The 72089-nt window shown below is 39.7% G+C and overlaps 1 protein-coding gene and 1 pseudogene across 1 annotated transcript; both read right to left on the reverse strand.

The window, feature by feature from the left end:
* Window positions 1-48306: 48306 nt before the first annotated feature.
* Window positions 48307-50226, reverse strand: LOC110614848 (cysteine protease XCP2). The gene is made up of 4 exons (XM_021756526.2): window positions 49728-50226; window positions 49394-49629; window positions 48781-48921; window positions 48307-48678 (listed from the first exon to the last, which is right to left on the reverse strand). The coding sequence occupies exons 1-4, from the start codon at window positions 50191-50193 to the stop codon at window positions 48463-48465; spliced, it is 1059 nt and encodes a 352-aa protein (XP_021612218.1). The 5' UTR covers window positions 50194-50226; the 3' UTR covers window positions 48307-48462.
* Window positions 50227-52401: 2175 nt separating this feature from the next.
* Window positions 52402-55321, reverse strand: LOC110614849 (annotated as a pseudogene).
* Window positions 55322-72089: the final 16768 nt, after the last annotated feature.

Consider the following 72089-nt stretch of genomic DNA (forward strand, 5'->3'; position numbering starts at 1 on the left):
CACAAATAAACAAATATTAGCACACATATAGTTCATATGAAAGACACATGAACTTACAACACATACATGCATACATAGCATCATAGTCATGCACATGCATGAATTCATGGCATATCACATCATCCTCAAAACTGGACTTTGCCTCCTATCCTAGTGGACATGATTCTGCCTATTGTGCTTTGCCCTCCTATAACCTCTAAACCAACCTCTTTCCGATGTGGGATCTCTCTAATCCATGAACAAAAATCCTCACACACCGTACTCTTGAGGCCCTATGCTCTGATACCATCTGTAACAGCCCGGAAACTGATACCCCTCAGTAACGGCCCAAACTGCTCGGCACTAGGATCCAGATCGGCTTAAGGCCGCCGGGACCCGTAGCAAGCCTAGACTGAACTCTATGTACCTGATCAATCCCAGACATGATCCAACTAGAACACTAGCTTTTCAATCTTTTTCTGTAAAACTACCAGACTTAACCTTAAAAACACTCAGATATACCAATCTGAACTAGCCTCCTGAGCTCACACCAGTAACTCTGTCCGTAGAGTCACGGGACTCAAACCCGGTCTTCCCTCACGGTCTGGTCTCGGGTCAAGGGAATCAAACCCTGTCTTCCCTCACAGTTAAATTTTACTGGAGTTTTCGCAACACAATATCTGTTCAGCCTGGTTTGACTCATTTCTCATCAAGAAACTTAAAACAGGATACATGCATACACAAGGGATAAACATACACTAGGCAAAGCACATTCTAAACCATATCATACTGACTTACTAGCTATTACACGCCTTTACATATAACTCTTTAATTTACATCATGTCCACACTATACTATTACACAGGCAATCCTCTAGGCAACACTCCGCTGCTTCTGACTTCCCATGGCTACTCGGGACCTGCAAAACTGGGATTAAGGGAATGGGATGAGCTTCTAAAGCCCAGTGAGTAGAAACACTGAAAACAGTTCATTAATTACACACTTTCATGAAATGCATCACAACACAAACATTTCACATCTCAGATTAGACATGACCTCAAAACTCTCTCTGTCGGCACCCGATTCCCGAAGGAACTCACATAGGATTTTCACTACCATGACAGATCGTGGGCTATTGATGTCGCCTTGGTCCAATCCCCACTAACAGTAAATAATGCAATGCAACATATTCGTGATTCTAATGCAATCACCCTAGTACATAACAGGGCATCCATGATGCATGAACTATGCTAAAGCATTCCATTTTTCTCAGTATAAAAGATTAAGTTTAGTTCTACTCACCTCTGCACCTCTAGCAGAAAACTGAACTGACTCTGCAACACCTACCACTGATGACCTCCTCAATCTCTCGGGTCCAATCCTATACAAATGGACTCAAATGAGGTGTCAAACCTACTCGACAAAACTCTTACACAACTTCCCAAAAACCCTCAAAAAGCTCTAAGAACAATCACACAAAGCATGCAAAAGAAGGCTGGACAGCACACTTTTGGCGGCAGGTTCGGCGGCCGAATGTCCTCTCCAGAGCCGAAACTCAAGCACCTTTGGCGGCCGAATCTCTCCTCGAAGCCTTTCGGGGGCAAGGTTCGGGGACTAAAACACACTCGAGAGACGAAAGTCTCTAACCTTCGGCGGCACCTTCGGCGGCCGAATCCCCCTTCCAGAGCCGAACATCAAAACTCTCGGGGGTGAGCTGTGGCAATCAAAGCCACCTCTCAAGGGGTTCGGCGGCCGAATGCACCTTCGGCTGCCGAACCTAAGTTCATCCAGAACTCAGCTTCGGGCACCACCTAGCTCCTCAAACCATTCCCACACCCGAAACATGCATAACACAACTCCTTACCTCACATATACTCAAGTATATGTGCAAAGGGGTCCAAAACTAACTTACAACCCCAACAAAAACAACAAACATAACACAGAAACATACTGGCATCATCAAACACCAAAAACATACTTTAAACCCTAACATGAATTTCTACCCATAACTTCCATAAAACCTCTATAAATCCTTAAAAGAAGCTCAGAATATTCCCTTACCTCTTGATAACAGGAAGCTGAACGATCTGAACTGAAAGATATGAACTTCAACTTCTCCAAACCACCAAACCTCTCTTTTCCCCTCAAACCCTTCAAAACCACAAAACAACTCTTTAAAACTACACAAACTTTGATAAAACCAAACAAGTGACTCATGGAGACGTGGCCTCACCTCAGGAAGTGAAAAGAAGGCAATCCTTATCCATTTCACCGACTGGAGGCACTGATATGGAGGGCTGACCGACTCACCTTCGGCAGCCAAACAGCATGCAAAACCATGCAACGTTCGGGGGCCGAACTTGAGCTTTCGGTAGCCGAACCTAAAGCACTTTCGGCAGCCGAACTTTACCTTCGGCGGTCGAATATGGCAAACATCCCCATAGTCTGTTCTCTTCAAAACTCAATCCAAAACTCATTCAAACCCTTAAAAAACTTAAAAACATTTAGAAAACTATTCTCTTACCCTTCTAGACAACTCCGACATCCTCGAATTCCACCGGACGGTAAGAATTCCGATGCCTGATCTAGCCGGGTATTACAATCTTACCCCCTTTAAAAACATTCGTCCTCGAATGTTAAAACAAACAAACAAATAAGCAATCAAGACCTCAACCTATTCCTGAATTCCACAGCTTCCGCTGCACACTCTGATCTATCTTCTAATATCATACTCTCAACAGGTAATTACACAAATCTAGGATCTATCTAGGAAAACCACAATCAGCTCTTACTAGCTGTTCTCCTAGATCAATCTTAACTAGGGCTATCTGGTAACCACTTACAGTTACTCAAAAACTCAAGGATTTCTCCGTCATTTCTCACACAAACTCTGGAACATTCCAGGGTGAGGTACTAAGTCGGATAAAACCCTTATCCATCAAACCTCGTTCTACTCTTAACTCTCTCTCTCTATCTCTCTGCAGGTGCCATTCTGTAGGGGAAGGAAAGAAATGGTTCCGCGTCCAGATACCACTCCTATTCCAACTCTGACTCCCTGACAGATGGTAAACCTGACAGCTCGCCTGGGAAACATCTAGTCCTTACTAGCAACAGGCACTGAGGCTGATTCCCTGTCCTGACTACTAAACTCGCTCACAAGAGCTAGAACCCTCTGACAACCTATGAGCCTGCGGGGCTGACACTAACTTCTAGGCACCCCTATACTCTGTCCTCTCTAAGGACGAACTCTGATCCATCCTAGCCTCTGACCTCTAAACTCTCCTACCTTGTTTCTGCCGACACAGGTAGTACCATGAGTAGCTAGCCAATCCGCCCTAGATTGACATCACCGGTCAACTCTAGAACCATAAGGTCAGCTGGATTGCCTCCACTACGCTCACCAAACTCTGAACTGAACCGACAGACTGACTCTGCCAGAGATGGATCACACTCGGGTCTACCAACCCAAAGAAAACTCTCTACGCCCAGAAGTCATCACACCCACCCTATTAATGGCTCACAAACAACAAGGAAAGCGAAACACTAGGGTCCAAACCAAATAGCATACACCTCCAAATACGTCCAAGTGAACGTACCTGACGTCACCGTGTTTGATGTGTTCGCCTCTTATGGAATCAGGGTGAAGATCCAAGCTAAAGCTAACGGAACTTCCCTCGGGAATCTACTAAAGACAAGACTAACCCTTTTCTCTGCCTCAACTACTACCTATTCCTAGACTGGCTCTAATCTCTTTCTGAACTTAGTCTTTCTTCTTTTCTCTTTCTCTTCCTCCGAGCTATCTCACTTACTCTGATATTCTCTGCTACTCTCACATCAGCCAATACCCTACTAAAGTCCACAAAACAGACACATCAAAAGTGAACATACCTGGAACCACTGGGTCTGGTGTGGCTGCCTCCTGCTGAACAGCTCTACCTGAAAATATCCGCTGGGACTGAGCCATCCAAGGCGCAGTAGGACACTCACGTGCTATGTGCCCTTCCTGTCCGCACTTAAAACAAGCTGTTGTCCCGGCAAGACAAACTCCCTTATGCAGCCTTCCACATCTCACACATGCACCATCATCTTGATCTACTCGCAATCGCTTCCACAACCTGCCCTTCCTAGTCCTACCCCACTCCTTTTTCTTTGACCTTCTAAGGCCTCTAACCTTTTTCTTACTAGTGCTCCCCCATTTCACTCCTTTTGAGGTAGCTGTACTCCAAGTCGAGGGATCATTCTCTCCTATACCTGTAATCCTGGAATCCTTGGTCTGAGTATCCTCTAAAGACTCTTCATCCATATTCACCTGCAGACCTACCTCCCTTTTCTGCACATCTAATTCTACTTTCTTCCTATCTTCAGATACTCTCCCTAGAGCCATTCCTTCCCTGCTTTCATCAAAAGACCCTTCAGACGGATCTGAATCTACAGATTGACTCACACCACTCATCTTAGCTCTTCTGAAAACACAAATAAACAAATATTAGCACACATATAGTTCATATGAAAGACACATGAACTCACAACACATACATGCATACATAGCATCATAGTCATGCACATGCATGAATTCATGGCATATCACATCATCCTCAAAACTGGACTTTGCCTCCTATCCTAGTGGACATGATTCTGCCTATTGTGCTTTGCCCTCCTATAACCTCTACACCAACCTCTTTCCGATGTGGGATCTCTCTAATTCATGAACAAAAATGCTCACACACCGTACTCTTGAGGCCCTATGCTCTGATACCATCTGTAACAGCCCGGAAACTGATACCCCTCTGTAACGGCCCAAACTGCTCGGCGCTAGGATGCAGATCGGCTTAAGGCCGCCGGGACCCGTAGCAAGCCTAGACTGAACTCTGTGTACCTGATCAATCCCAGACATGATCCAACTAGAACACTAGCTTTTCAATCTTTTTCTGTAAAACTACCAGACTTAACCTTAAAAACACTAAGATATACCAATCTGAACTAGCCTCCTGAGCTCACACCAGTAACTCTGTCCGTAGAGTCACGGGACTCAAACCCGATCTTCCCTCACGATCTGGTCTCGGGTCAAAGGAATCAAACCCTGTCTTCCCTCACAGTTAAATTTTACTGGAGTTTTCGCAACACAACATCGGTTAAGCCTGGTTTGACTCATTTCTCATCAAGAAACTTAAAACAGGATACATGCATACACAAGGGATAAACATACACTAGGCAAAGCACATTCTAAACCATATCATACTGACTTACTAGCTATTACATGCCTTTACATATAACTCTTTAATTTACATCATGTCCACACTATACTATTACACAGGCAATCCTCTAGGCAACACTCCGCTGCTTCTGACTTCCCATGGCTACTCGGGACCTGCAAAACTGGGATTAAGGGAATGGGATGAGCTTCTAAAGCCCAGTGAGTAGAAACACTGAAAACAGTTCATTAATTACACACTTTCATGAAATGCGTCACAACACAAACATTTCACATCTCAGATTAGACATGACCTCAAAACTCCCTCTGTCGGCACCCGATTCTCGAAGGAACTCACACAGGATTTTCACTACCATGACAGATCGTGGGCTATTGATGTCGCCTTGGTCCAATCCCCACTAACAGTAAATAATGCAATGCAACATATTCGTGATTCTAATGCAATCACCCTAGTACATAACAGGGCATCCATGATGCATGAACTATGCTAAAGCATTCCATTTTTCTCAGTATTAAAGATTAAGTTTAGTTCTACTCACCTCTGCTCCTCTAGCAGAAAACTGAACTGACTCTGCAACACCTACCACTGATGACCTCCTCGATCTCTAGGGTCCAATCCTATACAAATGGACTCAAATGAGGTGTCAAACCTACTCGACAAAACTCTTACACAACTTCCCAAAAACCCTCAAAAAGCTCTGAGAACAATCACACAAAGCATACAAAAGAAGGCTGGACAGTACACTTTCGGCGGCAGGTTCGGCGGCCGAATGTCCTCTCCAGAGCCGAAACTCAAGCACCTTCGGCGGCCGAATCTCTCCTTTCGGCTGCCGAACCCTTTCGGGGGCAAGGTTCGGGGACTAAAACACACTCCAGAGACGAAAGTCTCTAACCTTCGGCGGCACCTTCGGCGGCCGAATCCCCCTTCCAGAGCCGAACATCAAAACTCTCGGGGGTGAGCTGTGGCAATCAAAGCCACCTCTCAAGGGGTTCGGCGGCCGAATGCACCTTCGGCTGCCGAACCTGAGTTCATCCAGAACTCAGCTTCGGGCACCACCTAGCTCCTCAAACCATTCCCACACCCGAAACATGCATAACACAACTCCTTACCTCACATATACTCAAGTATATGTGCAAAGGGATCCAAAACTAACTTACAACCCCAACACAAACAACAAACATAACACAGAAACATATTGGCATCATCAAACACCAAAAACATACTTTAAACCCTAAACATGCATTTCTACCCATAACTTCCATAAAACCTCTATAAATCCTCAAAAGAAGCTCAGAATCTTCCCTTACCTCTTGATAACAGGAAGCTGAACGATCTGAACTGAAAGATATGAACTTCAACTTCTCCAAACCACCAAACCTCTCTTTTCCCCTCAAACCCTTCAAAACCACAAAACAACTCTTTAAAACTACACAAACTTTGATAAAACCAAACAAGTGACTCTTGGAGACGTGGCCTCACCTCAGGAAGTGAAAAGAAGGCAATCCTTATCCATTTCACCGACTGGAGGCACTGATATAGAGGGCTGACCGACTCACCTTCGGCAGCCAAACCAGCATGCAAAACCATGCAACGTTCGGGGGCCGAACTTGAGCTTTCGGAAGCCGAACCTAAAGCACTTTCGGCGGCCGAACTTTACCTTCGGCGGCCGAACATGGCAAACATCCCCATAGTCTGTTCTCTTCAAAACTCAATCCAAAACTCATTCAAACCCTTAAAAAACTTAAAAACATTTAGAAAACTATTCTCTTACCCTTCTAGACAACTCCGACATCCTCGAATTCCACCGGACGGTAAGAATTCCGATGTCTGATCTAGTCGGGTATTACAATTTTACTTTATTTTTATTTTTTATTATTTTTTATTTTTATTTATTTTTTTATAGAAAATAAGATGAAATAGAACATAACTTACTTTTTTTATAGAGCAATAAAAATAATGACTTACCTCCAAAAAGGTTCTTTAAATTTTCAAATTGTACAGAAGGTTCAATCTGCTCCAAAAAATAGTAAATAAATTAAGGGAGATTTACAATTTAGTCCCTGGATATTGCCATTATTAATAAGTTAGTGCCTGTATTTTTAAAAACCTATTAAAACGTCCTTATGTTTTCTTTCTATGAACGAAATAGTCCTTCCATCTATTTTTGCCGTTAAAAATATAGTAAAAGACTAAATTACCCCCCATTATTTTCCTCCTCCTCCTCCTCCTTCCTTTTCTTCTTCATCAATTCTTCCTCCTTCCGCTTCTTCTTCTGCTTCTGCTTCTTCTTCTTCTGCTTCTGCTTCTTCTTCTTCTTCTTCTTCTTCTTCTTTTGCTTCTTTTTTCTTCTTTTTCTTCTTTTTCTTCTTTCTCTTCTTCTTCTTCTCCTTCTTCTTCTTCTTCTTCTTCTTCTTCTTCTTTTTCTTTTTTTTTCTTCTTTTTCTTCTTTCTCTTCTTCTTCTTCTCCTTATTCTCCTTCTTCTTCTTTTTCTTCTTTTTCTTCTTTTTTTCTTCTTTTTCTTCTTTCTCTTCTTCTTCTTCTTCTCCTTCTTCTTCTCCTTCTTCTTTTTCTTCTTTTTCTTCTTTTTCTCTTCTTTTTCTTCTCCTTCTTCTTCTTCTTCTCCTTCTTTTTCTTATTTTGAGGAGGAGGAGGAGGAGGAGGAGGAGGAAGAGGAGGAAAGAAAAGACAGGGACTATTTCGTTGACAAAAAAAAATAATAAGGACATTTTAATAGATCTGAAAAAAGATAGGGACTATTTCGTTGACAAAAAGAAACAATAAGGACGTTTAATATATTTCTAAAAATATAAGGATGGATGATTTCGTTGACAGAAAGAAACGATGAGAAGGGACTATTTTGTTGACGAAAAGAAATGATAAGAACGTTTTAATAGATATGAGAAAAGATAGGGACTATTTTAGTGATCGAAAAAAGTGATAAGGACGTTTTAATAGATATGAAAAAAGATAAAAACATTTTAATAGATTTTTGAAAATGTAAGGACTAACTTGTTAATAATAGCAATATTCAAGGACTAAATAAATGGTTTTATTTGAGGGTAAAATTGGATTTTAAAAATTTTCTCTCTCCTCCTTTATCTAATTTTAACGGAAAAGAGGACGGAAGGACTATTTCGTTGACGGAAAGAAAACATAAGGACATTTTAATAGATTTCTAAAAATACAGAGACTGACTTGTTAATAATGGCAATACTCAGGGACTAAATTGTAAATCTCCCATAAATTAATTAAAACTAAAAATTAAAAGGAAACTTACTCGTGACTCTACAGGCTTGGGCAAGCCTATAACCTTGGGTTGCGTCCCAAGCAGCGCCTTTATTTATTATCCTAGACTAGACTTTAGTGGCATGGTAAGCTTCATCCACTTCCATCTTCATATTCATTCAACACCCAAATTAACTTCATTGCTTTTAAGGTATTCAACTTGGAGGAGATTATGATTGGAAGTGTGTTATTACTTTCCAAAAATGCATATTTGAAATGAGCTGGAAGTATTTTTAACTCAAGTTCTGGTGCCTTATGGCTTGAAGCGCCCAATGACCAGAATATTTTTTCAGTTTCTTCATTAAGTTTAGATGTATTATTGTCAAGGCAGTCCAATATCAAGTTTTCAGTTGGAACTACCTCTAACTTGTCTTCCTTACTTAATTTAAATGCTTCTTGAGTGAGAGGATCAACTATATCTATGCTGCAAAGGGAAAAATTATCATCAGAATGCTTCATTGCATCATAAACATTAAACTTTACCTCTTCTCCATCAAACTCTATTGAAAGTGTGCCTTCGTGCACGTCGATCTTCATTCTAGCTGTGCTGAGGAATGGTCTTCCTAGCAATAAATCTGTAGAGTTGGATGAATTGTTATCTTCCATATCCAGGACAAAAAAGTCAGCTGAAAAAATTAATCTTCCCACTTGGACCAAAACATCTTCCAACACGCCCTTAGGATAAACTATTGATATATCGGCGAGTTGGAGTATAACTTCTGTTTGTTTCAAAGGACCTGCATCCAAAGACAAATAAACTAACAGAGGCATAACATTTATGGAAGCTCCTAAATCACACATTGCCTTCTTGATTTCAAGGTTTTCAACTTTACATGATATCGCAAACATGCCTTTGTCTTTACATTTTTGTGCAATTTTTCTTTGGAGTACGGTTGATACATTCTCCCCTACTATAATATTTTCGTACCTATACAATTTTCTTTTATTAGTGAAAAGGTCTTTTAAAAATTTCGCATACCTGGGTATTTGCTTTATGGTTTCAAGAAGGGGTATGTTTACCTGGACTTTGCGTAAAATCTTCAAGATCTCCCTCTCTTCATTTTCTCTTTTTGATTGAGCAAATCTTTCGGAAAAAGGTGGACGTATTACCTGCATTGGGGATTGTTCTTCCTTAGATTTTTGGGGTTGTTTCTCTTCTAGAATCTCTATTTCTGCTTCTCTCTTCTGGTCTGCCTTACTGCCTTGGGCAAGCTTCTTTGGGTTGGCAGAGTCTAACTCCTTCCCACTTTGCAGCGTAATTGCCAACAGGTTAATATATTTAACACTGATCGCCGACAGGTTAATATATTTAATACTGATCACCGACAGGTTAATTACCGACAGCGCAATTGCCGATAGGTTAATATATTCAAAACGTAGAGGAGTTAACACTGATCACCGACAGGTTAATATAGTTAAGCAGGTGGCCAAAACTGACGAGGAAATGGATGACGATGATGGATCTATTACTGGTTCTAAAAATAGAGAGGTCACCTATGTGGTGAAGAAAATCTTATGCTCAACAAAACAGGAGGATGAGACACAAAGGAGAAAGATTTTCCAGGCAAAGTGTCGAGTAGGAGAGGCAATTTGCAGGCTAATTATAGATAGCTGCAGTTGTGAGAATCTGATGGCTAAGCAATTGGTGGAGAAATTGTAGTTGCCTACATAGTCGCACTCTTCGCCATGTAAAGTCGGATGGATTAAGGAAGGTCCGACAATTAAGGTCAACAAAATATACAGCATGCCTATCTTGATCGGTAAATCTTATACTGAACCTGTTAATTGTGATGTTGTGGATATGGATTGCTGTGGAATTTTGCTAGGTCGCCCTTGGCAATTTGATGTTGATGCTTTATGACTCGCGGTTGTCGAGGCCGGTCAAAAATAACCTTTTTGGTTATCAACAATTTTACAACTGTAGATAGTGGCAAAAGGATCGTATCCACAGGGAATCGATACTTACTTATTTTTCTTGTCAAGACCAAGTAAATAAACAAACAATAAAATAAAAAAGGGGGTTTTGAGATTGTTGAGTTAAACTAAGATTGAAAGCAAGCAAGTAAAGCAAATAATAAAGTAAAGAGAAATCAATAATGAGAAAAACCTAGTTGAAGAATTGGATTCACTTTAGGTGTTGGAATTGATCATTGACACAAAGGTTCTTTTATTAGATTCAATAAATTAGTTATGGAGGTGGAAGACGCTTCTCACCAACCAAATCCCTTCTTAAGCTTAGATTAATTAGGAAACGTCCTCTAATTAATCACTAATTAACAAGTTGCCAAGGAACGTCCTTGGGCCATAGGCAACAAACAACTGTCAATTGCATTAAGAGATAGAGAGACCTAATTCTAGCTACCCAAAAGCTTGGCGATATTGCTAGATTATACAATTTTCCTAGTTTTTACACCAAGTATTCTTATGATTGAATAATTCCAGCAATTACGGACTGAAAATTATCCAAACTAACAATAATTACCTTGCAATCAAGAATCAAGTGGCCAATTTGATCTAAACAATAAAGCAATAATAACTTTAAGCATAAAATTGCATAAATATTGAAAAATAAAAGAAGAACATATAGGTTCAGATCTCCCAATCCATAAACAACCAAAGTTTCACCTTATTCTTCAACTAGAAAAAGGGTTTCAGCCACTCATGGCTGAAACTAACACAAAAATAAAGAAAGAAAGCAAGAAAAGAAAGAAAAAAGGGGCTGGCGCAAGGGCGCAGCTGCTGGAGTGCTTCTGCCACAGGTGTGGTGATCCAAAGATGATCCAAGGATGATTTCTTTGCTGGTTTGCATGCTATTTTATAGCTGAAGAGGCTGCCTTAGGGTTTTTTGATGAGATGGACTCTTTTTCCTATTTAGTCTTGAATTCTTGAAGGGCAATCTTGTCTTTTTATTTCTTGGCTTCCTAAATATGTAGGAGAGCTTGCTGAGGTGTAATTAGGTGTTGCTGAGCTGTCCCACGTGATTGGAGTGCAAGGAGATTCGTGTTTGACTTGGTCTTCAAATTCTGCAGATCTGCTGGTTTTCTGCCTGCTGGTGCTGTTTGCCCAACGTTGTTTGGGCAAACAGCTCGGGCAAACAGTCTGTTTTCCCTGTTGCCTGCGCACTGCTTCCGCCCTGCTGGCCTGTTTGCCCAGTCTGTTTGGGCAAACAGTCTGGTCAAACAACAGATTATTCCTCTTCCATTTCAGCTTCAACTTTGATTTGGGCAAACAATTTGGGTAATCCATGCTTGTACAGTTTTGCTATCTTTTGGGCAGATTTAAGGCCATTTTTGCCAAATTACCATTTTACTCCATTTCCTACAAAATGAGATCAAAACCACAAAATTAGGTAGAAAATATGTAAATTAACATAAATAACAATATAGAAAATGGGTCTAAAAATGGCTCTATCAAATACCCCCACACCTAACCCTTTGCTTGTCCTCAAGAAAATAGACTTAGTCAAACAAGCTTTCTTTACTACTTGATCCTTATTACCACTTTAGTTCTTACTCTAGACCCCTACTTTGAAGCATTGTAGTGAAGAGTGTATGCACCAAGGTTACTTTCCTCTTTTCCTTGTCTCTTTTTACCTACCATGGTTAGGATTTATTTTCCTCAAGAGAGATCATACATGCACATATTATTTGTTAAGACTTTTTCTAGCTTTCAGAGTGACTTGCCCTTACCTTGAAGTACTTTATTCAGGCTTTTGCACTTTAGATCTTGCTTGGCAAGGTCACCAACCTATTTTTGATGTGAAGGTATATATTTTTCAGTTGGTCACCTGTCCAAGTGGCTACTAGCTCTGTTCATAGTCTTTTGACCATTGGAACAGTTTTTAATTTGTGCTTTTGAGGACTTTGCCTTTGCTGAATTTTCTTTCTCTCAATGATTTGGGCAAATCAACACCAATTGCTAAATTAAGTCATGTTAAGTTTATTCACACAACTTTCAATTCATTCTCTCAAATGAGGGTCATCAATATATTTTTCACCATGGCAAGCTTAAAGATTCAATTCAAAAGGAAATTCCCAAAAATGAATACAACTCACTGCAAGTGATTCAACTTAGGTTTAAAGAGTTATCACGTCAATGGGGTCATGGAAAGGAAGCTTATTCAATATAGCCTATGTGTTTGAGTAAAGCATGTCAAAATAGAAAAACTGTGGCTATATGTGTGTGAAGACTGTGGCTATGTGAATGTGTGTGTGTGTGTGTGAATTTAAAGCAAAAATTGAAAAAAAAAAATTCACCTAATGTGTGCTAATTAAAATTAAAGCATAAAAGAAATAAAAAGAAATTAAAAAGAATGCATGAAGCATCAAAATTCAGAGATATGCACCCCCACACCTAGCACATGCATTGTCCTCAATGTATAGAAAAATTAAAGTTCAAAAAGAAAAACTGGTACTTCCCTGGTGTGGTTGTTTGCCCAGGCTGTTTGGGCAAACTGCTGGCCAAATTAGGTGTCTCTGCGTGCAGGTGGCCGAATGTGCTGCACTGGTGGTTGGCCTGCTGGTTGGTAGGCCTGCTGGTCTATCTGCTCTGCTGTTTGCCCAGCTTGTGTGGGCAAACAGGTTGGCCAAGCAGTCTACAACCTGTAAAAGAACTGAAATTTGGAGATGGGTTAAGGCACTGGTTCCTGCACTTCTGGGTTTGTTTACCCTGGCTGTTTGGGCAAACAGTCACATATCTCTGTATTTTTTTTTCTAGCAACAAGCTCAGCTTCTATGGGGGATGACTTAGTGGAATTTCTTCCACCACTTGTACTGCAAACTCCTCATAGAACGGTTTCAGATGATGCCCATTCACTTTGAAGACTTTCCCAGTTTCTATGCTGCGAATATCTACAGCTCCATGGGGATAGGTATTTTCCACAATGAATGGCCCAATCCACCTAGATCGTAGTTTCCCTAGAAATAATTTCAGACGAGAATCGAAGAGTAAGACTTTATCACCAACCTTGAATTGTTTTCTTGAAATCCGCTTGTCATGGAAGGCTTTGGTTTTAGCTTTGTAGTCCCAAGAAGTTTCATAGGCGTCTCGTCTGATTTCTTCTAGTTCTTGAAGTTGTAACTTCCGTTGGGCTCCAGCCTCCTTAAGATCCATGTTGCAATTCTTGACAGCCCAGTAAGCCTTATGTTCAAGTTCAACTGGAAGGTGGCACGATTTTCTATAGACCAGTCTATAGGGGAACATCCCTATGGGTGTCTTATAGGCTGTCCTATATGCCCACAAAGCATCTTCTAATCGTACACTCCAATCCTTTCTATTGGGGCATACTGTCTTCTCTAAGATGGCCTTGATTTCTCTATTACATGCTTCAGCTTGCCCATTCGTTTGAGTGTGGTAGGCCGTGGATGTTCTATGTATGACATGGTACTTTTTGAGAAGGTTTCCTACTACCTTGTTACAAAAGTGAGTCCCTCTATCGCAGATGATTGCTTTGGGGACCCCGTGCCTAGCAAAAATGTTGGTCTTCACAAAATCCACTACCGCCTTTACATCATCAGTTCTTGTTGCTCTAGCTTCTATCCATTTGGATACATAATCTACTGCAAGGATTATATAGGTGTATCCAAAGGATGGCTGAAATGGCCCCATGAAGTCTATGCCCCATACATCAAATATCTCGCAAACCATGATAGGATTTTGAGGCATTTGTTTTTTGTTGCTTAGATTCCCAATTTGTTGGCATCAAGCACATGATCTGCAAAACAAATAGGCATCTCGAAAAATGTTAGGCCAAAATAATCCACTTTCGAGGATTTTGTGGGCTGTCTTTCGTGGACCAAAGTGGCCACCACAACTGTATGAATGGCAGAATGTAAGGACTGAGGTTATCTCATGCTCTGGTATGCATCTCTTTATCACTTGGTCGGAACAATGTTTCCAAAGGTATGGCTCATCCCAAACGTAGTACTTTGCTTCCTTCTTTATTTTGTCTTTTGTGTGTTTGGACGTATCAGATGGTAAGTTATCTGTGGCTAAGTAATTCACAATGTCTGCGTACCACGGCTCGTCAGTTTGGGCATAGAATGACTGTTCATGGAAGTGATTCTCATGTTCTGGAGGTTGCTGTATGGACAAATAGGATTCTGCCTTGTCTTGCTGTTTGGGCAAACTGCCCTTCTGGTACAATCTGCATAGCTTGTTTGGGCAAACCGCAACCTTCTGGTACAATCTGCATAGCTTATTTGGGCAAACAAGCTTCTGCCTTCTTTTCCTCTGTTGGTGGTTTGGTGAAACAGCAGCTCACCTGTGCCAGCAATCTGGTTGTGCTGGACTTTGCCCTCTCCTACTATTTGGGAAAACAACAATCTGCTTGATGCTTTTCTGCTGGTTTTTCAGGTGAACAGTGTTCTGTCGAAGCTGTTTGGGCAACTGGTGCGGGCAAACTGAGTTCTTCTTGCTGGATTGACTTGTGCAGTCTGCATTCTGTCTTAGTTGGCTGTTGAACCTGTTTGGGCAAATAGGGGCTTGCCTGTACTGCCCTTGCTGGCTATTTGGGCAAACAGCAGTCTGTTTGTTCTGCCTTCTGTCTGCTTGTTTGCCCAGTCTGTTTGGGCAAACAACAGTCTGTCTTTTGTGTGCAGCAGTCCATTATTGTGTGTTGCAGCTCCACTTAGCTCTTTTCATCTTCTTGGCTGTCCTCCCTACAAAAATCATTGGTTAGCATATCATTTTGATTCATATCAAAAATTTCTTGACTCAAGCAATCAATGATGTCTAAACCATAAACGGGGAACATGTCATGGGGATATTTCATAGCATCATAAACATTGAATTTTATTACTTCCCCTTCAAATTCCATGGTTAATGTGCCATCATGCACATCGATTTTAGTTCTGGCCGTGCTCAAGAAGGGTCGTCCAAGCAATATGTCAGAGGTGGTGTTGCTATTGTCTTCCTCCATGTCAATCACATAGAAATCTGCTGGGAAGACGAGTTGATCTACTTGGATAAGAACATCTTCAAGAAAGCCTTTGGGATATACCACAGATCTATCAGCCAATTGAATAACCACTCTAGTTTCCTTTAGTGCACCTGCATTCAAAGAGTTATAGATGGAAAGAGGTGATAGGCGGTTGTCGAAGCCGTCAAAAATAAACCTATTAAACAATCAACAATAAACTTGTAGATAGTGGCAATAGGGTCGAACCACAGGGAATTGACACTAAAGATCTTCCTAATAATAACCAAGATGAGTAAATAACAAATAATTAAAATAGGGGGGTTTGAGTTGATGAACTAAATAGCAAAAGAAAGCAATAATTTAAAGATGAGTTAATCAATAAGAGAAAAGCTTCTAGTTGAAGTATGGATCTTATTTCAGATTGTTTAGAATTGATCATTGATTCTTTAACACTCCTATTTATTCCAATAAATTAGTTTTGGATGTAGAAGACGCTTCTCACAATCCAAATTCCTCCTTAGTTCTAGTTTGATTAGGAAACGTTCGCTAATCAAACACTAGTTAACAAGTTGCCAAGGAACGTCCTTGGGGCATTATAGCATCGAACAACTGTTAACTGCATTAAGACTTAGAGAAACCTAATTCTAACCTTGCCAACCGCGTGGTCAAGTTTAGATCATGCAACTTGATTAAATGTGAGTTTAAACAATTCAAGCAATTACGGACCTAAATCATTCAAACAATTTATCACTTTAGCAATTTAAAAGCAATGGGCCCTTATTGATTCTAAAAGCAAAGTAATAATTATGGAAAAGATCAGATTGCATAAATATTGAAATAAACAAGAGTTCAACAATGGAGTATTAAATCTCCCAATTCATCACAAAATCTGAAATTCACCAACTTCAACTAGAAAAGAAAAGAGTTTAGCCACTCATGGTGGACTAAATACACAAAAAGATGAAAGGAAAAGAAAAAGGAAGATGCTGGAGAGTTTCTGGCGAGTTCAATTCCTCCACAGAAGATGTTATTGCTGGTTTGGAGGCTCTCCTTTTATAGCTGCAGAATTTCTCTCCATCTAGGGTTTTGAAATCCCTCTTTGATTTGGTGTTTGACTCCTATTTTGATGTTGATTTTAATTGCAATTGGAATTCCTTGGATGAGAGACTCTTTCGTGGCTCTTGGTTTTGTGTTGGAAGTGATTGGATTGGATTTGGACTTCTGAAAATTCGGATTTCTGTTTTCTGTCCATTTTCCCGCTCTGCTGTAAGTTTCTGCTGTCAAAGTGATTTGCCCGGTGATTTGAGCGAGCAGTGGGCAAATCACTGGGCAAATCACTGCCTCTGTGAGTCAGTCCTCTATGTCTCTGCGAGTGATTTGGCCAGTGATCTTCGAGTGTCTGGGGCAAATCACTTGGCAAATCACTGCTGCCTGTTGCCTCCGGGTTTCTCCTTTAGCTTGATCTGGGCAGTGATTGGAGCAGATATCTGGTGATCTTGGGCAAATCACTGGGCAAATCATCCTTTTGTGAATTTTCTGCACTTTTTCTTCCATTTTTCAATTTCTTCTTTTTCTGAAAAAACAAGATAAAAACTATAAATTAAACTGAAAAATGTGTAAATAAGCAATAATAATTATGATAAAAATGTGGCTAAATTATGCTTGATCAAATACCCCCACACCTAGCTTTTTGCTTGTACTCAAGCAACAAATAACTTAGCCAATCAAGCCCCCTTTTTCCTTAGAGCCTAAGTACCACTTAATCAGCCCCCCCTAGACTCCTAATCTGAATTATCACAGTATAGAGTACATGCACTAAGGTCATCCTCTCCTTTCCTTGTTTCCTTTCACCTACCATGGTCAAGAGAAAGGTTTTTGAAACAATCATGCTTATTACTTTATGTTAGTTTTAATGCAACCCCTAGGAGTGACTTGCCCCTTTTCTTCTCTATTTCTTTTTTTGTTTTTATTTTCAGCAGCACTTATTCTTATCCTTGCCTGAAAAAGTCACTAACCTTTTTACGCGATTGTGTACATGGGTGATACACCCCCGGTTACTCAGTTAGTCACTTGTTCAAGTGGCTACTAGCTCTGTTCATAGTCTAGACCATCGAAACTTATTTGCTTGAAAAAGTTTACTGACCTTTTTACGCGATTGTGTACATGGGTAATACACCCCCGGTTACTCAGTCACTCACTTCTCCAAGTGGCTTTTAGGCACAGTTCATAGTTTTAGACCATTGGAACAGGTTTATGATTTGTGTTTTGTGCTGGTTTTTCCTGATTATTTGGGCAAATCAGCTCATAGGGAGTTACACTAGCTTTGTGATTGCATGTATTTGTATTTTTATTTTCCTTGACCTTAGCACATTTAAGGATTCAATTCAAGAGAAAAAACTCCCTAAGTGAAGGTAACATACTGTGAATGATTCAATTTAGGCTTAAAGGGGTGGCAAATCAATGGGGTCATAAGAAAAGGGTACTCTTTCAACCTTGTTATCTATGCTGAGTAAAGCAATTAGCTACAAAATTCTGTGTGTGTGTGCTAGGAGTGTGAAAATATTCTGGTGTGTGCAAAAAGGGGCAAAAAAATAATGCAAAAAGAAACAAAAAGAAACAAAAGAAATCAAAAAGATGGTGTGATCAGTGAATAAATACTCTCCAGTACCCCCACACCTATCCCACATATTGTCCTCAATGTGTGAATAAACATATAGAAAAATGAAGGAGAAAAGGGAAAGGTACTCCCTGGCCAGTGAGTGATTTGACCAGTGACTTGAGCAAGTACTGGGCAAATCACTGGGCAAATTGCTATCTGTCACGGTGCTGGGGTAGAAAATGGTCCACCAGCAGGTCCAACAAGTGCTCCATCCTTTGCATTCGATCTTCAATCCTTCTGAGACGAGCCTCTACTGTCTGGTTGGGGGCTTCGTCTTCAGGTGGCTGAGGAGCATCCTGCTGGGGGGCTACTGGAGGTGTCTCATTTGCTGGTTCCTGCCCTATTGCTTGTGTTGTCTCATCTGCAGGGGCTGCTATAGTGGCTGGCTGCTGGGTGGTGGTGCTTATGGTGGCTTTCTTCCTTCTGAAAACACGCTCATGGTGTGGCGTTACTGGACCTGCAGGTGCAATGGAAAAGACATCCCCCACCTTACAAAGCAACCCCATATCATCCAATGTTCGTAGGTCCAAGGGGGTTGTTTTGGGGGTGGGGGAAAGGTCAGTATATGCTGGGTGCAATAATTTGAGATTTACTGCAATGGCAGTGATCAAGGGGCCAAAAATCAATGGCCTGTTATACTGAATGATGCTAGATAGTTGGGTGGCAACCCAGTATCCAAGATGAATTTTCCTTCCCCTGTGCATGCACCAAAGAATATACAACTCAGTTCTGGTCAGGATGTTGGAAGCATCCTTCCTCCCAGAGAATGTGTAGGCCAGGAATCTGTGTAGGTATTTGAGGCTGGGGTTCTTGAGGTAAAGGTCCTTGGACCTTGTTGGTGAGTAGGAGTCTGGTGGATTGTCACTTAATTCCAAGTACACAGAGCTTGGATCAAACTCAGCAGGGAAGTCCCAGGTGGACTGAGGGCATTCACAGCCCATGGCTATGCTGAATTCCTGCAGGGATAAGCGAAATCGCTTCCCCAATAATCTAAACCCAATAGTGCCAGGTGTGTGTATGTTGTGCATGGCAGGTTTATCAAAATAGAATGTGGTGAAGAACTCCTGTGTGAGTTCCAGGAAGGAGGGCATGCGTAGGAAGAAAAAGGTATCCCAGCCAATAGAAGAGATGAGAGAACGTACCTGGGAATGGAGTCTCATTGCTCCAAGGGTGGCATGGTGGATATACTTACCAGGGTGATATGGTAGAGATGAAATTTTAAGCAGCCTGGTGCGCTCAGAAATTTTGTTGAATGTCAGTGCTTTGACGATGTGATCTGGGTATGCTGGCCTGGGCAAATCGCTGGGCAAATTGCTGGGCATATCACTGGGTGTGTCGCTGGGCACATCGCTGAGCGTATCACTTGGTAAATTCATGGGCGCATCACTGGGCACAGCGCTGGTGGAATCAGTGGGCGTATCAGTGCTTGGCATAGCGCTTGGTATAGCGCTGGGCGCATCAGTGGGCATAGCACTGGTGGAATCGGTGGGCACATCAGTGGTGCAATCGGTGGGCACATCACTTGGCAGATCCGTGTGCGCATCAGTTTCTTTGGCGATGGTAGGTTCTGGCTCTGGCTCTGACCTTGGTGGCGACTGAGTTCTTGGCCGTTTCTGGCTGTGGCCGGAGGAAGTGGTGGCTTCAGGTAGCATTTCGCCCGCAGGGTTTGCCGACGGGGCTATTGTGGATGGGGGTGGCGGTGTCCTTTGCCGTTTCTTTTGCCGGCGATATGTCTGGGCGGCCGGTGAGTCGGTGCGTCCTGTTGCTGTACTTGTGGCCGGTGGTGTCTCGGTGTTGATGGTGGCTGGTGGAGGTGTGTCCCGTGCCTCGTCATCACTGTCGGAGGGGATGGGTTTCGGTAGCCCTAATTTCTTCCACATGAATGGTCCACCGGTGGCCCTCATCTTGATTCTTACCATGGTGGTCTTGAGTTTGCCGGTGGGTGCGTGGTGGTCGGAGAGGAGAAAGCCTGATCATTTATTGCTGGCCCTTTGGATTCTTGACAGGGTGATTTGACCAGTGATTTGGGTAAGCAGTGGGCAAATCACTTGGCCAGATCGCTTCTCCTTTGTAGTTGCTGGGCTGGTACTGTTCACGCCCTTTTCTGCTGATGCTTGATTTTGCGATTGGACCGGTGATCTTGGTCAAATTATCTGGGCAATTGGGCAAATCACTGCCCCGATCGCTTGTGACTATGGTACATTCAGTCGATTTGCCCGGCGATTTGGGCAAGCAGTGGGCAAATCACTGGGCATATCACTGCCTCTGGGCTGCCTCCCAGTAGCGCCCTGTTTTATGTCTTGGGCTGGACTTCAGTGTCTTGCTCAGCAGTCTTGGGAAGGGGGATCCAAGGGAACCTCCTCCACAACATGGACAGTAAAACCTTCATAGAATCTCTTCAAACGATGCCCATTAACTTTGAAAACTTTGCTTGTTTGTGGGCTCCTAATGTCAACAGCTCCGTGTGGATAAACATGCTCAACCAAAAATGGCCCAATCCACCTAGACCGAAGCTTTCCAGGGAATAATTTGAACCTGGAATCAAAGAGCAAAACCTTATCACCAACCTGGAAGTATTTTCTGGAGATATTCTTGTCATGGAATGCTTTGGTCCTTGCTTTATAATCCCATGAAGCTTCATATGCATCACGCCTAATCTCCTCAAGCTCTTGAATCTGTAATTTTCTGTGAACTCCAGCCTCTTTTTCATCAAGATTACATCTCTTCACAGCCCAATAGGCTTTATGTTCAAGTTCCACCGGTAGATGGCAGGCTTTCCCATAAATCAGCCTATATGGAGACATCCCAATTGGGGTTTTATATGCTGTCCTATATGCCCATAAGGCATCATTGAGGCGTGTACTCCAGTCCTTGCGACTTGGGCAGACCGTTTTCTCTAAGATGGACTTTATCTCCCTATTTGATACTTCAGCCAGCCCATTTGTTTGAGGATGATAGGCAGTAGATGTTCTATGGATGACATGGTGCTTCTTGAGGAGAGTTTCTACTACCTTGTTGCAAAAGTGGGTGCCTCGGTCACTGATTATGGCTTTGGGCAGTCCAAATCTTGAGAAAATGTGGGATTTTACAAAATCACCCACTGTTTTTGCATCATCAGCTCTTGTTGCTTTGGCCTCAATCCACTTGGACACATAATCCATAGCAAGTAGTATATAGGTGTTGCCAAAGGAAGGTGGGAATGGTCCCATGAAGTCAATGCCCCATATGTCAAAGATTTCACACACCATAATGGGTGCTTGTGGCATTTCACTTCTTTTGCCAAGGTTTCCTGTTTGTTGGCACCTTGCACATGACCTACAAAATAAATAAGCATCTCTAAATATGTTAGGCCAAAATAATCCACTTTCAAGGACTTTCAAGGCTGTCTTGCGTGGCCCAAAGTGACCTCCACAGCTGTAAGAGTGGCAGAAAGTTAAAACAGAAGTGATTTCATGATTTGGGATGCATCTCCTTATGACTTGGTCTGCACAATACTTCCACAGGTAAGGCTCATCCCACACATAATACTTTGCCTCTTTCTTGATCTTGTCTCTTATGTGTTTGGGCAAATCAGTAGGCAAATCACCTATGGCAAGGAAATTAACAATATCAGCATACCATGGTTCCTCTTCTTGGACAGCAAAGAGGTGCTCATCAGGGAAGGTCTCATTGATGGGGCATGTCTCCATCTCGGTCAGAATTCTGCTTAGGTGATCTGCCACGAGGTTCTCCTTGCCTTTCTTGTCACGGATCTCTAAGTCAAACTCTTGTAACAACAATATCCATCTCACCAGCCTTGGTTTGGACTCCTTTTTCTTGATTAAATACCTTAGTGCAGCGTGATCTGAGTATACAATCACCTTTGTACCAAGTAGGTAGGGTCTAAACTTCTCCAATGCAAACACAACAGCTAGCAACTCTTTTTCCGTGGTGGAATAATTGCATTGTGCAGCATCTAGGGTGCGTGAGGCATAGTGAATGACATGAGGAGAGTTACCTATGCGCTGTCCCAATACTGCACCTATAGCAAAGTTGCTGGTGTAACGACCCAAAAATCGGACCGCTACCGGCGCTAGGATCCGGGTCGACTTAAGGCCACCGGGACCCGTAGCAAGCCAAACATACATCCTGGAAACCTGTTTAATCCCATACATGATCAAGAAAATACATAAAAATTTAAAACCATTCTTTCAAACATCCAACTCAACCTGAACATTTACTGAACCAAGTCATAATCGTAATCATGATCCCTATGTGGGATCTCAACAATGCCCCAATGGGCAAATACATCATGAGATGAGTTGGCTTTCATAAACATTATAAAACATAACTATAGATCATGTATCAAAAAGGGTAACAATACTCATAGGGTCAAGCACATCTATAACCTCAATAATTCTCATTACATAATATACTGAAATCTCTTACATTACATCATAATACAACTGTCATGTCCACAAACTAACTATTACATACACTCTTCATATCTCTGGCTAACCTCCTGGTCTACCCTGTACCTGCACATCTGGGGTTAGGGGAGAGGGGTGAGCTACAAAGCCCAGTGAGCAGAATAGAGAAAACATATATTAAAATTTCATGCCATTATGTAATGCAACACATCACAACAAATCACATCTCGGATGGTATTGTCACCAATAGTCCTCTACATAGTCCAACTGTGTCGGGACGTAGAATGGGTACAACCGGTCTTTCCCTTAACATAACATATCATACAGTCCAACTGTGTCAGGGACGTAGAATGGGTACAACCTGGACTTCCTCTTACATCGTGCCAGGGACGTAGAATGGGTACAACCTGGACTTCCATACCATATCATGCCATAACATCATCATATCATATGAGGACTAAAGGATCATCCAATAACCAATCCACATCAACATCATAAATGCAGTGCAACATATTCGTGAATACTAATGCAAACAACCTATTATATCTCATGGCATTCATGATGCATGGGTCATGCTCAAATTCATATGTCATTTATTTAAAAACTTAAGGTTTATTCCACTCACCTCTGGCTAGCTCTGATAAACTCTGTAGCAGCTGGCTCACTGCTGGGGTCCTCGGTTCCTCGGGTCCGAACCTACACAGGTGGACTCCAATGAGGGACCAAACATACATAAACATAACTCTAATATACTCCCCAAAAACCCCCTAAAACATCATGAAAACATCATATAAAAACATGCAAGAAATGGCTGAACAGAGCACTTTCGGCGGCACCTTCGGCGGCCGAAAGTCCTGGACAGATCCGAAAGTCAGGCACTTTCGGCGGCACCTTCGGCGGCCGAAAGTCCCAGACAGAGACGAAAGTCTCCTTTTCGGGGGCAACTTCGGCAGCCGAATGCTGCCTCCACAAAGGGGGTTCGGCGGCCGAAACTCCCTTCGGCGGCCGAACCTGGTTTCTGCCAGAAGGGCAGAAACTTGGTTCACATGAACCCCTTGCCTCCCAAAACTTCAATCAAGCATATATCTCAACCAAATCATGCATACAAGTTCCTAGGGGCCTCAAAACATCAAATACCCCAACTACAACACTTCAAACATACTCAAGCAAGCCACATTGTTCAAAAATCACATAAAACCTAACATTTGCTTAAAAACTCATACAACCCTATACATGCCATTCTACTCCATAAAACAACTTAAAACTTATTTAAAACACATAAGGAGCTTAAGATCGGCTCTTACCTCTTGAAGATAGAGAGAGACGACCTAAACTTGGAGATCCAAGAAAATGAGCTCCTGAGTTCCCAAAGCTCCAAAACTCGTTTCAAAAGTTCAAAACCTTCAATGCAAGCTTAAAACTCAAGAAAAATGGTGGGGATTTGAAGGAAGAACACTAGATTTGGAAGAGGGAGGTCGGAAGCTAGCTGTGGCCGAAAATGGGAGAAAGCTCGCCCATTTCGGCTAAGTGACCCTTTTATAGGTGGCTGGCCAGGCCACGTTCGGGGGCCGAACTTGCCTCCACATGCATGCCATGTTCGGCGGCCGAACTCGACTTTCGGCGGCCGAACCTGAACTTCCCTCACTCATGCTTTCGGGGGCCTAACGTGCCTCCAAAACGCATACATGTTCGGCGGCCAAACTTGACTTTCGGCGGCCGAACCTGGGTTTTCCTCCAAAGACTTTTCATGTAAAACTCATTAAATTTTCATACTTAAAACCATGAAATACTTTAAAACATTTTATGAAAACATGTTTCTACCCCACTAGAGGCTGCCGACATCCGAGATTCCACCGGACGGTAGGAATTCCGATACCGGAGTCTAGCCGGGTATTACATTCTCCCCCCCTTAAGAACATTCGTCCCCGAATGTACCTCAACTAGCACACATAGCATGGCATAAAACATAACATACATACATAGCACATCAACACATAGGGATCTAACCTTAAAAGAGATGAGGGTACTGCTGGAGCATAGACTCCCGTGTCTCCCAAGTGCATTCCTCCAAATTGTGGTGGTTCCACAAGACTTTCACCATCGGGATTTCCTTGTTTCTTAACTTTCTGATCTGGGTGTCTACGATCCGTACTGGTTGTTCAACATAGGTGAGATCCTCTTGGACCTCCACATCAGGCTCACTAAGAACCTTGCTCGGATCGGACACAAACTTCCTCAACATTGAAACATGGAAAACCGGATGGATTCTTTCCATTGAGGCAGGTAAATCCAGCTTGTACGACACATTCCCAATCTTTTGCAAGATTTCAAAGGGTCCGATGTATCGTGGGGCTAGTTTACCTTTCTTCCCGAAGCGAACCACTCCCTTCATTGGAGACACCTTAAGCAATACCAGATCCCCCTCCTGAAACTCTAACTGTCTTCTGCGGACGTCTGCATAGCTCTTCTGTCTGCTTGCAGTAGTCTTGATCCTTTCTCTAATTATGGGTACCACCCTGCTGGTAATCTCTACTAGCTCAGGCCCTGCCAAGGCCTTTTCTCCAACTTCCTCCCAGCAAACAGGTGACCTGCACTTCCTTCCATACAAAGCTTCATATGGAGCCATCCCGATGCTAGCATGATGGCTGTTATTGTAGGCAAACTCCACCAAAGGTAGATGCTGCCTCCAAGAACCGCCAAAGTCCAGCACACACATTCTGAGCATATCCTCGATAGTCTGGATGGTCCTTTCTGACTGTCCATCAGTCTGGGGGTGGAAGGCAGTACTGAAATCCAACCTGGTACCCATGGCACTCTGCAGACTCCGCCAAAACCTGGAGGTAAACTGGGGCCCTCTATCTGACACTATCGAAACAGGAACCCCATGCAGCCTGACGATCTCGTCCACATACACCTGCGCTAACTTGTCCACAGAGTAGCCACTCCTAACAGGAATGAAGTGAGCAGATTTGGTGAGTCTGTCCACAATCACCCATATGGAGTCCACTCTGTTGGACGCCGCCGGTAACCCCACTACGAAGTCCATAGCTATATTCTCCCATTTCCACTCTGGAATAGGTAGCGGGTTAAGCATTCCAGCCGGCTTCTGATGTTTCAGCTTCACCCTCTGACATACTTCGCAGGCTGACACAAACTGTGCCACTTCTTTCTTCATCGCTGGCCACCAATAAACCTTCTTCAAATCTTGATACATCTTGGTGGCTCCGGGGTGAACGCTGTATCTTGCATTATGAGCCTCTCTCATAATGTCTCCTTTTAGCCCAATGTCATCTGGTACACATAGTCTGCCCCCATAGCGGAGGATCCCCTTACTGTCGAACCTGAACTCACTATCATTGCCTGACTGAACAGTCCTGGCAATCTTCACTAACTCCGGGTCCTCATGCTGTTTCTGAGCCACCTGCTCCAGAAACACGGGTGCTACTCTCATCTGGGCCACCAAGGCACCTGTACCAGACAACTCCAACTGTAGACCTTCCTCAATAAGCTTGTAGAACTCCTTCACCACTGGTCTCCTCTCTGCCGTGATGTGGGATAGGCTACCTAGTGACTTCCGGCTTAGGGCGTCTGCCACTACATTCGCCTTACCCGGATGATACTGAATCTTGCAATCATAGTCACTCAGCAGCTCCACCCACCTCCTCTGCCTCAGATTCAGATCCCTCTGACTCAAGATGTACTGCAGGCTCTTATGATCTGTAAAGATCTCACATTTCACCCCATAGAGGTAATGCCTCCACATCTTGAGTGCAAAGATTACTGCTGCCATCTCAAGGTCATGCGTGGGGTAATTCAACTCATGCTTCTTCAGCTGCCTAGAAGCATAAGCAATCACCCTCTCATTCTGCATCAGTACACAACCCAGTCCCACACGGGACGCATCACAAAAGACCGTAAAGTCCTCATCACTAGATGGCAGAGCTAAAACTGGTGCTGAAGTCAACCTCTTCTTGAGCTCTTCAAAACTCTCCTCGCACTGGTCGGTCCACAGAAACTTCTGATTCTTCCTGGTTAGTCTGGTCAGAGGAGCTGCTATCTTTGAGAAGTCCTGAACGAACCTCCGGTAGTAACCTGCCAAACCCAAGAAACTTCTAATCTCTGTCACTGAAGTGGGTCTAGGCCAGTTAGCCACAGTTTCTGTCTTCTTGGGGTCTACCTCTATACCATTCTCTGACACTACATGCCCCAAGAACGAAATGCTCCTCAGCCAGAACTCACATTTAGAGAACTTGGCATACAAGCCATGTTCCCTCAAAGTCTGTAAGACCAACCGCAGATGATGGGCATGCTCCTCTGCATTCCTGGAATACACCAAGATATCATCTATGAAGACAATAACGAAGTGATCCAGGTACTGGCTAAACACCCTGTTCATGAGATCCATGAATGCTGCAGGGGCGTTGGTTAACCCGAACGGCATTACAAGGAACTCAAAATGCCCATATCTGGTCCTGAAGGCTGTCTTCGGCACATCCTCCTCCCTTATCCTTAGCTGATGGTACCCCGATCTCAGATCTATTTTGGAGAAACAACCCGCTCCTGCTAGCTGGTCGAATAGATCATCGATTCTTGGCAGAGGGTACCTATTTTTAGTAGTGACTTTGTTCAACTGTCTGTAGTCGATACAAAGTCTAAGGGATCCATCCTTCTTTCTCACGAACAAGACCGGAGCACCCCAAGGCGAGGTACTCTGTCGGATGAAACCCTTTTCTACCAGCTCCTGCAATTGCTCTTTCAACTCCTTCAACTCGGCTGGGGCCATCCTGTAGGGAGGGATAGAGATCGGTCTAGCTCCAGGTACCAACTCTATCTCGAACTCTATCTCCCTAGCAGGTGGTAAACCTGGAAGCTCATCAGGAAAGACATCCTGAAACTCTCTGACAACTGGCACCGAGGCCGGCTCCCTGACCTGACTGTCTAGCTCTCTCACATGAGCTAAGTACCCCTGACATCCCTTCCTAAGCAACCTACGAGCCTGAAGAGCTGATATCAGACCTCTAGGCGTGCCCCTCTTGTCTCCTCTAAAGACGACCTCTGACCCGTTCTGATCTCGGAACCTGACTACCTTGTCCCTGCAGTCCAAGGTAGCACCATGGGTAGATAGCCAATCCATCCCTAGAATGACGTCAAAGTCTGTCAAATCTAGGACCACAAGGTCAGCGGAGAGGCATCTTCCCTCAATAAAAACTGGACTGTACTGGCAGACTGACACTGCCACTGACGGGTCACACTTGGGTCCACTGACCCATAGGGGACACTCTAACCCAGAGACTATCAGACCCAACCTCTCAACGGCTCTCGAAGCAATAAATGAATGAGATGCACCCGGGTCCATTAATGCATACACATCAGAACACCCAATGACGAGATTACCTGACACCACGGTGTTGGATGTGTTAGCCTCCTGCTGAGTCATGGTGAAGATCCTGGCTGGAGCTGATGGACCTTCACCTCGGGAACCAGAAGAAGAGGCTGCCCCTCTCCCTCTACCTCTGCCACTGCCCTGAGTCGTGGCTGGAACTGCTGGCTGTGCCACACTACCAGAAGCTGTCTGCTGGGGCTGGCCCATAAAAGGTGCTCTAGGACAATCCCGAGCCATGTGTCCCTCCTGTCCACATCTGAAACATGTGTTAGTCCCAGCTCGACACACTCCCCTGTGTGGTCTTCCACATCTCTGGCATTCTGTACCATCTGAGCCTGAGCTCGAGCCACCGCCAAATCCCAGACCGGATTTCAACTTGTTCCAAAACTTATTCTTCTTCGGCTTCCTGGTGGTGTTATCCCACCTCTTCTTACCTGAGCTCTGAGAAGAGAAACCTGATCCTCCTCTGCCTGGGGTCTTAACCCCTGAAGACTGGGTCACTGACTGCTTCACTGACCCCTCAACTATAGCACTTGCTTCCATTCTTCGAGCCATATCCACCACAGTGTGGAAACTTTCTCTCTCAGCTGACTGAATCAACGAGGAGTATCTGGAATGCAGCTTCATAACATACCTCTTGGCTTTCTTCGTATCTGTATCTAGAGCTTGCCCTGAAAAAGGCAATAGCTCCAAGAATTTATCCGTGAACTCCTCTACACCCATGTGCTCTGACTGCCTCAGTTGCTCAAACTCAATCATCTTTAGTTCTCTAGAACTGTCTGGAAAAGCCCATCCAGCGAACTCATTCGCAAATTCTTCCCATGTCATACCGTCTAGTCTCGGGTCCACATAACACTTGAACCATTCTCGTGCCTTCTTGCACTTTAAAGTGAACCCTGCCATCTGAATGGCCCTGCTGTCACTTGCCCCTAGCTCATCAGTTATTGTCTTCACCACTCTCAGATACTCAAAGGGGTCATCCCCTGACTTGTATTTGGGAGCATCCAGCTTGAGGTAATCTGTCATCTTTACCTTGCTCCCATCAGCTGAGCTAGGTCTAGGAGGTTGAGTAACTGGGGCTGCTGGTTCTGTAGGTGGTGGAGGTGGAGGTGCAGCATTCCCCGAGGTGGGGTTTGCCGGGTTTGGATAGAAAGGTGAGGGTGGATAAGCTGGGTACTGTGTGTAAGGTGGATAGAAAGGTGGATAGGGCATGTAGGTAGGGTAGGGGTTAAAGCTGGAGTAATCCGATGTACCTCCCATCGGATACCCTGAACCCTGTGGGAAGGGTGGATAATGGGGTGGAAAACCATGCCCCGAGGCCTGAACGCCTCCTTGAGACTCCCCTGTCCCTTCTTCCTGCATGCTCACATCCAGGTTCCCATCCCTCCTCTGATCCTCTTCCATAACCTCCCTCACATCTGAAGAACTTCCTCCTCTATCAGTCCCCCTTCTGCTAGCATCAAAAGACCTTCTAGGGTCCCTTGACACTCTTTCTCTGTTGGCTCTACAAGACATTGCCCTAGGCAATGTGGGAGGACGGGCGCTCGTGCCCTCATCCTCAGGTGGCACTCCAGTCAATCTTGCAGATCGACGAGTTCCTCTCATCCTGTTTTCTGAAAAACAGTACACATCATACAAACATCAGCATCATATGGTTCATGTGGGCAAACATGAACCCTCATCACATAAACATATCATAGCATCAATGCACATGTATATAATCATGGCATTTCACATCATCATGTAAGACAGGACTCCACATCCTATCCTAGTGGACATGACCTTTCCTATTGTGCTTGACCTTCTATAACCTCTATGAGCCCGACACTCTAGGTCCGACCATATGAACCTAGGGCTCTGATACCATTCTGTAACGACCCAAAAATCGGACCGCTACCGGCGCTAGGATCCGGGTCGACTTAAGGCCACCGGGACCCGTAGCAAGCCAAACATACATCCTGGAAACCTGTTTAATCCCATACATGATCAAGAAAATACATAAAAATTTAAAACCATTCTTTCAAACATCCAACTCAACCTGAACATTTACTGAACCAAGTCATAATCGTAATCATGATCCCTATGTGGGATCTCAACAATGCCCCAATGGGCAAATACATCATGAGATGAGTTGGCTTTCATAAACATTATAAAACATAACTATAGATCATGTATCAAAAAGGGTAACAATACTCATAGGGTCAAGCACATCTATAACCTCAATAATTCTCATTACATAATATACTGAAATCTCTTACATTACATCATAATACAACTGTCATGTCCACAAACTAACTATTACATACACTCTTCATATCTCTGGCTAACCTCCTGGTCTACCCTGTACCTGCACATCTGGGGTTAGGGGAGAGGGGTGAGCTACAAAGCCCAGTGAGCAGAATAGAGAAAACATATATTAAAATTTCATGCCATTATGTAATGCAACACATCACAACAAATCACATCTCGGATGGTATTGTCACCAATAGTCCTCTACATAGTCCAACTGTGTCGGGACGTAGAATGGGTACAACCGGTCTTTCCCTTAACATAACATATCATACAGTCCAACTGTGTCAGGGACGTAGAATGGGTACAACCTGGACTTCCTCTTACATCGTGCCAGGGACGTAGAATGGGTACAACCTGGACTTCCATACCATATCATGCCATAACATCATCATATCATATGAGGACTAAAGGATCATCCAATAACCAATCCACATCAACATCATAAATGCAGTGCAACATATTCGTGAATACTAATGCAAACAACCTATTATATCTCATGGCATTCATGATGCATGGGTCATGCTCAAATTCATATGTCATTTATTTAAAAACTTAAGGTTTATTCCACTCACCTCTGGCTAGCTCTGATAAACTCTGTAGCAGCTGGCTCACTGCTGGGGTCCTCGGTTCCTCGGGTCCGAACCTACACAGGTGGACTCCAATGAGGGACCAAACATACATAAACATAACTCTAATATACTCCCCAAAAACCCCCTAAAACATCATGAAAACATCATATAAAAACATGCAAGAAATGGCTGAACAGAGCACTTTCGGCGGCACCTTCGGCGGCCGAAAGTCCTGGACAGATCCGAAAGTCAGGCACTTTCGGCGGCACCTTCGGCGGCCGAAAGTCCCAGACAGAGACGAAAGTCTCCTTTTCGGGGGCAACTTCGGCAGCCGAATGCTGCCTCCACAAAGGGGGTTCGGCGGCCGAAACTCCCTTCGGCGGCCGAACCTGGTTTCTGCCAGAAGGGCAGAAACTTGGTTCACATGAACCCCTTGCCTCCCAAAACTTCAATCAAGCATATATCTCAACCAAATCATGCATACAAGTTCCTAGGGGCCTCAAAACATCAAATACCCCAACTACAACACTTCAAACATACTCAAGCAAGCCACATTGTTCAAAAATCACATAAAACCTAACATTTGCTTAAAAACTCATACAACCCTATACATGCCATTCTACTCCATAAAACAACTTAAAACTTATTTAAAACACATAAGGAGCTTAAGATCGGCTCTTACCTCTTGAAGATAGAGAGAGACGACCTAAACTTGGAGATCCAAGAAAATGAGCTCCTGAGTTCCCAAAGCTCCAAAACTCGTTTCAAAAGTTCAAAACCTTCAATGCAAGCTTAAAACTCAAGAAAAATGGTGGGGATTTGAAGGAAGAACACTAGATTTGGAAGAGGGAGGTCGGAAGCTAGCTGTGGCCGAAAATGGGAGAAAGCTCGCCCATTTCGGCTAAGTGACCCTTTTATAGGTGGCTGGCCAGGCCACGTTCGGGGGCCGAACTTGCCTCCGCATGCATGCCATGTTCGGCGGCCGAACTCGACTTTCGGCGGCCGAACCTGAACTTCCCTCACTCATGCTTTCGGGGGCCTAACGTGCCTCCAAAACGCATGCATGTTCGGCGGCCGAACTTGACTTTCGGCGGCCGAACCTGGGTTTTCCTCCAAAGACTTTTCATGTAAAACTCATTAAATTTTCATACTTAAAACCATGAAATACTTTAAAACATTTTATGAAAACATGTTTCTACCCCACTAGAGGCTGCCGACATCCGAGATTCCACCGGACGGTAGGAATTCCGATACCGGAGTCTAGCCGGGTATTACAGCTGGCATCACACATGATCTCAAATGGAAGGGTCCAATCAGGTGGCTGGATGACTGGAGCAGAAATTAGGAGTGATTTGATCAAATCAAAGGCTGATTTGCAGCTGTCATCAAAGTTGAAGGGTACATCTTGCTGTAACAATCTGCAAAGAGGCTGAGTTATTTTAGAGAAATCCTTGATAAACCTCCTGTAAAAACCAGCATGTCCAAGGAATGATCGAATCTCCCTAATGCTGGTTGGGTAGGGCAGATTTTTGATGGTGTCAATTTTGGCTTTGTCCACCTCAATCCCTTTTGCTGAAACAATATGGCCTAAGATTAAGCCATGGCTGACCATGAAGTGGCACTTCTCATAGTTGAGAACCAAGTTTGTCTCCAAACACCTTTGAAGTATCTTCTCCAAGTTGGTTAGGCATTCATGGAATGAGTTGCCATATACCGTAAAGTCATCCATGAAGACTTCAATGATCTTCTCCACATAGTCAGAAAAAATGCTCATCATGCACCTTTGGAAGGTGGCTGGTGCATTGCAAAGACCGAAGGGCATCCTCCTAAATGCGAATGTGCCAAATGGGCATGTGAAAGTGGTCTTCTCTTGGTCTTCAGGTGCAACGGGGATTTGATAAAACCCCGAATATCCATCTAGGAGGCAGTAATGACTCTTTCCAGCAAGTCTCTCAAGCATTTGGTCCATGAAGGGCAAGGGAAAGTGGTCCTTCCTTGTGGCTGTGTTGAGCTTCCTGTAGTCCATGCAAACTCTCCACCCATTTTGCACACGAGTGGGTACTAGCTCTCCTTCAGAATTAGGGACAATGGTAATCCCAGTCTTCTTAGGTACCACATGAATGGGACTTACCCACTTACTGTCAGAAATGGGGTAGATTACCCCAATATCCAGGAGTTTTACTATCTCCTTCTTCACAACCTCCATCATAGGTGGATTCAGCCTTCTTTGTGCCTCACGAACAGGTTTGCACTCATCCTCCATAAGTATCCGATGCATGCATGTTGAGGGTGAGATACCCTTTATGTCCTCCAATGTCCACCCAATTGCTTTTTTGTGTTTCCTCAAGACATCCAGGAGCTTTTCCTCTTCTTCTTGGCTGAGCTGGTTGGAAATAATTACTGGAAGTGTATTTCCAGCTCCCAAGTAGGCATATTTGAGGTGGCTAGGCAAGGGTTTCAGATCTGGTGCATTTTTTGTCTGCTGGTTTACTGTCTGCATACTGTCTGATTTGAGCTGTGATTTGAGCAGATTTTCTGATGTATTGGGCAAATCACTGGGCAAATCACCCATACCCAGCAAGTTACAGCAGTCTGCTGTTTTGTCTGCTTCAAAGATGTTGCTGTCCACTTCTTCTCTCCTGCAAAGACCTTCATAAAGTAAGTTTTCCTGATCAAAATCAAAAACTTCTTGACTTAAATTATCAATAATATCAAGGCCATAAACAGGAGAAACATCATTGGGGAATTTCATAGCATCATAAACATTAAATTTGATAACTTCCCCTTCAAACTCCATAGTCAATGTGCCATCATGCACATCAATTTTTGTTCTTGCTGTGCTCAAGAATGGTCTTCCAAGTAAGATATCAGAGGTGGTATTGCTCTTGTCTTCCTCCATGTCAATAACATAAAAATCTGCTGGAAAGACTAATTGGTCCACTTGCACCAACACATCTTCTAGCACTCCTTTGGGATAGACAATGGATCGGTCAGCTAATTGGATCACAATGCTGGTGCCCTTGAGTGTACCTGCATTCAACAAGTTAAAAATAGACAAAGGCATGACATTAATTGAAGCTCCAAGGTCACACATGGCTTTCTTTATTCCCACATTGTCTATCTTGCATGAAACCGCGAACATCCCTCTATCCTTGCATTTGGTTGGAAGTTTCCTTTGGATTACAGCTGAAACACACTCCCCCACACTTACCTTTTCACGTTCAGCAAGTTTCCTTCGGTTAGTGCATAGCTCTTTGAGAAACTTGGCATACCTTGGAATTTGCTTTACAGCATCAAGTAGGGGAATGTTGATTTCCACCTTGCGAAGTGTCTCCAATATCTCTTTTTCCTCTTTCTCCTTTTGGGACTTTGCAAATCTCTTTGGGAAGGGAGGTGGTACCTTGAATTTCTCCATAGGTTGCTGTTTCTGCCTTTGACTTGATTCTGCCTGGTCTGTTGATTTGGGCAAATCACTTCCTGCCTTTTCTGGAGAATTGGTCAAATCACTGCTGGACAGCTTAGTTTGCCCAGCGATCGGGTCAGTTCCTATCAGGGAACTGGGCAAATCACTGCCCTGATCACTTTCTGGCAGAATTTCTTCCATGGTCTGTTTTTGCAATTTTTCAGCCCTATTGTCTTGCAACTCCTTTCCACTCCTCAATGTGATGGCACTAGCATTTTGCCTTGGATTTATCTCAGTTTGGGAAGGTAGCTTTCCTTGTGATTCAATTTTGTTCAAGGATGAAGCCATTTGCCCCATTTGTTTCTCAAGATTCTGCACAGAATTTGCCAAATTTTTCACAATCTCTTCAAGAGATGCATTAGAATTCTGAGGTGCAGCTTGAGCTTGGTTTCTTTGCTGGTGGCTTGGATATTGCTGTCCCCTTGCATAACTGAAATTTGGATGGTCCCTCCAACCTGGATTATAAGTATTTGCATAGGGATCATACCTTCTTTGCCCATTAAAGCCTCCAACAGCATTGACTTGCTGGTCCTCCTCTTGAAGGGAAGGACATAGATCAGTTGGGTGGTTGTTGGCACATATTCCACATGGCTTGGGTTGCTGAATTTGCTGAACTTGTTGGGTTTGACCCACAACAAGGCTATGGACAGCATTGGTGAGGTCAGAAATTTGGGATGCCAAATCAGATGTACTCACCTCATTCACTCTTCTTGATGGCTGCTCTTGATCTCCAAATTGCTGAGAAGCTGCAGCCATGGTGGAAATTAAGTCTCTCATCTCTCGAGCTGATTTTTTCTCAATTGATCCTCCACAGGCTGCGTCAATAAATTTTCTTTCTGAGGGTAGCAAACCTCCATAAAAGTAGTGAATGAGAGATTTGTCAGAAATATCATGTTGAGGGCAGCTTGTGCACAACCTTTTGAACCTTTCCCAGTATTCATACAAGTCTTCAGAGTGCTTTTGCCTTATGCCACTTATTTCTCGACGGATGCCTATGGCTTTTGAGGTTGGGAAGAATTTTCTCAAGAATGCTCTCACCATATCAGTCCATGATGTGATGGATCCGGGTGGTAAGTAAAATAGCCATTCCTTGGCATAGTCGTCAAGGGAAAAAGGGAAGGCTCTAAGTTTGATATCCTCTTCTGGAATACCTTGGGGTCTCAAGGTGGAGCACACCACATGGAATGCCTTCAAATGCTTGTGAGGATCTTCATTTTCTAAGCCTCTGAATTTGGGAAGGAGATGGATCAGACCTGTCTTAAGCTCAAAAGGTGCTGTCAATGGGGGATACTCAATGCATAAGGGTGCTTGGTCTCCTTCTGGTTCATCTAGCTCTCCGAGAGTTCTTTCCCGTGGCTGAGGTACTTGGACAAGCAAGTTTCTAGCTTGATTTTCAGCTTCTACAGGTGCAGCAGGTGGTGCTGCCATAGCTGGATTTTCTGCCATAACCTGGAATCGGGTATCAGGTTCAAATGCAGTAGTGGCTGTAGGCGAGTATGCTGGTGCAAAAATTTCTGCAGCAGGGGCAGATGTGACAGCAAGTGCTTCAGCTGGTGCAGAAAAATCAGCAGGTGTAGCAACAGCTCTGTGAGATGGTGTTGCTGATGAAGACGCTTTTGAGGCTTGGTTCCTCAAATTTGCTTGCTTCCTTAAGTGCTTGGCAGTTTTTTCAATCTCAGGGTCGTAAAGAAGAGTGTCTTTACGGCCAGACCTGGTCATAAAGGGAAGATACGTTAGTTTTTATGAATTCCCCGGCAACGGCGCCAATTTTTGATAGGCGGTTGTCGAAACCGTCAAAAATAAACCTATTAAACAATCAACAATAAACTTGTAGATAGTGGCAATAGGGTCGAACCACAGGGAATTGACACTAAAGATCTTCCTAATAATAACCAAGATGAGTAAATAACAAATAATTAAAATAGGGGGGTTTGAGTTGATGAACTAAATAGCAAAAAAAAGCAATAATTTAAAGATGAGTTAATCAATAAGAGAAAAGCTTCTAGTTGAAGTATGGATCTTATTTCAGATTGTTTAGAATTGATCATTGATTCTTTAACACTCCTATTTATTCCAATAAATTAGTTTTGGATGTGGAAGACGCTTCTCACAATCCAAATTCCTCCTTAGTTCTAGTTTGATTAGGAAACGTTCGCTAATCAAACACTAGTTAACAAGTTGCCAAGGAACGTCCTTGGGGCATTATAGCATCGAACAACTGTTAACTGCATTAAGACTTAGAGAAACCTAATTCTAACCTTGCCAACCGCGTGGTCAAGTTTAGATCATGCAACTTGATTAAATGTGAGTTTAAACAATTCAAGCAATTACGGACCTAAATCATTCAAACAATTTATCACTTTAGCAATTTAAAAGCAATGGGCCCTTATTGATTCTAAAAGCAAAGTAATAATTATGGAAAAGATCAGATTGCATAAATATTGAAATAAACAAGAGTTCAACAATGGAGTATTAAATCTCCCAATTCATCACAAAATCTGAAATTCACCAACTTCAACTAGAAAAGAAAAGAGTTTAGCCACTCATGGTGGACTAAATACACAAAAAGATGAAAGGAAAAGAAAAAGGAAGATGCTGGAGAGTTTCTGGCGAGTTCAATTCCTCCACAGAAGATGTTATTGCTGGTTTGGAGGCTCTCCTTTTATAGCTGCAGAATTTCTCTCCATCTAGGGTTTTGAAATCCCTCTTTGATTTGGTGTTTGACTCCTCTTTTGATGTTGATTTTAATTGCAATTGGAATTCCTTGGATGAGAGACTCTTTCTTGGCTCTTGGTTTTGTGTTGGAAGTGATTGGATTGGATTTGGACTTCTGAAAATTCGGATTTCTGTTTTCTGTCCATTTTCCCGCTCTGCTGTAAGTTTCTGCTGTCAAAGTGATTTGCCCGGTGATTTGAGCGAGCAGTGGGCAAATCACTGGGCAAATCACTGCCTCTGTGAGTCAGTCCTCTATGTCTCTGCGAGTGATTGGGCCAGTGATCTTCGAGTGTCTGGGGCAAATCACTTGGCAAATCACTGCTGCCTGTTGCCTCCGGGTTTCTGCTTTAGCTTGATCTGGGCAGTGATTGGAGCAGATATCTGGTGATCTTGGGCAAATCACTGGGCAAATCATCCTTTTGTGAATTTTCTGCACTTTTACTTCCATTTTTCAATTTCTTCTTTTTCTGAAAAAACAAGATAAAAACTATAAATTAAACTGAAAAATGTGTAAATAAGCAATAATAATTATGATAAAAATGTGGCTAAATTATGCTTGATCAAGAGGCATAACATTTATTGATGCACCTAAGTCACACATGGCTTTCTTGATGCCAACATTGCCAATTTTGCAAGAAACGGCAAACATTCCTCGATCTTTGCATTTGGCTGGTATTTTTCTCTTGATAACAGCAGTAACTACTTCTCTCACACTCACTTTCTCCTTTTCAGCAAGCTTCCTTCGATTTGTGCACAACTCTTTCAAGAATTTTGCATTATCTAGGTATTTGTTTAACCGCATCAAGCAAGGGTATGTTAATCTCTACCTTCCTAAAGGTTTCAAGAAACTCTCTTTCTTCTTTTTCTTTTTATGACTTTTCAAACCTTTTTGGAAAGGGAGGAGGAATCTTGAAGCTTGGCTACTGTTTCGCATTCTGCTGCTGGTATGCTGTTGTTGTTTGCCCAGTCTGTTTGGGCAAACAATGCTCTGTCTGCTTAGGCAGACTGTCTCTGCCTTCATGCTGTCTGCTTGTTTGCCCAGTCTGTTTGGGCAACCAGCAGTCTGTCTCAATTTCTGGCAGATTCTCTTCAGCTGTTTGGCTTTGCAATTCTGAACCACTATCATCGGCCTTGACTTCTTGCAGTTCTTTTCCACTTCTCAACATTATGGCTGATCAAGCATAATTTAGCCACATTTTTATTATATTTATTACTGTTTATTTACACATTTTTCTAGCTTAATTTGTGTTTTTGTCATGTTTTTGCAAAAAAGGAAGAAATTGGAAAGTTGGAGAAAAAGTGAAGAAAAAGCTGGAAAAGTGATTGGGTCTGAGTGATTTGGCCAAATCACTCGCAGGAACTGGCCAAATCACTCGCAGAGACAGAGACAGAAACTGGACTGAATCCCAGAAAGCGATTGGGGCAGATTGGGCAAGTGATTTGCCCAAATCACTCGCAGAAACTACCCAAATCACCTTGACAGCAGAAGTTGACAGCAGAGCGGGAAAAGTGCAGAAATTAGAAATTCGAATTATCAGAAGTCCAAATCTAACTCAATCACTACCAACATAATTCCAGGAGCCACGAGACAATTCCTCACCTAAGGAATTCCTTTTACAATTAAAATCCACATCCAAAGAGGAATCAAAGACCAAGTCAAGAAGGGATTTCAAAACCCTAGATGGATGAGATTCTCCAACTATAAAAGAGCAACCTCCAAACCAGCAAGAAGATCTCTTTCAGCATCTGCCATACTCGGAAATTCTCCAGCAACACAGCAGAAACTTTCCTTCTTTCTTTTCTTCTTTATTTTTGTATTTTAGTCACCATGAGTGGCTAAATTCATTATTTTCTAGTTGAAGTTGAGAATATTCAGATTTGTGATGAATTGGGAGGTTTAATACTCCATTGTTGAACTCTTGCTTGTTTCAATATTTTATGCAATCTGATCTTTTCCATAATTATTACTTTGCTTTTAGAATCAATAAGGGCCCATTGCTTTTAAATTGCTTAAGTAATAAATTGTTTGAATGATTTAGGTCCGTAATTGCTTAAATTGTTTGAACATAAATATAATCAGTTGCATAACCTAGCCTTGACCACGCGGTTGGCAAGGATAGAATTGGGTTTCTCTAAGTCTTAATGCGATCAACGGTTGTTCGATGCTAAATGCCCCAAGGACGTTCCTTGGCAACTTGTTGATCAGTGTTTGATTAGCGAACGTTTCCTAATAGAACTAGAACTAAGGAGGAATTTGGATTGTGAGAAGCGTCTTCCACAACCAAAACTGATTTATTGAAATCAAATAGGAGTCTTTAATAATCAATGATCAATTCTGAACAAATTGAATTAGACTTACACTTCAGCTAGAATCTCTTTCTCATTGAAATACCTTTTCAATTAAATTATTGTTCTCTTTTGCTTTTAGATTTTAACTCATCAAAACAAACCCCCCTCTTTTACTTATTCGTTATTACTTGCCTTAGTCATTATTAGGAAGATACTTGGTGTCAATTCCCTGTGGTTCGACCCTATTGCCACTATCTGCAAATTTATTTGTTGATTGATAATAGGTTATTTTTTACGGCTTCGACAACCGCTTATCAATGGCACTTACATTTTGATTAGGATTTGCCTCGGTTTGAGAAGGGAGCTTACCTCGGGATTCAGATTTGCTTATGGATGCGGTCAGTTGTCCTATCTCCTGTCGCATGCCTTGCATGGCATTTACCATTGTTTCCATCATCTTTTCAAGGTTCTGGATGGAGTTCTGAGGTGCTGGTTGGGCTTGATTTCTTTGGAAATTTTGGTAGTTCTGATTGTTGTTAGCCCTTCCATAGCTGAAATTGGGGTGGTCTCTCCAACCTGGATTGTAAGTGTTAGAATATGGATCATGTCTAGGCTGGTTGTTGTATCCTCCAATGGCATTGACTTGATGGTTGTCTTCTTAGAGTTTGAGACACTGATCAGTTGGATGTCCTACATATGAACAGATACCACATGGCCTAGGTGGCTAGGCTGTTTGCATCTGTTGAACCAATTCTATAGCAAAATCTTTCATAACAGCTGTTAGTTCAAAAACAGTAGGAGAACTTACTTCATTCACTCCTCTTTGCATTTGTTTCTCCTCTCCATATTGCCTAGATGAGGCTGCAAGTGTGGATATCAACTCTCACATCTCTCTAGGTGTCTTGTCTGCAATGGATCCTCCACAAGCTACATCTATGAATCTCCTTTCTGATGAGAGTAGTCCTCCATAAAAGAACTGTATGAGGGACCTGTCTGACATATCATGTTGTGGAAAACCTGTACATAGTCTTTCAAACCTTTCCCAATAATCATATAAATCCTCAGTTGGTTTCTGTCTTATGCTAGTGATTTCTCTTATTATGCCAATTGATTTAGATGTTGGGAAGTATTTGTTCAAAAAAGTTTGGACCATATCATCCCAAGAAGTTATAGATCCAGGTGGCAAATAAAATAACCAATATTTAGCAAAGTCATCTAATGAAAAAGGAAAAGCTCTTAACTTAACATGATCTTCAGAGATACCTTGAGGTCTCATAGATGAACAGACAATATTGAATTCTTTCAAGTGCTTGTGTGGATTTTCATTTTGCAATCCTCTAAATTTAGGGAGAAGATGAATCAAACCTATTTTCAGTTCAAAGGGAACTGTCAGAGGTGGATAGGTGATGCAAAGTGGTGCATGATCACCTACAGGTGTTGCCAATTCTCTCATGGTTCTTTCTCTTTGCACTTGGGGCCTAATTGCTGGATTTTCCTGAATTATTTGGCCTTGGACAGCATGTCCATTATGGGCAGCAGCTGGTGCTTGAGGTTCAGCCATTGGTGCAAAGTTTGGTTGATTTTCTAGGTGAATTGCAGCATATACAGCAGGTTCTACTGGTCTTTGGAGAGGGGCAACAGGTTGTATGTTGTATTCTGCCATATCAGCAGGTGTTTGGGCAAACACAGCAGTGGGCTGTGCTGTTTCAGTAATTTCAGCAGGGGACTGTCCTGTTTGGGCAAACACAGCAGTTGTTGTTTGGGTAATTTCAGCAGGGGACTGTCCTGTTTGGGCAAACAGAGCAGTTGCTGGTTTTGCAAGGTGCTGGTCTGCAGTTTGGGCCTCTAAAGTTGCTGGTTCAGCAACTGGCTGTGCTGGAAAAATTTCTGGGTCTATTACAGCAGTTTGGACAGAATGTGTAAAAGGTGTTACAGCAATAAATTCAGTATTTTTGACAGCAGGTGCTGTCTCTTGGGGGGCTGTAACTTCAGTAGGTGCTGTTTGGACAGCTGTTGTTAATGTGGATGGCTTTGGGGCTTGGTTCCTCTTCTTTAGTTGCCTTGATGTGCGCTCAATTTCTGGATCATAAGGTAGAATTTCCTTGTATCCAGACCTGGTCATGAAAGAAAAATAGATTAGTTAAATCGATTCCCTGGCAACGGCGCCAATTTTTGACTCGCAGTTGTCGAGGCCGGTAAAAAATAACCTTTTTGGTTATCAACAATTTTACAACTGTAGATAGTGGCAAAAGGATCGTATCCACAGGGAATTAGTACTTACTTATTTTTCTTGTCAAGACCAAGTAAATAAACAAATAATAAAATAAAAAAGGGGGTTTTGAGATTGTTGAGTTAAACTAAGATTGAAAGCAAGCAAGTAAAGCAAATAATAAAGTAAAGAGAAATCAATAATGAGAAAAACCTAGTTGAAGAATTGGATTCACTTTAGTTGTTGGGATTGATCATTGACACAAAGGTTCTTTTATTAGATTCAATAAATTAGTTATGGAGGTGGAAGACGATTCTCACCAACCAAATCCCTCCTTAAGCTTAGATTAATTAGGGAACGTCCTCTAATTAATCACTAATTAACAATTTGCCAAGGAACGTCCTTGGGCCATAGGCAACAAACAACTGTCAATTGCATTAAGAGATAGAGAGACCTAATTCTAGCTACCCAAAAGCTTGGCGATATTACTAGATTATGCAATTTCCCTAGTTTTTACACCAAGTATTCTTATGATTGAATAATTCCAGCAATTACGGACTGAAAATTATCCAAACTAACAATAATTACCTTGCAATTAAGAATCAAGTGGTCAATTTGATCTAAACAACAAAGCAATAATAACTTTAAGCATAAAATTGCATAAATATTGAAAAATAAAAGAAGAACATATAGGTTCAGATCTCCCAATCCATAAACAACCAAAGTTTCACCTTATTCTTCAACTAGAAAAAGAGTTTCAGCCACTCATGGCTGAAACTAACACAAAAATAAAGAAAGAAAGCAAGAAAAGAAAGAAAGAAGGGGCTGGCGCAAGGGCGCAGCTGCTGGAGTGCTTCTGCCGCAGGTGTGGTGATCCAAAGATGACCCAAGGATGATTTCTTTGCTGGTTTGCATGCCCTTTTATAGCTGAAGAGGCTGCCTTAGGGTTTCTTGATGAGATGGACTCTTTTTCCTATTTAGTCTTGAATTCTTGGAGGGCAATCTTGTCTTTTTATTTCTTGGCTTCCTAAATATGTAGGAGAGCTTGCTGAGGTGTAATTAGGTGTTGCTGAGCTGTCCCACGTGATTGGAGTGCAAGAAGATTCGTGTTTGACTTGGTCTTCAAATTCTGCAGATCTGCTAGTTTTCTGCCTGCTGGTGCTGTTTGCCCGACGTTGTTTGGTCAAACAACTCGGGCAAACAGTCTGTTTTCCCTGTTGCCTGCGCACTGCTTTCGCCATGCTGGCCTGTTTGCCCAGTCTGTTTGGGCAAACAGTCTGGTCAAACAGCAGATTATTCCTCTTCCATTTCAGCTTCAACTTTGGTTTGGGCAAACAATTTGGACAATCCATGCTTGTGCAGTTTTGCTCTCTTTTGGGCAGATTTAAGGCCATTTTTGCCAAATTACCATTTTACTCCATTTCCTACAAAATGAGATCAAAACCACAAAATTAGGTAGAAAATGTGTAAATTAACATAAATAACAATATAGAAAATGGGACTAAAAATGGCTCTATCACTTTACATAAGGGGAAGGAGAATTCATACATATTCACATGGAATCAAAAGAAGATTACTATCTTGCCTTCCGGTTCTGCGAAACATTCTAAAGTGGAAGGGAAGAATGTTGTTGTTGTTTCCATGGGAGTGCAGAGGCTATCAGGCGCAGTTGAGAAATCTGGAGGCATACTGGCTTTATTGGTGAGAGCAAAAGGTACAATAGAGGATGCACCATCTTTACCACCACCCATCAAAGAGTTGTTGAAAGAGTTTCCTAAGATAGTGGAGGAATCATCCAAGCTTCCACCTCTGCGGGATATCCAACATTAGATTGATCTCATTCCTGGATGAAAATTACCGAATCTACCTCATTACAAGATGAGTCCAAAGGAGAGTGAAATCCTCCAAGAACAGGTTGAAGAATTACTGAAGAAGGGGCATATTCGGGAAAGCATTAGCCCTTGCGGAGTACCTGCCCTATTAGTTTCAAAGAAAGATGGGACTTAGAGAATGTGCGTGGATAGCAGGGCCATCAACTAATTACAGTTCAATATCGATTTCCTATTCCACGATTGGATGACATGCTGGATCAGCTATCTAGGTCTAAAGCCTTTTCTAAAATCGACTTTAAAAATAGCTATCACCAAGTTCGGATCAAGGAGGGAGATGAATGGAAGACTGCCTTCAAGACTAAGGAAGGCTTGTATGAGTGGCTGGTTATGCCCTTTGGTTTGATGAATGCACCTAGCACTTTTATGAGACTCATGAACCAGGTTTTGCGTCATTTGTTACACAAATTTGTGGTTGTTTATTTTGATGACATCTTGATTTTTAGTCGCAGCGAAGAAGAACATTTACAGCATCTCCGTCAAGTCACGGCAGCCTTGCAAGAAAGTGAGCTAGTTATTAATCTTAAGAAGTGCATTTATATGGCGGAGCGCGTTCTGTTCCTAGGGTTCGTTGTTAGTGCAGAAGGGATATTTGTTGATGAGAAGAAGGTAGAAGCAATATGGAATTGGCCCATTCCCAAAACTATTTTAAAGTTCACAGCTTTCATGGCCTTGCTACTTTCTATCAACGGTTTATCAGAAATTTCAGCAGCATCGTGTCTCTATCACAGATTGCTTAAAGAAAGAGAGAGTGTAAAAATTTGCATGGACTGAAGCTGCCAACAAAAGTTTTGAAGAGATTAAAGATAAGCTTACTTCTGCCCCTATTCTTGCTCTACCCGATTTTGATAAACTGTTTGAGGTTGAATGTGATGCTTGTGGAGTTGGGATTGGTGGAGTGTTATCACAATCTAAAATGTTTATTGCCTTCTTTAGTGAGAAACTAAATGAAGCTAGAAAGAAGTGGTCTACTTATGAGCAAGAGCTATATGCAGTATTCTGGGCTTTTACAATTTGGGAGCAGTATCTGATGGCGAGAGTCTATTATTCACACAGATCATCAATCTTTGATCCATTTTAAAACTCAAAAACATGTGAATAAGATACATGCTCGATGGGCAGTTTACTTTGGAGCCTTTCATTATGTCATCAAATATAAGGCTGGCCATAGTAATAAGGTGGCAGATGCTTTGAGTAGGAGGGCTGCTCTGTTGATTACAGTTAATCAAGAGGTTGTAGGTTTTGAATTCCTAAAGGATTTGTATGCTACAGATGATGATTTTGCTGATACATGGGCTAGAGTCCAGACTCACCAGCCTGCTGATGGGTTCTTGGTACATGATGGCCTTCTTTTTAAGGAGAACAGGTTATGCATCCCTCAATCTTCTTTGCGGAAAAAGTTGATTCAGGAGGTCCATGGAGGAGGTTTGAGTGGTCATTTGGGGCATGACAAGACTATTGCTGGGTTGGAGGAGCGTTTTTACTGGCCATAATTAAAAAGAGATACAGGTCGGATGGTTCAGAAGTGTCCAGTTTGTCAAACTCAGAAGGGACATTTGTAGAATACAGGCATATACACTCCACTGCCTATTCCAACACATCCTTAGGAGGACTTGTCTATGGATTTTATTCTTGGTCTTCCACGTACTTAACATGGATCTGATTTCATTTTTGTTGTTGTTGACAGGTTCTCCAAAATGGTACATTTCATTCCTTGCAAGAAAACTAATGATGTTTCTCAAGTGGCAAAACTGTTTTTCCAGGAGATTGTTCGCTTACATGGCGTCCCTAAGACCATTACTTCTGACAGAGATGTGAAGTTTCTAGCTCATTTTTAGGTGACTTTATGGAAACTTTTTAGAACTGAATTTCGATACAGCAGTGCTACCCATCCCCAAACTGATGGTCAAACTGTGGTGAACCGCACACTTGATAATCTTCTGCGCTGCATCTGCAATAACAAGAAAACTACTTGGGACCTTGCTCTTGCCCAAGCAGAATTTGCTTACAACAGTGCTATTCACAGCTCTACAAAGATATCACCATTTGTTGTTATGTACAGGAAAGTCCCAGCGCATACAGTTGATTTTATTGCCCTTCCCACATGTTCTCACAACAGTACCGCAGCAAGCAACTTGGCAAAGCAGCACGTGGATGTTTTCAAACAGGTACAACAATGCCTTACATAAGCCAATGAAAAATGTAAAGTTACAGCTAATAAACATAGACGTTTCAAGTCTTTCAATTTCGTTGACCAAGTTATGGTGTATTTACGCAAGGAGCGTGTTGGAGGACAGAAAAAGCTTGACGCCAAGAAAATTGGTTCATTCTGGATCATTCAGAAGATCAATGATAATGCCTATATTCTTGACCTCCCACATGAGATGAAAATTTCCAAGACGTTTAATGTGACAGATCTATTTCAGTACTACCCTGCTGATGACAACTCGAGGTCGAGTTCTTTATAAGTGGAAGGGAATGATATGGAGCAACTAATCTTCAACTTTATGGCAGATTTAGATCGGGCCTAACTGTAACGATCCGAAAACCGGATCGCTACCAGCGCTAGGATCCAAATCGACTTAAGGTCGCCGGGACCCGTAGCAAGCCTACTATACATTCTGAACATCTGATAAAATCCCATACATGATCATACCTTTGCATAAAAACTTTAAACTTTCCATATACCAAGCTTGACCTGTGCATGCACCATAACTGTAAACATAAAACCCCTTACTGGAACCCTCATCAAATGCTCCAGTTGGGTCAACATCTCTTATATCAAGCTTGGTTCATCATATAACATCATAAAAATATTTACATAAAGATCATGTACACCAGGGATTAACCATACATTAGGGCCAAGCACAATACTAATCCTCATTACATTACTTTACATTACATCATTTTACATATCATTTTACATTACATGTCCACTACTAGTCTATTACACTTAACACAACCTTCAACCTTGACGACTTTCCGGTCTATCCTGAACCTACAAACCTGGGGATTAGGGGAAATGGGTGAGCTACTAAAGCCCAGTGAGCAGAACAGTAAAACAATTTATTAAAACATATGCTTTCATGAAATGTATCACAACACAAACAGTTCACATCACGGATGGACTTATCACCAATAACCCCTTTTCCTCTTAATCATAACAAAATGCCAGGACGCGTGGCATGGACAGCCCTGGACTTTTTTACGTGGTGCCAGGACGCGTGGCATGGGCAGCCTTGGACTTGCTTATCATACCATACCGAGGGCTAATGGGTCATCCAATATCCATCCACATCAACAATCATATTATGCAATGCATCATATTCATGAATTCTAATGCAAAACAACCTAATACATATCATGGCATTCGTGATGCATGGATCATGGTAAAAAGATTTCCTTGCTTTTGAAAATAAGAGAAGTTATGTTCTACTCACCTCTGGCTGACTCTGAAACAGCTAACACTGCTGGCCTCCTCGGTTTCTCGGGTCCGATCCTACACAGGTGGACTCAAATGAGGGACCAAACATACTCTAACATGACTTTAAACACCTCCCCAAAAACCCCCCAAAACATCATAAACATGCATGGAAAAACAGGCAAAGGAAGGCTGGGCATGAGACTTTCAGCGGCAGGTTCGGCGGCCGAAGGTCCCTCCAGATCCGAAAGTCAGGCACTTTCGGGGGCAGGTTCGGCGGCCGAAAGTCCTTCCAGAGCAGAAAGTCCAAACATTCGAGGGCGAGTTTAGGCGGCCAAAACTGTCTCCCAGGCAGGTTCGGTGGCCGAAACTGGCTTCGGCGGCCGAACCTGGCTTCGGCGGCCGAACCTGGCTTCGGCGGCCGAACCTGGGCTCTCCCAAAGGGCAGAACCCGATTCTGCCTCTCACATCCAGCCACCAAAAACCTCACAACATGCATTCAACTCTTCTAAAACATGCATAAACACTTATTCAAGCATATAGGGGCATAAAACTAGCCTATACCCCAACAAACATCAACATAGCATCACTTTAACATACATTTATCATTTAACTAACATAAACTCTAACATTTTACAACTAGCCTAAACATGCATCAAAACCCTTAACCCCTTCTTAAAACTTACTTAAAACATCACAATAGGCGTGGATCTACACTTACCTCTTGAAGATCGAGAGGAGATGCGATTCCAAACTCGGAGATATGGAGGAACGAGCTCCGGGGGTCTCCAAGCTTCAAAACTTTGATCTTTAGCTCAAAAATCTTCAAAACAAAGTAAAATTCATAAAAAACTTGAAGGGATTGAAGGAAAACACGAAATCAACCAAAAGATGGCAAAATCTCACCTATACCCAAAAATAGAGAGAGAAAACTCGCCCATTTTCGGACAAGGGGCCTTTTATAGGTGGCTGGCCAGACCACCTTCGGGGGCCAAAGGTGCTTCCGCAAGAGCACCATGTTCGGCGGCCGAACCTGGACTCTTCCTCCAAGGCGTTTTCTTTCAAAAAGTCATTTTCTTTCTTCATTAAAACTATAAAAACATGTAAAAACATTTTATAAAAACATATTTTACCCTTCTAGAGGGTTCCGACATCCGAGAAATTCCGGATTCCAACGGAGATTCTGTCGGAAGGTAGGAATTCCGATGCCGGGGTCTAGCCGGATATTACACTAACTTTTACTGCCGACATTCGATAGAGACCCATGATAACTTTTCGGAAAGGGAATTTCGAGACACATGATTTTCAATAGTGTGACCAAGGCTATAGGCCTGTTACAAAGTTTGATATGAAAATTTCATCGTTTAGGGGGTCAATTTTGAATTTTAATTATTTTTTTAGATATTTTGGGTATTTTCATAATTTTACTTATTAGAGTTTTGTTTCTATTCTAAATAGTCTCCCTTAACTATTAGAAACTAATTTTTCAATTTTTAAGGAATTTCAATAAGACTTTTAGTCTTCTAGTCTATCTTTTCTCTTATTTCGTTTTAACCAAACGATATTAATTAAAATTTTTGACGGAGTCTAAATAGTCATTTATCAGCCAGCTTAGATAAAACTTTGGACAAGTTATTGATTAAAAGCCAGAAAACATGAAGCCATTACAAGGGTTTACACGTACGAAAGCCATTACAAGAGTTTACACGTACGGAAGCTGAAAATGGTAAATAAATAGAATCGAAAACCAATTTTGTATAGTGACAATCACTTCTTTTTAGTGGGATAAGAAGCCATTTTATAGATTCCACATATTCCTGAGGGCTTCCCAATGTTTCTCTTCAGTCTTATGTAACCCTTTTCTCCCCATTTAGGTCCCCATGAATTCTTAACAATGATGTAATCCAATCCCTTGCTTGTTCCATATCCAACGGCTGCCACTCCATGATCTAGCTCAGTTCCACAGTGACCATCAAAGACACCCTGTGTACAACATTGAAGCCCCCATTAATTAGTCATGTGATCCAGTTACTATGCATTGTGTATAATGATCTTGAGTGTCGATTAATAAAGGAAAACACTTACCCCACTATAAAACTGGAAGTCCCTACCGGAAGCTTCAATGGCCACGCTGAGGGGCTGATTTGCAAGTGCCTTCAATAGACTTTCTTCGCTGTTTTGAGGCACGTCTCTGTACCCATTGATAGTTGCTAACCCCGACTCTTCCTGCAAAATAGAAAAATCTTATAAATAAGATCTATTTAAAAAAATATTTTTAATGAATTTTTGCCTAGATCCATTGGATTAGTATTTCATTTTTATATACTGAGATTTCTTTAAAAAAATTATTGTTTAGTTTATATAGTATAGAAAAATTTATTAGTTAATCTCTTAATATAATAAATCGTTTATTAATTAATTTTTTTATTAAATTTAATCGTTAAATATTAAAAAAATCTAAAATATTATTAATACAAAATAATTAATTAGTAAATATTTTTTTAAAATTAAAAAATCGATTTTTTCATACAATAGATAAATGATTACATAGTAGATTTTTTAAAATATTTAAGAGACATTTTAATGTATTTTTTAAAATCGAGTGATTAATTAATAAATTTTTCAATATTATACGAATTAAATAGTAAATTTTTTATTTTTTAACTAGAATGGGATGGGTTTAGTTTTTTATTGTTACCTTGCTTATCTCACAAGTACCCTCTTCCATGATATATGGGTAATCTTCCTCCCTGTGGAGTCCACCACTGGAGGTTATGTAGGCAAATGCATAATCCATGAGTCCTCCATTGCATCCATTATTATAGGTAGTGTCACAATCGATCAGCTCTTGCTCCGACAGAGATGTCAAATTTCCAGTAACAATCTGATTTATGCCCTCTACTGCAGCTACTGTTGAAAATGCCCAGCAACTACCTGCATCCCAGATATGCATATTCACCATTTAGTTACTCAATCAACCATTGATTTTGAGAGAGAGAGGGAGAGAGAGAGTATAATATATAGAAGCTTACCACAAGAACCTTGGTTCTTGACATGAGTAACAGCACCTTTCTTTCTCCAGTCCACCGATTTGGGAATATTCTCAACATCCTTATAAGTGAATTCTTCAGGACAATCTCTTCTTTTTGACAAGTCAGGTTTCAATCCTAGAAACTTTGTCTTGAACTCTTCATGGCTCAAATCTGCAAACTCATTGACTCCAAGCCAATAGTTCGTAACCTTCTTATTAGTCTCATCAATATGAAATAAGTTATCTTTGAAAATTTCAAACCTTTGCAACTTCTCTTCAATACTCTCATAAACCTTTCCAAATTTTGACATCCATGATTCAAAAAGATCAATGAGCTTGTCATTGGATGTCAAGTCTTCTGGGGTATAGCCAACTATTGAGAAATCACGGGCATATCCCGTGTAAGCAAAGCAAGAAGACAAAGACAATGCAAGAAGAAGCATTAGAGAATATGAAGAGAGAGGCATTTTTGTTGGGATTTGAGAATGGATGATGATGAGAGGATGGAAGGAAGTGGTTAATTTATATAGATCATGTGCTGAGGTATTGCTTTCAAGTAAAGTTGCTTTAATATTTGCTGAATACTAAGCCTTTAAGGTAACTTCTTTTGGCTGTCTTTGAATCCAAGCATATCATATCACATTACCATATTGCGGATGATATAATATAAGTGGTATTATTATTTACTCACAATTAATCTATTTTTCATTAAGAAATTTTGGATCAGTTTTGCATTAAAATTATATCTTTATATTAATTTAATGCATTTAAAACAAATTGTTTCAAAAATCGAATTTTAATTAATAAAAATAAAAATTTATTAATCATATTAATTACATCAAAATAAATTTAAATTCAAGAAGTACTTGGATTAGGTGCATTATAAATAAACTTGTAATATCATTTTATTTTAAATTACTAGATATAATAAACTTACCCATTTAATTAACTTCAACATCATTAAAGATAAAAAAAACTCAATTTGTAAAAAATAATTTATAAAAAAAATGAAATATTTAAAGTTAAACTCGTATATATAAAAATAAAATTCTTTAGAAAAATGCATAAACTTTTTCATTAAAATTACTGGTTACATCATTCTAGTTTAGAATTAAGATTCACATTAACATATTTAAAAATATTAGAATTTAATTGAAAAGCGAGATGTTATTATAATTATTTAAAATAAGTCGTGAGTTGTAACTATAAATCAAGATCATGTGATAAAAATTTGATAAAATGATATACGGTTTCACCCATAAAAAGAAATATTTAGATGTTGTAACACTTGATTCCTCATCAAGGCTCCCCTTTGTGAGAGGTTGAGCTTTCATATAAATTTATTGTTAATAGATATAAGACACCAGACCTCCATTACACCTACAATCGTGGAATTTCCTATCAATCAGCTGGGACGAGATCCCATATCAATTATCTAGGACTAACCGGATTTTCAAGAGATGCTGTAACTAGCCCCTCTTCTTACAGTATAAAAGTGAATAATCGCAGAGATCAAAATACGTAATTTTTATACAATTATTTTTATATTCTAAATAATTTATTACACTCTTCATTTTTTTCAGTTTATTAATTTGAGTGTCGAAGTCACTATCGTGAACATCAATCACGTCATTTTCATTTTCTTTTAGATTAATTAGTCACAATATAATTTTATTTTAATAATATTAGAAAGACATTTTTATATTTAATTTCAATCTCTGTAAAGTGAGACATACATTTTTAAAAATGTAAATAGATATTGCCTTAATATTATAAAAAAGCAAATGAAAAACCCTAATTAAATTCAAGATTCATGGTAAATATTAGACTCGTGTTTAATAGAGTATGGAATCAATTGATTTAAAAATTAAATCATAATAAAATAAAATTAAAAAAATTATATAAAACGAATATTATTTAATTACATACAAAAATAAAATCGATTTGCATTTTTTTTACTTGGTTCGAGATATTGATTCCTGTCAATTTTCTAAAACAGAATAAGAATATCACGTTTACCTACAACATTTTTCCCTAGGTCCCAAACACAAACCATCATAAAACTATGCAATAAAATAATAAATTATAGAAAACTAACAGATTAATTCAGTAAAAAATTAAAGAATATAATTAGGAATTACAAAATACTGCCTCCTATTTGAAATAAATTGTTTTTTTTTTTAAATAATTAAATTAAAATTTTAAAAAATCATAAAAAACTTTTATATTTTTTAAAAAAATTATTTAAAGTTTTTTTGAAATAAAATATTAGTAAGTAAAAAAAATAAAAATTCTTACATGCAACTAAAGTAAAGAATATTTAAATAAAGTATTAAAGTAAGCATAATGACTCCATTTAAAACTATTCATTTTAAAAAATTTAAATAAATTTTTATACAATCATATATAATTTTAATTTTTTGAAATGAAAATCTTTTAATTAAAAAAATGAACTTTTTGCATTGCAAATAAAAATTGATTAAAAAATAAATTAATTAAATTAAATTTTTTAAAAAAATTCTCGATAAATTAAATCAAAACGTTTTAATTTAAATCCGTTTTACAATTGAAAATGAAATAGGTGACTGAAAAATTAGATCAAAAGTTTCAGCAATTTATTGATTAACAAATAGTACTTATTAAGATAGTATTACAACCTTTTACCCATAAGAATGGGAGCTGAAAGTGGTAAAACAGTAAAACTGAAACCACATTGTGTCTTATGATCACTTGATTTTAACAGGATAAGAAGCCATTTTATAGATTCCACACCTTCCTCCGGGCAAGAGAGTGTGCCTCTTCAATCTTATGTAACCATTTTCTCCCCAACTAGATCCCCATGAATTCTTAACAATGATGTAATTAGTTCCATGATGACTTGATCCATATCCAACGGCTACCACTCCATGATTTAGCCTAGTTCCACATAGACCATCGAAAATACCCTACGTACAAGAAGGAACACAATCTCCATTATAAAATGATGACGTATAATATGGATTAATTAATTCATCTTCAGAAACCTAATGCTTATACACCAGTTTAGAAATTATTATGTATATAGTATTAGTAAGTAATAAATTCAGTTTTTTATTTTTTATTTTAATTAAAATCGAATGGAATTGATATAATTGAATTTTTTAAAAATTAAAATTCAACCAAATAACTTATAAAATCAAATTGAAATTTTAAATTAATTTAATCAATTCTTTCAATTTGAATCGAATACTACTCACCTTTAAAATGACAAATCAATAATGGTTAGATATATAAATAAAATATATTTTATGAAGAAATGAGTCAACTCGAAAAATTTATTCAACTCTTACTCTCTTTGTCTATTATTGTAAAGAGAGATTTTTTCTTTTATTCAGGAGAGTCTCTTAGGCAGAAGGCTTCTTCCCATGCTGGCGTGTGCGCCCCTCCTCCGTCCGGCCGTAAGCGTACTCCTTTTTCGCCGGGCGAGACTGTACATAGTTTTTGTGTGTTTGTTTGATAAGTAGTGGTTAATAGAGGGAGTTAGTTCGGCTTGTCCGATGGTTTTGCATGTGCCTGTTTGTTGATATTTTCTCAGGTTTTAGTACTAAATTTCCTCTCCAGAGTGCCATATGAAAGTAGTGAAGTCACTTTTGAGAAGTTTTTCCTTCCCTTCATGAAGTTTCTCTCCCTCTTCTATGGCTTTTTCTCTTGACGCTGGAAGCTCTCTCGAATCTAGATGTGGTCGGCTTGACTCGATCAAGAAAGTTACTTCCCTTTCATATACATTCGGCAATTTTCCTCCAGCTGACTCGGTGCATGTCTCTATTCTTCGCATCTTTTAAAGTTGGTGGTTGCTTGTGTCTTTAGGTTTGGAAATCCCTCTTTTAGCTTCTTTTGGTGTTTAAAGTTTCTGTAGTTTTTATTGAGGTTCTCCTTCCTTCTCCTTCGACGGCGGCGTGACTTTAAGTTTGAAAATCGGTGTGGCTTTCTGTTTGTCGGATTGATTTTCAAGTTTGTATTCAGATATTCGAGTTGTATTCAGGTATTTAGATTATTTTTGTGATTTTCTTTTTATATTGTTTTTTGAAACCTATGATCCTTATTATTGGATTGTATTATTTTTAGGCCTTAAGTCTCTTCTAACGAAGTTCTATATCTTTAAGAAAAAAAAATATTCACTTATTATATATATAAAAAAAGTCTTATTAATTGGTTATGAAATGGTATTACGATTCTTATTATATAATTTCTCAATGATCTTAGAGTATTAAACAATACACTTACCCCCTTATAAAATTGGAAGTGCCTACTAGAAGCATCAATGGCCACGCTGAGAGGCTGATTTGTAAGTGCCTTTAAAAAGCTTTCTTCATTGTTCCTAGGCACGTCCTCGTATCCATTAATGGTTACTACCTCTTTATGATCCTGCAATATATATAAAAAAAAATAATTACTATTTAATTTATATATTATAAATAATTTATTAATTAGTTCTTAATTTTAAAAAATATTTTAAAATATTAAAAATTTTATTAATTAGTCTTTTTGATAGTTTTAATTTATTAAGTGTTTTACTATATAAATTTTATGATATCAGAAATTTTATTAATTAATTTCTCAATTATGTAAAATTATATATTAATTATTTTTTTAAATAAATTTTTTAAAATTTTAAAGATGTTCTAAAATAATTTTCAATATCGAAACCAATTTTTCTAAAACAAAAAAAAAAAGGGTACTGTGAACAAGTCTACTTTACAAAATATATTTGATGGGTTTTTGGAGCAATTTGAATTTACCGGCTTCCACTGACAAGTATCCTGTTTCATTGTATATGGGTAATCTTCTTCCTTGTGGAGTCCGCCACTAGAGACTATGTAAGCAAATGCACGATCCATGTTACCACCATCGCACCCATTATTGCTGGTAGTGTCACAATCGATTAGCTGTTGCTCTGACAAATCTGTCAAATTTCCAGTAACTATTTGATTTATGCCCTCTATCGCTGCTGCTGCTGAAAATGCCCAGCAGCTACCTGCATCATCGTGCATAAATTCAATAGTAAGCACTATCAATTCAACCATTAACTCGTAGAGAGAGATCAGAGAATAGTAAAAGCTTACCACATTGACCTTGATTCTTAACACTAGTAACTGCTCCTTTCTCTCTCCAATCCACAGACTTGGGAATATCCTTAACATCATTATAAATGAAATTTAGAGGACTTTCTGTTCTTTCATATAATTGATCAGGTGTCAATCCTCAGTACAGTTTCGTGAACTCTTCATGGGTTAAATCTGCAAAAGCATTGAGTCCAAGCCAATAGTTATTTTCTTTAAAATTAATATCATCAATGAGAAATAAGTTATCTTTGAAAATTTCGAATCTTTTCAGCTTCTTGTCAATACTCTCATAATCCTTTTTGAATTTTGACATCCATGATTCAAAAAGATCAAAGAGCTTGTCATGGGATGCCAAGTCTTCTGGTTTATAGCCAATGATTGAGAAATCATGACCAAATCCGGAGTAGGCAAAGAAACAAGACACACACAAGACAAGAAGAAGCATTAGAGAATATGAAGAAAGAGCCATTATGGTTGGGGTTTGAAAATTGGAAAGAAGTAAATAGGTAGGGTGGATGTGAAGGGAAGGAAGAATGGTTTATATAGACCGTTCATGCTCAAGGTAATTGACAAGTGTAGATTTTTATATTATTAAAAATAATATACATTAAAAAATTTAATTATTTTAAATTTTAAGATCGTAAAATCTCGATAATATAATTAGACGCATTAATTATATTAATGGATTTATCTTTATAGTTTTAAAATTCAACACTTTCATCCAAAAAGTTTTAATTTTTAACCTTATAGTTTTAAAATTCAACACTTCTATCCTTAAAGTTTTAATTTTTGAAATATAACATAATTAATGGATTTGTCCCCATATTTTTAAAATCCAACACTTTATTCCTAAAGTTAAATTCCATCAAAATCTAATATCTCTCCATAAAAATATTTCTGTTAAATCAATGATTTCCGCTTAATTAAAGGAATGAGAGTAAATATAATCTCAAAATATACTTATTAATAATAAAATAAAAAAATTACTATTTTATCTTTATAGTATGAAAAAACTCGCTATTTAATCCCTCAATTTTGAAAAATATATTAAAATATTTCTAACATTTTAAAAAGTCTACCGGTTAGTTTCTCTATTAATTTTATCACTAAATATTTTACTATTTAGTCCCTATAGTTTAGAAAAAATTATTAGTTGGTCCTTCAAATTATTAAAAAGTTTACTGATTAGTCCCTTCATATCAGGGGTATTTTAGATTTTTTTTATAATACTTAACGACTAAAATTAATGGAAAGACTAACTAATAATATTTTTAAAATATCAGAGACGTTTTAATGAATTTTTTAAATGGCGAGCAGTGATCGACAGTGAACGACATCACAAAAGTAATTTCTATTGAATTTTAACTTTTTTATTTTTAATAATTTAAATTTTATATATTTTGATTTTTATTATCTTTGCTTAATTTGAGTCTTAAATTTATTGAAATTGTTATTTGTTTATTGAGATTGAATTTGATATTTTCTTGAATTTTGATGAAATTAAACTTTAGAGACTGAAGTGTTGAATTCGAAAAATAAAGGGACAAATCTGTTAATTATGTAATATTTTAGGGATGAAAACATATTTTTTTCTTCAATTATTTGAGAGAGGGGCCTAAAAATTTATAGCAATTAAATTTTAGGAACTAAAGTATTGGATTTTAGAAAGGGTAGTTCAGTCATTTTTCCTGTCACTAACAGCATTTTTAACAGAAATGCCTCTAATTTTGATAGAATTAAATTTCAGGAATGAAAATATTGGATTTTTAAAAATAGAGATACGAATCTATTAATTACATTATATCTCAAGGACTAAAAAGTAATTTTTTTAATAAATTATAAAACGAATCTTACATTGATATAATCATTCAAAAATTTAGGGTAATTAATTGCCCATAAACTTTGAAGGTTATTACAATTTTATACTTTTGTTATAGTGAAAAAAGTGCAATGCATGCCATATCCATTCATTAATCAATTATAATAAAATTCTTAAGAACAATGCCAAAATAAAAATTTTCATTGAAAACGTTTTTTACATCATTCCAAACAATGCTCTATCAATTATCATATTCAATATTAAATTGGACATGAGAAAACCATTTTTATATTTAATTTCAATTAATTCATATTCACGCAAAGAAATTTATGTAAAGTATAAATAAAAATGTGAATGGATATTGCCTTAATATTCCAGAAAAAAAAGCAACTGAAAGCTTAGAAAATATTAGACTCGTATTTATTAGGGTTATGGAATTAATTGATTTAATAATTAAATTGTAATAACTAAAAATTAAACAAAAATTGGAATATGGGTTATGGGAAAAGGCCCCAAAAGTTTTACAGACCAAGTTTTTTCTTTAATAAAAAAACCTAAGAACAAATCTAACCCACTCTGAGACAGGCCTTGAATCCAATAAAAAGAAACCTTAGCCAGCTGGATTGACCCACTTGTCCTACCTGAATAAAGAGGAAGCAGTCTCTCATTAATAAATGAGAGGGACTTTTTCTGGTCAAAAGATTAATATCAGGTAAGAAATTCTAGAGAAATCCCTAAAATTATCATCAATATTGAAATCTCTCCATTGATTTAGTGACCTGCAAATAAATGAGTAAACTACTTGTTTTTTTTTTTTTCTTCATTTTTTTAAGTAGAAGATGGATTGGGTATTAAATTTGAGAATTTAATTCAAAATTTAATTATATACACTTACCATTAAATTAAATTTATAAATTTAATATCTTATACTCACAAAGTTAGTCTAATAATAAATGTATCTGAATAGATCTGAAAGGTCTTAGATTCTATTTTTTTAATCTCTTAATTCCATTTAAAAAAAATTGAATGCATCATGTATTATGATTTTAATTCAGTTATTTATTATATTAATTATATATATATATATATATAGCTTGTTGGTGCATATAAAAATTTTTTTTTTCTATTTCCGTTGAGAGAGAGGCTCCAAAGATGGAATGGCCCTACTATTATGCACCCCTAAACGAAAGGCCCCACAAGCCCTGTACCGCCCTCAAACGTGCCCAACTGACAGTATACAAATGACGAGACAAACATCTAAGACATGCTTACAAAATAAATACAACCCTATAAATAAGATTACTGTTGCACTCACTCACCGCCTTAATCTATATTTGAATAAAGCTGTAAATAAATTTAGGAGATTTTAAATTTATTCTTTCAATTTTCAGTTTTTATTTTAAAAATAACAAAAATAAAGTTACTGTTAAAAATATAATATAAATAATGAAGAAAAGGAGGGTCCCACAGTTAGCAATAAATATTAGCTAGCTAGGATATCTGCCACAAAGATATTGAGGTCTCTATGATTGAAAATTGAATTGGTTTTGATTTTATCAGAGAATCCACCAACTCACACCAATAGATGCATGGGTTTTGTTCAATTCTAGAATAATGGGTCGTTCTCTGTCTTCACTTTATTACACTGTCATGTCCCTCTCCATGGAGTCCTCTCTCTGTGTCTTTACAATGACAAACCAGAAAAAAGCCCAACTCTCTCCTCCCTATTTTTTTGTTTCCTTTTCCCATTTATTACCTTTATTACAACGTGTGGTATGATGCAGACGATGAGAGTTAAAACAAGCTGCGTATAAGGGCAAATTCGCAGAGAAGTTCCCTCATGTGATAATGGAAATAAAAGGACTGCAAGCGCAGAGTAATCAGGGAAAGAAGCAACAGGCCTACAGATTCATTGAAAATAGAAAAATATTTCTCTGGATTTGATATATTATAAATTAAAACACTTTAAATCATAAATAAATAATTTTTTTATATAAAAAAAAATCTAAATATGTATTACACTTTACCTTTATATTCTAATTTTAAAATTTTAAATAATATAATCAATCTTTTCATATTTATTTCAATTTTAGCTATTTATCTCAATCAATTTTGATAAAAAAATTTATAATCATAAATTATAATATAATCTCTAAAATTTTATTTAACTAATAAAATAGTCTTTAATATACATATTTTTATTTCAACAATATTTTTTTTTTATTAATTCTATTATTTACTTCTCATTATCATTTTTATACACATATTATAGTTTAATAGAAATTTAAAATGTAAAAAAACTATAATTTAAAATATATATTATTTTATTTTATTTAATATCATTGATATGAAATATAATTTTTTATTGAATCAGCTAATAAATTAATATATATCACAAATTTATTTATTATATAGGTGAGTAAAATAAAAATATTAAATACCTCAAAATAACTTACAATAAATATGATTAATATATTTAAATTTTTATAAAAATTATAAAGGAATAACTTTACATACCAAAAAATATAATATTTCATTTGATTTAATATTATTAATATAAAATATAATTTTTTATATACGAAAAATATATATAATTTATAATGGTGAGTATAAATTTTCAATAAAATATTTTAATATATAATATTTTATGTAGTAAAATGTATTTATAATAATTATTTATTTAATATTACATATCATAAATATAAAATAAAAATATATTTTCAATATAAAATTTAAATTAAAAGACTTTATATTTATTAATATAAAAACTTTAGTAATTATATTATAATTTATTATTAACTTTTTAAATTTAATTTAATACTTTACTTATAATTTTGATAAATTAAAAAAAATTATTTTATCATTTAAAATTTAAAATTTTGAATATAAATATAAATTAGTGTGTTAATAAATTTTTTTAAAAATAATTTTATGTGGTAAGATATGTAAATTAAAAATATTTTAATTAAAATTATTAAAATAAATAGTTAAAATTGAGATAAATGTGAAAAAAATTATTGTTAAAATTTTTAAAATTAAAATATAAATATGAAATGTGATAAATTTTTAAATTTTTAAATTTTTTTTAATAAATTTAAAAAAATAAATAAATCCCTTGAATGATGGAATGGAGTGCATGTAAAATTTTTTTGTTGAGAATAATAATAATAATCATTAAGAAATGGAGTGGTGGATGTATAGGTATAGGTATAGGTATAGGCTGCAATCTAGGCTTATACAATACGGAGCATTAGATTCTGGGTTGGTGTTATCTTTTACTTGGGTGACTCACTAAGATCTACACGCATAGCTTTCTTTCTTTTTTTTTTGTGAAAAAAACATATATTATGTATACATAATACTACACGTGCAACGCCGACACCGTACTATGATAACCCCATAATAAGAGCTCTAAAATCGCAGGCTAAGCTTTAGGCTTCAGTAATCGCAGTGTTTTGGTGCGCTTGTACAGACAAAATTATTTACCTTACCACCTTCAGCTATATATCCCAGCTAAAGTTTTGATTAATCGTCTTTTGCTTTGGTCTCGGTCTTCATTTTATTTTAACTAATTCTTATATTGTTTGTCATGATTATATAAAAACTTCGTAATTCATGAGTGATGATATGAGATTTGGTAAATTTAATGAGATGTGTACTGTGGATAAAGGATTTAATTTTATTAAAAAATTAATAAATATGTGTGGATGGTTAAAAGTTAATAAAGTTGAATATTGATTTGTGACGATTAAGTTTTTAAGAAGTATATGTGTGTATAGCATATTAGTGAAGCTAAAAATCAATTCTTAATGTGATTGGTTCATGATATTTATATTTGATCATCTGGGTACATTCTAGCTAACGTCCCATCAGACTGGACAGTAACATACCATGGCAAATATGTCAGATAACTTATTAATGGTGAGTAGTCGACTAATAAATGCTAAGTCGATTAGCTCATACCTTTTTTATTGCGCACGTCATGTCAATCAATCCTACTGCATGCAAAATCATAACCCTAGCAATGTCCCATGTTCTTTGAAGAGGCATGTTTGTTGACTCTAGATTTTTAAGAGGTTAGCCCGCCCGTTCTAAGCATTAGTAAGATCTGGGGTGCTAGAGGCCTGATCTTCATATCCTATAGGTCGGACTTTCCATTGCCCGATTAGACCAGATGAAATAGTTAATGGAATCTTTCTGTATCTTGTGTACACTGGTCACGATCTCAATGGATCATGTTATTATTATATTATTAATAAACTTGGCATACTTAGAAATAAATGAATCGAATTACATGTTAAATTGAATATTAGTCATTTCAACCAATATTAAATTGGACATGAAAAAACAAAGGAAAGGCATTTTTATATTCAATTTCAATCCATTCACATTGAGGCAAAGAAATTTTTCAAAATAATACATACATTTGATGTTTGAGATCCAATTAGGGATTAAGCTCCGAGTATATTTTGGGAAGCTTGATTTGTCTTTCCCCATTATTTCCTTTTATTCCTTTTTTTTTTCTCCTCTAGTGACGTGTAATCACTGTCATGTACTCGTACCCTCCTGTCATAGTCACGCTGGCTATACCTCCTACCATCAAGCAGCCATTTAATTTTATCCAATCCCATTTGGACATGATCCCGAACATCACGGGGTTTGCTGTTCCACGAGACTAATGGATATTCGAGGCCAGGCCCCCTACGTGCAGGTCCGCGTCCAGCCCGACTCATTAAGACAAGTCCAGGACTTGTATATGGAGTAGCCCCCCCATGCATTGGGCCCTAACAGAACTAATGCCCGATCTTCCTAGTGCGGGCTCAACCATGGCCAGGTCGTCATCAAGCGCCCCTTTACCCGCTCATTAATTATTTCATAATTTATGAGGGGATAAATTTTGAGATTCTAATTATTACCGCATGGCTCTAGGAGAGTTCTGTCAAAATGTCTCTTCTTTTCCTTTACCTATTTCAAACTTACGCTCTTGCTTTCACTCGTTGCTCGGCCTCTTACGCTGCTTCTGCTATCTTGTTCTTTCCCTTCTTTGTAATCCCTGATTTTCTAATTCGAGATACGTCTTACTCCTCTTATGGCTTCTAATAGGATTTTCGATGTAATGGGTCTAGTGTCCTCTATTACTTCTTTATCCTTCTCCCACTACTTTTGTAATACCCGGCTAGACCCCGGCATCGGAATTCCTATTTTCTGGTGGAATCTCGGATGTCGGAAACCTCTAGAAGGGTAAAATATATTTTTACAAAATATTTTTCATGTTTTTGATGGTTAATTTTGAGTTAAAGTTTTAAAGAAAGGAAAAGAAAGAGAATGAAGGAAGAGCCCAGGTTCGGCCGCCGAACCTCATGTTCGGCTGCCGAACATGGGGTGCATGCGGAGGCACGTTAGGCCTCCGAAGGTGGTCTGACCAGCCACCTATAAAGGGGTCCCTTGTCTGAAATGGGCGAGTTTTTCTCTCCCTATTTCCGGCCAAGGTGGGTCTCCGCCATCCCTTGTCGATCTTGTGTCCTTCCTTCAAGTCTCTCATGATTTTTATGAGTTTTTAACTTGGTTTTGAAGATTTTCAAGCAAAGAATGAAGTTTTGAAGCTTGGAGACCTCGGAGATCGATTTCTCTACATCTCCAAGCTTGGATTGTCCTTCCTCTCGATCTTCAAGAGGTAAGAGTAGATCCTCACCCTCTTCTATATTTTAAGTAAGTTTTATGAAGGTTTATGGGGTAGAAATGCATGTTTAGGTTAGTTGTAAAAAATATTAGTTTAAGGATAAATGTATGATATTATGTGTTGCCATGTTGATGTTGTTGGGGTATAGGATAGTTTGAGACCCCTATATGCTTGTGAACATGTTTATGCATGTTTTGAGAGTGTTGTGCATGTTTTGGAAGGTTTGGGAGGTTAAATATGCATAAGGGCTGAGTTCTGCCATTTCGGGAAGAACTCAGGTTCGGCAGCCGAAGGCACTTTCGGCCGCTGAACTTGCCTGTGGTGACACTTTTGGCCTCCTAAGCTTGCCCCCGAAAGTTTAGACTTTCGGCTCTGGAGGGCAGTTTCGGCCGCCAAAGGTGCCGTCGAACATGCATGAGTTTCAGATCTGGAAGAAACCTTCGGCCGCCGAAGGTGCCACCGAAGGTGCCGCCGAAGGTGTATGGCTTTCGGCTCTGGAGGGACTTTCGGCCGCCGAACCTGCCGCTGAAAGTGCCCTGTTCAGCCTTCCTTTGCATGTTTTCTATGAATGTTTTGTGATGTTTTAGGGAGTTTTTGGAGAGTTGTTTAGAGTTATGTTAGTGTATGTTTGGTCCCTCATTTGAGTCCACCTGTGTAGGTTCGGACCCGATGAATCGAGGACCCCAGCAGTGAGATAGCTGCTTTTCAGTCAGTTCAAAGTCAGCCTGAGGTGAGTAGAATGGATCTTTATGTTTTAAAGCAAATAAGTTTCAAGCATGTTCATGCATCACGCCATGATATATACTAGGTTGTTTGCATTAGAATTCACGAATATGTTGCATTGCATACTTTGATGTTGATGTGGATGGATGTTGGATGACCCATTAGTTCTCAGTATGATATGATGACGATGATACGGTATGGAAGTCCAGTGAGGCCCATTCTACGCCCCTGGCACAGAGTAAGAGAAAGACCAGTGAGGCCCATTCTACGCCCCTGGCATATTGGAATGTTATGTTATGTTATGTTAAGAGAAAGACTAGTGAGGCCCATTCTACGCCCCTGGCATATTGGAATGTTATGTTATGTTATGTTAAGAGAAAGACCAGTGAGGCCCATTCTACGCCCCTGGCACCATTGGAATGTATAGATGACTATTGGTGACAAGTCCATCCTTGATGTGATTTGTTTGTGATGTGATGCATTCCATGAAAGCATATATTTTAACATATTGTTTTACTATTCTGCTCACTAGGCTCTAGTAGCTCACCCCTTTCCCTTAATCCCAGGTTTGCAGGTTCGGGTTAGACTAGGATGTCAATAAGAGTAAAGATTTTATGGATGTAATAGTTAGATGTGGACATGAGAAAATAATGAAAGATATTGTAATGTAAAGTATTGTATTTAAATGTTATGAGGTCTAGTATTGTGCTTGGCCCTAATGTTATGTTAATCCCCTTTTGTATATGATCGTTATAAAATATTTTAATGTTAAGAAATGTTAGACCAAACTTGATGTATGATATGATGTCCTACTAGAGCATTTGATGAGAGCTCTTGTATGGGGTTTATGTTTTGTTTATAGTATGGTGCATGCACAGGTCAAGCTTGGTAGAATGGAAAGTTTAAAGTTTTTATGAAAATGTATGATCATGTATGGGATTTATCAGGTATGACAGGTTGTATGATAGGCTTGCTACGGGTTCCGGCGACCTTAAGTCGATCTGGATCCTAGCGCCGGTAGCGGTCTGATTTCGGGTCGTTACAACTTTTTTCGTGACTATTCTGACACTACCATCTTTAGAATAGGGCTCTTTTGCCTAATGAATAAATTGTTCTCCCCTACCCACCGCCAGTGAGTCTGATAGATGCTCAGCAAGGGCATAACTTAGTTTTTTTCGTCAAATAGCAACTTCGGGCTGACCTTCCTTTTTAACCCCTTCTTTATCGAGGTTTTCTATTATTTTAGGGTGACTCCTCGAATGTTGTCTCCAAACTCTATTCTGTTCATATGTTGTTTCGAGTCTATCTGTCTATGTTGGGGTTTTGCCCCTTCTATTGAGTTGTTTTGTACTTTTTTCCATCTTGTTAGGTCTATCCATGAGTTTTATTACTTTGGTACCTGGGTTGGGTTGTCTATATTTGCAGGGTACAAGGACTCAATTAAAGGTTGCGTAGAAAAGTTTGTAGTTGTTGAGCTAAAGAAAAGCTTAGGGGTTAACTGGAATATCAACCTCTATTGGGGAGAAGTTCAGGGCCCGGTCGTCATCACATTTCAATCAATAAAAATGTGAATAAATATTATCTTTGATGATCTGAGATCCAGTGGGGTAGTCAGATGCAGACACTTGGATAGTGGCTCAATTCGATGGGTGAATCGTTAATCCGTGATTGATTTCGTATAGTTCCCTTTGTATTTGATCTTGAGGAAGAGGACCAACAAAATATAAATATACGGTCAGGGGTCCACCGAGAATGCACCCCGGTGGTGACCCTCTGACGCTCAAGTTAGATCAAGAATTATATGAGATTCATTAATATAAAGAGAGAGTAAATAATAATAAAATATTCCAAAGGAGATTCCAGAGAACGTGTATTCTGAGAGTTCTTTTATGAGTGTGTGTGTGAGAGAGTGAGAGATTAACTTAAGAGAGAAAAAAAAAACCCTTTTAGGTCTAGATCAGTGATATATATAATGGAGGGTCATTTCGATGGCAGCCAGTGTAACGACCCGAAAACCAGACCGCTACCGGCGCTAGGATCCAGATCGGCATAAGGCCGCCGGGACCCGTAGCAAGCCTACTATGCATCCTGTATAGTCGGTATGATCCCAAACATGAACAAACATTTCCATGAAACATTTAAAACTTTACCTTTCACCAGCTTGACCTGTGTATGCACTATGACTGAACTCATAGAACCCCTAGGGTCAGCATACCCTATGTCAAACTCGGTCCAACACATACATCAATATAAAAATAAAACTCATGTACAAAGGGATTATCCAACTCGGGCCAAGTACAATACTATAACTCTGAACATATTACATAATATCATTTTACAATACAACTCTTTTACATCATTACATAAACTTACATTACATCATGTCCACTACTATTCTATTACACATCAAAACCATAGCCATAGCCTGGTGACTTCCGGAACTATCTCCGACCCTGCAAACCTGGGGTTAGGGGAGAGGGGTGAGCTATAAAAGCCCAGTGAGCGGAAACCATACAAGAAAAAAAACAGTTCATTTAAAGTATGCTATCATGGAATGCATCACATCACAAACATATCACATCAAGGATGAATTTGTCACCAATAGCCCTCTACGTGCCGTAATATGTCCAACTATACCAGGGGCGATGAGGCCACACCTAGTATTCGTTTACATAACTCATATCATAACCTGTCCAACTACACCAGGGGCGATTAGGCCTCACCTAGTGTTCGCTTACATTTAACATAGTGCCAGGGGCGACCTAGTCTTTCTATCTCATATCATACCATGTCATATCATATCATTTTATATCGTACTGAGGGCTAGAGGATCATTCACGATTCATCCACATTAACAATATATTATGCAATGCATCATATTCGTGAATGCTAGTGCAATACAACCTACTACATATCATGGCATTTTATGATGCATGGATCATGCTAAAACATTCATAAATGCTTTCTCATATAGAAAAAGATTTAGTTTAGTTCCACTCACCTCTGGCAGACGTTGGACTAACTCTGCAACTGCTAACACTGATGGCCTCCTCGGTTCCTCGGGTCCGATCCTACACAGGTGGACTCGAATGAGGTGCCAAACACACTAAAAAAAACTCATAAACAACTCCCCAAAAACCCCTTAAGACATCAAAGAAACATGCATACAGAATACTCAGAATACTCATGAGGCTGAGTTCTGGACGAACTCAGGTTCGGCCGCCGAAGGTGGTTTCGGTCGCCGAACCTGCCTATGGATGCATGGATTGGCCGCCAAACCTTGCCCCCGAAAGTTGTGTTTCGGAGCTGGAGCAGACTTTCGGCCGCCGAAGGTGATGTTCGACCGCCGAAAGTGCCTAACTTCCATCTCTGGAGAGAGGGTTCGGCGGCCGAAGGTCCCTTCCAGAGACGAAAGTCGTGCAGGTTCGGGGGTACCTTCAGCGGCCGAACCCTCTCTCCAGAGACGGAAGTCAGGCACTTTCGGCGGTCGAACATCACCTTCGACGGCCGAAAGTCTGCTCCAGCTCCGAAACACAACTTTCGGGGGCAAGGTTTGGCGGCCAATCCATGCATCCATAGGCAGGTTCGGCGGCCGAAACCACCTTCGGCGGCCGAACCTGAGTTCGTCCAGAACTCAGCCTCATGCACCAACAGCCTCCCAAACCATTTCAAACACCCCAAAACAAGCACCCAACTTCTCAACACATGCATAACTCTTAACCATGCACAAAGGAGCTTAACAACTTGATTAAACTCCAAAAACAACATCAAACGCATACATAGATAGCTTATGACCCACATAGGCCAAAACCATCAAAACCACCCATACTCTCACTTGCTCTTTTCCAATCATGCATACACTCTCCCACATGCATAAATTAGCTCATACCTTCAACACAACATCACATGAACACACATTGGGCACAAAACCCATATAAACCCTAACATGCATATCTACCCATACTCAACCATCAAAACTTCATTAAACTTACTTAAAACTTCAGTAAAACACTAGGAAAGCAAGGATCTACACTTACCTCTTGAAGATCGAGAGGTGGTGCGATCTCTAACTCGGAGGTGTGGAGGATCCAAGCTCCAAAAGCCTCCAAACTTCCAAAACTTCTATTTGGGCTTCAAAACTTCAAAACAAAGGTAGATCTCATGAAAAACTTGAGGGATGGGTAGAGAAAACATGAAAACGACCAAAGGAGGACCAAGACTCACCTGAGCTCGAAAATGGAGAGAAAACTCGCCCATTTCCGATCTGAGGGCCCTTTATAGTTGGCCTACTGAACCACTTTCGGCAGCCTAACGTGCCCCCTAAACTCATGCATGTTCGGCGGCCAAACTTGAGGTTCGGCGGCCGAACCTTGGTTCATTCAAACAAGGCTTTCGGAGGCCAAAGGCAATCCCGAAACCTTCCCATGTTCGGCGGCCGAACCTGGCAAAAGCCTCCTTGGTCTTTTCGTTTCAAAACTCAATCCTTTTCAATTAAAACCATGAAATCAGTAAAAACATTTTGGAAAACACATTTTAACCCTCTAAAATACTCTGGCATCATCAAAATTCCAGATTTCAACGGAGATTTTACCGGAAGGTAGGGATTCTGATGCCGGAATCTAGCTGGGTATTACAGCCAATATCAAGTTCCATCAGATCGAGCGTGGACAAACTTTGGCAAGTTTGTCAGGTGGTTCATAAATGATTGGCAGGTTCACCCATACCCTGTCTATTGTGTACGTCACATTAGTCAGTTTCTCTGCACGCACATTTAATACTTCATAGAGGGCTAGAAGGATTGACCATTGCATTAAAGGTCAGCGCCTTACCTGGTTTCACTAAGTCGTGCCTGGCTCATCCGACCTATATAGAGGTGGGTTCCTTCTGGTCATTGAGGTTGGCCACACCTGCATTCAATGCCTCATTTTAGTATGAGCTTGGGAGAGGTTTGCCTGTCCTGTTTGGACTTTGAAGAGGTTAGTCAAGGTTTGTATTTATCTTCAGACTGTATCAGATCGTGTTTGGCCTGCTCGGCCTTTGCTGAGATTAGTAGTCTCCATTTTTAAATCCCGTTTGTGGTACAGGTCTAAAAGTGGCCGCCCTGCTTGTTCTGGGAATTCATGAAGTTAGGGGTGTTAGTGGTCTAATCTTCATACTCCACAGGCCGGGCTTTTTGCGATCCGATCAGACCGGATGGAAAGGTTCACTCGTCCCTTTCAAATCCCATATATATGTGTCACGATCTTACCGTGCCCTTTTTTTATATGTTATCAGATGCCCTTTCACTTTTCTGAGAGTTATTTATGACGGTTGGAGAAGCAAATAGTGTTCAGCGCCTTATTTTCAAGTGTGAGCCCATTAATTCTCTTTGAGTTACACTAAGTCATCATATGTATGCATGAAACGTGTGCACGATGTCCCAGGTGTGCTCTGACGACTATCGTCATTTGGGTTACGAAAATACAGTCCTTTAAATGCTCATTAATGCCTGTTTTCAGGTATAAATACAGGGCTTCGTCTTCTCTTTCCCACTTTCACCGCTTTTGTTGTGCTTGCTTATTACTCTAGAGTCACCCTCATTTCTTTCTCTCCTTCCAAGCTTTTCAAGTTATATGTATGCATTCCTCCTCCGATGGCTCCTCTGTCGTACCTTCAGGTTGAGAAAATGGTTTATAGGGTTACCTCCTCCTCTTTTTTGGAAACCTTTCCCCAATCTTTCCTTTCTACGGAGACCCATTACATTCGAGCTCCAAATCCTAATGAGCGGATTTCCCTATTCTCCTTCCCTCCTCCTCCTGAATTAGTAGACGCTTAGTCTAGGAGGAGACTCATCTTTTATTTGAAGCAAATTGACTATGGCCTTTCCTTCCCCTTTTCTAGGTTCATTCATTCTGTCTTTAAGTTTTTCCGGGTCACACCTTGAATGCTGGCCCCAAATTCAATTCTGTTCATGAGTGTTTTCAAAGCAATGTGTCGAAGTTGGGGTTTTGCTTCTTCCTTAGGTATGTTTCGGGCCTTCTTCAAGATTTTAAAGGTTAATAATGATTTTTTGAGCTTCTGCAGTAGGAATGACTTGGCCATTTTTACAGCTACAAAGATTCTATCAAACACTGGATGGAGAATTTTGCTATAGTTGGAGCCAAGGAGAGCTTTGATTGGGGGCTTAAAGCTAAGATGGGGTGTTGCTGACTCTTTCTGCAACTCCTTCCCTTTTCTCTCCAAGTGGGAGCAGTTATATTTTACTTGAATCTCTTCTCTGCCTTTCAAGTATGATGTCTTCAAGTGTTTGGATCTCCGCCCAGGGGAGGGTTGTTATTGTACTAGTATTAATCATTCTTTTATTGTTGCTTCTTTATTTGTTTTTTCACTCTGTGTTTTTATTGGTTTTTAGTGCTTTTTTGTAGCTTCCATAATTCCTATAGAGAAGATCTCAACACCTCAGAACTTCTCCATCAAACGGGATACTGTTGAAGCTTTTAAGACCTGGAAGACTATGGACGTGATGGTGGAGACGCTGGGGGTAGAGCCTATTTCAGCCCAAGCTGTACCTCCTTTGTCTTCTGCTGGGGCTAACATGAAGTTGGCCTTGATTAGCTCTGACCAGAATGAGGTTGTGCCTATCATAGCTGGTGGTGCTCCTGCTCTTGGAGGTAGCTCGGAGGTTGCTATAGTGAGAGAAGGGGTCAGTCCAGACCGATCTTCTCTGCTTGAGGAGGTTGTTGAGAGTTTAAAACGAAAAAACTCTTGGTTGAATCAGGAGATGACCACCATTGCTATAAGGACGACCAACAAAAAGAGAAGGCTGGTGAAGGAGTCTGAGCTGGTCTCCTCTCAGAAGGGAACTTTGTCTTCCTTACCTTTGAGAAAGTCCTCATTGAACAAAGAAATTAAAGGTAAAGGCAAGGAGAGTTTATCTCAGGAGGCCAATGGCGATCTTTCGAGCATTTTTGCTCTGATTCTACTTCTAACCATTTTTTGCTCTTGCATTTTTTCTGGGCTTTTAGCCATGATTTTTCATTTGGGCTCTTTGGCGCTCTGGTAAATTTCTGGGCATTTATCCCGGAGACTTAGTCTGAGAGCTTTTAGCCTTGAGCTTTGATCGGTGTGTTTTTAGCTTTTTTTGTATTCTTTCGGGCTCTTAGTCCTGAACTTTGGTCGAAGCGCTTTTAGCTTTTTGTATTTTGCCGAGCTCTCAGCCCTGAGTCTCTTTCGGGTTCTTAGCCCTAAATCTTCATTTGAGCACTTTGGCTCTTAGGCACCTTTCGAGCTCTCAGCCCTAATTTTATCGTCTGAGCTTTTTGGCTTTCTGGTTGGCCTCTAGGCTCACTGGTGAGATTCAGGCTCGTGGCCTTACTGGCGATTTCGAGATTCAGGCTCGTGACCTTATTGGTGATTTCAAGATTCAGGCTTATGGCCCTACTGGCGATTTTGGGATTCAGGCTCGTTGCTTTACCGGTGATTTCAAGATTCAGGCTCGTGACCTTACTGACAATTTTGAGATTCATGCTCGTGGCCTTACTGGCGATTTCAAGTTTCAAGCTCGTGGCTTTACTTGCGATTTCAAGATTCAGGCTCGTGGCTTTATTAGTGATTCTAGGATTCAAGCTTGTGGCCTTACTAGCGATTTTGGGATTCAAGCTCGTGGCCTTACTGGCAATTTCAAGATTCAGGCTCGTGGCCTTACTGGAGATTTTGGGATTCAGGCTTAAGGCCTTATTGGCAATTTTGGACTTATTAGCCTTTCTTTTACTTTTAAAATTTATTTGCAAAATAAAAACTTGCATAGAATATATATAACGAGAATGCTCATTGTTAATTGAGTAATATTTAGCAATGAATATTGTGGCGTGCAAGATACTTAACTTTTCATTTCAAATGAATGCAAATATTGGTTTTAACTAACTACATCATCTCGTTGTTAATTGAGTAATATTTAGCAATGAATATTGTGGCGTACAAGATACTTAACTTTGCATTTCAAATGAATGCAAATATTGATTTTGACCAACTACATCATCTCATATGATTCAATGAATCTAATAAATAATGTTCCTCATGTGTGAATCATTTTACAGTTTGCAAATCGTATAGTGGTATGCTTTAAACAAATAATCATTTTTTTAGTAAATTCATGCTAATATTAATTACAGATGAGAGCTTTTAAACTACTTCAGTATACTATCATATTCGGATTCGTATACACAAGGTTTTCATTTAAGATTTTAAATTTATAACTAGTCATGATAATAAAAAGTATTTTAAACTAAAGAGGTAACTGTACAGCTTAGTTAACTCACTTACGTCACCTTTCTTCTATGATTGATGGATCGCTCTTATGTTGTACTTTCTTCTCACATCGGCATCTTCCTTTATTTGACTTTCACCATGTGGCTTTTAGATGTACCTAGTGATTTTTGGGTCTTTTACCATCTTGTTTCCCTTCAGTCTTTCTTGTTATTGCTTGTTAGCTTTACTTGGTTTGCCATGTGGATCTCAGTGGGTTTTATTTCAAAAATCTGATGATAGGATAGTCTCCTTGATTTTCCACAAATGGCACCAATTAATGATTTGAGATCCAGCGGAATGGCTACATGCAGACACCTGGACAGTGGCTCGATTTGATGAGTGGATCGTTGATCCGTGATTGATTTCATATAGGTCCCTTCGTATTTGATCTTGAGGAAGGGGACCTGCAAAATATGATAAGACAATCAAGGGTCCACCAGGGATGCCCCTGGTAGTGACCCTCTAACGCTCAAGTTAGATCAAGAATTATCTGAGATTCATTAATATAAAGAGAAAGTAAATCATAATAAAACTGTAATACCCGGCTAGACTCCGGTATCGAAATTCCTACCGCCCGGTGGAATCTCGGATGTCGGAAGCCTCTAGTAGGGTAGAAACATGTTTTCATAAAATGTTTTAATGTTTTTCATGATTTTAAATGAAAAGGAAATGAGTTTTTGTATGCAAAGAACTTTGGAGGAAAACTCAGGTTCGACTGCCGAAACTCAAAGTTCGACCGCCGAACATACATGC

Source organism: Manihot esculenta, chromosome 5 (assembly GCF_001659605.2).
Source record: "Manihot esculenta cultivar AM560-2 chromosome 5, M.esculenta_v8, whole genome shotgun sequence".
Lineage (NCBI taxonomy): Eukaryota > Viridiplantae > Streptophyta > Magnoliopsida > Malpighiales > Euphorbiaceae > Manihot > Manihot esculenta.

Bases quoted from the DNA above. Each gene is read 5' to 3' on its own strand.
- LOC110614848 (XM_021756526.2), bottom strand. From the start codon at position 50,193: ATGCCTCTCTCTTCATATTCTCTAATGCTTCTTCTTGCATTGTCTTTG. The intron at 48,922-49,393 runs GTAACAATAAAA...TCTATTTTGCAG, and splicing joins GTACTTGTGAGATAAGCAAG to GAAGAGTCGGGGTTAGCAAC. The intron at 48,679-48,780 runs GTAAGTGTTTTC...TGTTGTACACAG, and splicing joins ACTTCCAGTTTTATAGTGGG to GGTGTCTTTGATGGTCACTG.